This window comes from Lactuca saligna, chromosome 5, assembly GCF_052625555.1.
Source record: "Lactuca saligna cultivar CGN05327 chromosome 5, ASM5262555v1, whole genome shotgun sequence".
Taxonomy (NCBI): domain Eukaryota; kingdom Viridiplantae; phylum Streptophyta; class Magnoliopsida; order Asterales; family Asteraceae; genus Lactuca; species Lactuca saligna.
In genome coordinates, this window is record NC_136421.1 from 192,582,602 (window position 1) to 192,653,978 (window position 71,377).

At 36.6% G+C, this 71,377-nt stretch overlaps 7 protein-coding genes and 1 pseudogene across 11 annotated transcripts; 7 read left to right on the plus strand and 1 right to left on the minus strand.

The window, feature by feature from the left end:
- Nucleotides 1-2,379: 2,379 nt before the first annotated feature.
- On the minus strand, nt 2,380-3,057 carry LOC145046091 (uncharacterized). The gene has a single exon (XM_078994379.1). It carries the CDS (start codon nt 3,055-3,057, stop codon nt 2,380-2,382), a length of 678 nt encoding a protein of 225 aa, XP_078850505.1.
- A 17,942-nt stretch (nt 3,058-20,999) lies between these two features.
- LOC145046092 (uncharacterized) lies at nt 21,000-22,028 on the plus strand. The gene has a single exon (XM_078994380.1). It carries the CDS (start codon nt 21,000-21,002, stop codon nt 22,026-22,028), a length of 1,029 nt encoding a protein of 342 aa, XP_078850506.1.
- Nucleotides 22,029-26,627: 4,599 nt separating this feature from the next.
- Nucleotides 26,628-29,002, plus strand: ARP6 (actin-related protein 6). Its single transcript, XM_078958257.1, has 7 exons — nt 26,628-27,431; nt 27,507-27,720; nt 27,808-27,871; nt 27,952-28,036; nt 28,194-28,244; nt 28,346-28,408; nt 28,705-29,002. Exons 1-7 carry the CDS (start codon nt 26,734-26,736, stop codon nt 28,832-28,834), a joined length of 1,305 nt encoding a protein of 434 aa, XP_078814383.1. The 5' UTR covers nt 26,628-26,733; the 3' UTR covers nt 28,835-29,002.
- Nucleotides 29,003-31,720: 2,718 nt separating this feature from the next.
- Nucleotides 31,721-33,546, plus strand: LOC144998220 (uncharacterized). Its single transcript, XM_078958033.1, has 4 exons — nt 31,721-32,251; nt 32,352-32,466; nt 32,537-32,651; nt 32,743-33,546. Exons 1-4 carry the CDS (start codon nt 32,151-32,153, stop codon nt 33,477-33,479), a joined length of 1,068 nt encoding a protein of 355 aa, XP_078814159.1. The 5' UTR covers nt 31,721-32,150; the 3' UTR covers nt 33,480-33,546.
- Nucleotides 33,547-35,223: 1,677 nt separating this feature from the next.
- Nucleotides 35,224-38,991, plus strand: LOC145046093 (protein FAR1-RELATED SEQUENCE 8-like; annotated as a pseudogene). The gene is made up of 6 exons (XR_013681949.1): nt 35,224-35,238; nt 35,874-35,944; nt 36,035-36,109; nt 36,564-36,653; nt 36,706-38,703; nt 38,781-38,991. The product of XR_013681949.1 is annotated as a protein FAR1-RELATED SEQUENCE 8-like (transcript).
- On the plus strand, nt 37,832-38,897 carry LOC145046094 (protein FAR-RED IMPAIRED RESPONSE 1-like). The gene is made up of 3 exons (XM_078994381.1): nt 37,832-38,196; nt 38,271-38,676; nt 38,781-38,897. The coding sequence occupies exons 1-3, from the start codon at nt 37,832-37,834 to the stop codon at nt 38,895-38,897; spliced, it is 888 nt and encodes a 295-aa protein (XP_078850507.1).
- Nucleotides 38,992-55,122: 16,131 nt separating the features above from the next.
- Nucleotides 55,123-58,957, plus strand: LOC144997602 (uncharacterized). 2 transcript variants are annotated; one of them, XM_078957496.1, is made up of 9 exons: nt 55,123-55,718; nt 55,938-56,183; nt 56,266-56,506; nt 56,664-56,918; nt 56,999-57,272; nt 57,360-57,845; nt 57,962-58,136; nt 58,213-58,294; nt 58,362-58,957. In XM_078957496.1, exons 4-6 carry the CDS (start codon nt 56,857-56,859, stop codon nt 57,417-57,419), a joined length of 396 nt encoding a protein of 131 aa, XP_078813622.1. In that variant the 5' UTR covers nt 55,123-55,718; nt 55,938-56,183; nt 56,266-56,506; nt 56,664-56,856; the 3' UTR covers nt 57,420-57,845; nt 57,962-58,136; nt 58,213-58,294; nt 58,362-58,957. The 2 variants fall into 2 exon arrangements, with proteins under 2 accessions (XP_078813622.1, XP_078813623.1); XM_078957497.1 differs by lacking the exon at nt 56,266-56,506.
- Nucleotides 58,958-59,032: 75 nt separating this feature from the next.
- On the plus strand, nt 59,033-60,449 carry LOC144998389 (chloride channel protein CLC-d-like). 3 transcript variants are annotated; one of them, XR_013660297.1, is made up of 4 exons: nt 59,033-59,248; nt 59,412-59,547; nt 59,655-59,761; nt 60,184-60,449. XR_013660297.1 is itself a non-coding variant. In XM_078958162.1 (3 exons), exons 1-3 carry the CDS (start codon nt 59,046-59,048, stop codon nt 59,670-59,672), a joined length of 357 nt encoding a protein of 118 aa, XP_078814288.1. In that variant the 5' UTR covers nt 59,033-59,045; the 3' UTR covers nt 59,673-60,449. The 3 variants fall into 3 exon arrangements, 2 of the variants coding, with proteins under 2 accessions (XP_078814288.1, XP_078814289.1); XM_078958162.1 differs by having other exon boundaries at nt 59,655-60,449; XM_078958163.1 differs by lacking the exon at nt 59,655-59,761.
- Nucleotides 60,450-71,377: the final 10,928 nt, after the last annotated feature.

Consider the following 71,377-nt stretch of genomic DNA (forward strand, 5'->3'; position numbering starts at 1 on the left):
TCGACAAACTTCACCTGGTCGGTGAGCAATCCCAAGGGGAGGAGACATGTATACTTCTTCATGAAGATCACCATTCAAGAAAGCATTCTTGACATCCATTTGATAAATCTTCCATTGACGAATGGAAGAAACTGCAATCAAGGTGCGAACAGTCGTCATTTTTGCAACATGAGCAAACGTCTCCTCATAATCCATACCATACTTTTGCGCGTACCTTTTCGCAACAAGTCTGGCTTTATAATGCTCAATGGATCCATCAGACTTTGTTTTAATTTTATAAACCCAACGACAACCAATCGTGTGTTTTCTAGGTGGAAGCGGAACCAGATCCCATGTATGAGTCTGATAAAGAGCTGCAAGTTCCTCAGCCATAGCGGTCTGCCAAAGAGGATCAAAAATGGCCTCTTTATAGGATGTTGGCTCAGAGAGATGATGTACATTAGCAATAAAGGAGGCAAAAGTCGGTGAGTAAGAGGAATAGAAAAATTCAGGAAGCTTTGTGGACTTCTTATTACGATAAGGTCTCGATGGAGGGGGGTCTTGATGATTTGTGGGCAGAGGATCAACGATAGGTGCTGGATCAGCCACATGTGGTGGATCAGCAGCAAGTGGTGGATCAGTGACATGTGGTAGATCATCAATGTCAATGCTAAACGGATCAATAGTACAGAGCTCCTCTCGGGTTGCATCATTTGACTGAACATGAATGCTATAAAATGGAATATGCTCCAAAAAGGTGACATTGCGAGATACATACAGTTTTTGATTTGAAGGATCATAGCACCGATAGCCTTTATGACCAATACCATATCCCAGAAAAACACAAAGAGCTGATTTTGAAGACAACTTATCTCTCTCTACATGAGGCTTCAAGACAAAACATGTACACCCAAACACTCGTAATGAAGAATAATCTGGGAGTTGTCCAAACAACATTTCATAAGGAGACTTCCCTAAAGTGTATGCAGTAGGAATGCGATTAATAACATAAGTAGCGGTATGAACAGCTTCTCCCCAAAACATATTGGGAACTTGAGCAGAGAGTAGTAAGTATCTAGCAGTTTCTAGGAGTTGTCGATGTTTTCTTTCTGCAACACCATTCTGCTGAGGAGTGTCTGTACAAGATGATTGATGTATAGTGCCATCAGATGCCAATAATTGTTTAAAATCATTGGAGGTAAATTCTCCTCCTAGATCACACCGAAAACATTTTATGATAGCAGAGTGTTGAGTCTTGACAATAGCTCTTAATTCACTATATATGGTGAAAAAGTCAGACTTGCGCTTCATAAAATAAACCCACGTATAACGAGTGTAATCATCAATGAATGAAACATAATAGTTAGCTCCTGACTTGGAGGTTATCGGAGAGGGACCCCACATATCAGAATGCACAATATCAAAGGGAGCAACAGAACGAGTGACACTTTTATTAAACGGTAAAGCAGAAAATTTTCCCAGTTTACAACCACAACAATCAGAAATATCATCAAATTTCAAAGAGCCTAACACACCAGTGGAAACCAAAAACTGTAAACGAGACGCTGAAACATGTCCCAAATGAGAATGCTAAAGATAAAAAGGAGACGATGAAGGGTTTAAACGAAAAGACGACAAATCGACACTAGATGCAGCAACATCAGCAACATGTAGCTGCTCCAAGACATAAAGCACCCCAAGTCTACGGCCTATCCCAATCACCCTCCGAGACTGAATGTCCTGTACACAGCAGAATGAATCAGAAAAGAAGACCCAACAACCCGATTTACACAACTGACTGACTGATGCAAGATTCAAAACAAGTGTAGGAATGTAATACACATTTGTTAAAGATATATAAGGAGTGACAATAGAACCAACACCCTCTACTGACATGGGTGTAGCGCTAGCAGACATAACAGAGACAGGTGTACGAGAAGATAATGAAGCAAAAAATGAAAAATGTGGTGACATGTGATGAGATGCACCAGAATCCAATATCCACAAGGATGAAGGAATACCTGACGTGTTGGATGAAGACAAACCTGAATGAGACATGGAAGCTGACATGGCAGTTGGATTGGTAGCTAAGAACTATCTGAACTGCTCAAAAATCTGTGGATCCAAGGCTGATGGTAGTGTGAAATCTGTTTCATTCTCAACTGAAGGTGTTGCAGCAGCGTACTGTGCTGGCCTAAAAGATGAAAAAGAGGGACGTAACTGTCCAGAAGACTTGTTCTGCTGTGAAGACTGAGAGTGTGCTAGTGATCTTGTTTGTTGTTGCTGTTGATTTCCCTTGCTTGTCAGTAAAGGACAATTTGCCTTCTAATGGTTTTTCTTCTTACAGAAAACACACTCATCAAATGCAACTCTGGGACGATTTTGGTTTGAAGATTGGGGTCATTGTGAAACAGTAAAGACAGCAGGAGTGGCTGTCTTGGGAGCTTTTTCAGCATGGGACATGATACGAGTTTCTTCAACAATCAACTCGTGAACAACCGAATCAACAGTGGGAAGAGGTGTACGATGCAAGATTGATCCACGCAGACCTTCAAAATCTGAATGTAATGCCATCAAGAACTGAACCAAACGTTGCTCTTCCCTTCTATCAATATAAGGCTTAAAAGCTTTCAACACATCAGGTTCTGTAAGAGCTAATTGATCCCACAAATCCGACATAGCTGCATAAAATTCCTGAACACTAAGATTGTTCTGTTGGAGGGCTCGAATATCAAACTCTAACTGATACTGCTTTGAAAAGTTAGATTGAGTATACAACCTAGCCAAGTGATCCCAAACCTCCTTTGTCGTGTCATACTTCGCCAACTGAGTACCAATAGACTGGATGACAGAATTATTAATCCAAGTAATGATCTTGGAGTTATCAGTCTCCCATGAATCCAGTAAGGTTTCATAATTAACGGCCTTCTCGTCTGTTGGTTTCTTCTTGTCACATGTAACAATCCCCCACATAGTCTTGGCCCGCAAGAAATTTTTCATAACATAACTCCAATAGGCATAGTTTTTGCCATCAAGTTGAATACTAATGGACTGAAGAGAATCATCTCTTGGGGCCATATTTCAATATCAGTCAAATAGTAAATACGAGTAGCAGCAAAAAAATGATCAAGATCTCGAAATCAACAAAGCTAGACAAAAGCGAAACCTTCAAAACCGATAAACGAACAAATCAAACCAAACCAAATACAGAAACGAGCAAAAAAGGCATACCCCAAAAATTGCAGATGGTGACAATGAATAGTGCACGTGAATAGTACCGATGAATAGTACGATGAACAGTAACCGTGAATAGTAGCCGTGATGAACAGTACCGTAAATAGTAGCCGTGATGAACAGTACCGTGAATAGTAGCCGTGATGAACAGTAATTGTGAATAGTAGCCGTGATGAACAGTAAACTCCGATGAACAGTAATCGCCAATGAACAGTGTCGATGAACAGTACTCGCCCCCAAAAAAACGAAAAACTACAAATAATCAATCGAGCTCTGATACCATGTAAACTAACAAATGAAATACATATATCGGTTAGGGTTTCATATTATTATCAAAGAGAAGTACAAATACAATGAAAAGGAAAGACATAATATATAGACAAGCTAATTAGGGTTTCCTAGCGAAAATGCCCAATCATAAAACCCAATACAAAATAAAGCCCAAAATATTATTAGGTTAACACTAACGATGCAACAGTAAACCATAGACATTACTAGGCTCCCTATCATACATGTACATTTCCACACATATACGTACCACTAATCTTTTTAGACTGTCTTTAGGATTACACACTCCACCACCATATTGGATGAAGTTTTTGGTAATATCAAGGTTCTAAATAACGTAAGGCTTGGCTTGGAGGCAAGGTAAAAGTTAAGCCATGACAAGCTTGGCGAGCCATAGAGTTTTTCAAGGCGTGACTATATTATATACATTAAAAGATATAAATCATATAATTATTGAAATTTATCAAATATATGAAGTTTTTAGAAGTGTTATATTAATATCTAATAGAAAAAAGTTAACAAAAACTCATTTATTTTAGGCCCGATAAAAAAACAAAACAAAAAAAACAAAAAAACTTGCGCCTCGAAAAAAACTCGCGCCATAACGCGATAAGGCGCGCCTTGACACGTTATTTGGGCGTCACGCTTCACAAACCCATCTTGGACGTTTTCGTAACGGCTACACCACACCTCACGCCATGGCACACCTTGAGGCACGCCATGGCACGCTTTTTAGAACCATGGGTAATATTGACGAGTCTCCTTATAAATCCAAGTTGTACATAGTCGAGATAATATAGACAGTCAAATATTTAATCCTACCATAAGGAAATATATCAAAAAGAACCATGCAATAAGGCCAAATCAAAATTCTTATGCTATCTAATTCTAATTGTGTACAACCTTAGAGCATTCACTTAACGACCTATTAATATTAATATTAACTCCAAATAATATAAAGCAAATAGCATAAAACGAAACAAGACATATCTAATAACAATGTAATTCTATCATGCAATTCCTAAGTAGATCATTAGTCTTCATTCTAAAATGCATCTCTAACATTGCATAAATAACATATCAAGCAAATATGGATATTTTGAGAATCACTTTCTTTTCTGAGCTCCAAATGTCTGTACGCATCACATATTTTTATCATTTTATAAACTTAAGTCAGGTCGGAGAATAATACTTCAACCTTAAACAAGAATCAAACAAAACAATGTAATGAGACTAAGTTCATGTTCCTAACCAAAAAAATTAAAATTCATTTGTAGAAAAAAGTTTTATTTTCAAAATTGTTTTGTATAAATATTTCATACCTTAGTTTGAATTCAGACGCACACTAGAGTGTGCCTAAATACCTTAAACCAAGTCTCTGACACTTTGTAACATCTCAAAATTTCAACCAAAATTTTCTCTTTAAAATAAATTATTAAACATCCAAAACCATCTTTTCAAATAACATAAACCATTTTTTTTCAATTATCAAAACATCGTATCCAAAACCAAGTATCAAATCGAAGTAAAGTCATAACATTAGCAGAAGTCTCAATACGATATCAATACAGATGCGGGTATGCAATCACGCAGCACCCTTTACACCAAAACAACCTGAAAACGTTTAATCAACAACTATATGAATAAAGCCTAGTGAGTTCCCCAAGGTACCAAATACTCCAATCCACATATCGTTCATACAAACATATGGATTATAACCTTGCATCATTTCACCAGAATCACAACCACACATTGTTCTTTCGTCAACAGTAAACTTACGCCCTAGATTTGATCCTGTCATCAACATTGAATATCTGAGTGCGCGACCTAGTGTCATTCCACCATCAAACCCTCAATAGACATTTGAATGCATCATATAATCAAGCAATCAACATACAAAAGACTATTTTAGTGATTTAGTCTACTAATATAATCATACATTAATAATACCTATATTTTATCATACAAAAGATATATATATATATATATATATATATATATATATATATATATATATATTCACACATAGTTTAATGAGAAAACTCACCTGAATGTCATAACCATAATCACGTGCGTATGCTCCTCAAAATAGCTAATACGAACCACCTAAAACCATACAGAGGTTCATCTTTAATATATTTTTAAATTCATCAAAGTTTGACCAAAACTTAAATTGGTCAAAAAGTCAACGATCAAAATCAAAGCCAACGGTCAATGGTCCGACATGCTGCACCACATCTGGATGTGTCGTGTCCACTTAATTTCAATTTAGTTAAGACAAACCTATACGTAGTTCCCGAAGGATAGGATGCGTCGTGTTCTTCGACCAGGATTCCTTCTTCCATTAAGTGCTTAACCCTTTAAGACAAAGGCTCAAATTTTCCAAGACTCTCCAAATATAATCTTAATGGATAAAGTTTACAACTTTATTAAGGTCCATGCTTCCAACATAACCAACACTAACCATATATCTATAAAGTGGCCAAAAGGATGCATGGGTCAAAAAGGAAGTCATCCATGCAACGTTACACCATAATATGTCTGTGAGTTCAACCAAAACAACATTTGGACCTAGAGTTTTCCAAACTTCATAGAATCATCAAAGAAGGGACCAAATATGCTCAAAATAATAGATCTAATAATCAAAATCCATAAAGGTTGAAGATTTATACTTTCCGATAGTCCAAAATAGGAAGAGAATATAGGAACTGTTGGGATTATTAGCATTAAGTACACCATCAAAACGTAGCGGAAACAGTCTATACATTTACCTAAGTGCACATTGTTAAATAGTTGTCGCGTACGATTCAAGAAAATTAAATTTCATTGCTTGAATGCACTAAAGGAAAACAAAGGGAAGCAGAGTATTTCCTCAGGGACATAGCCTAATGGTCAATGCTCTTTGCATAGGCACAGACTAGTCATAAAAAGAAAATATAAAAGGGAGTTTTTTTATAAATAATTAAAATAAAATAAAAGTGAAAATAAACTAAAGCAAATTCAAAAATAAAAAGTGAATTCAGTTCTGCTACGACTTTCCTAATCATGCAATTAATCCAAACCCGGTTGTTGATAACTTGTTCTCTTTAAGTTGGTGCTAAGAAAAACTAAAAGACTCTAGTAAATTTTGTTCTATTTAAGCTGGTACTGAGAAAACATGGCATCTGATATTGTTGTTGTTGCTGAAAATTGTTCTAAAAATTTTGTTGATATCTTTTGATAACTTTTACTGTAGCTATATCCTCTTGCAATAATGAGCACATGTTAGTAGGATGATCTGTACTCTTCAAGAATATTCCACTATGTTTTTTGCAACTACTTTTTCCTTTGTCAACAGCAACACTGCTTTCATTAGTTCTGAAATTTTGGCTTCAAGGTTGGTATTGCTGATCTTTTTTACTCCTCGTGGATGATTTGAGTGCCACTCTTCATCATTTGAAAAATGTTTTGATTCGATTGCCAACTTTTCTATTAACGCCTAGATTTAAGTTGGCCTCATATCTGAAAGTGAACCACCACTCGAAGCATTGATAAGCCGCCTATCCATAGGTGTTAAGCCTTCATAGAGGCACTAGTAAAGCTAGTAACCACTTATTCCATGTTGCGAGCATCGAACCAGTAACTTCTTAAAGCACTCACAGTAGGTGCAGAGAGTTTCTCTTTTCCCTTTCTTTATTCCAAGTATTTCCCTACAAAGATTTGAAACTTTTTCCTATGGGAAATATTTTTCCAAAAAAAGTTTTGTGCGCTTATTTCAAGTAGTTATGGAGCCGGATGGCAGATCATGAAGCCACTCTTTCGCCGACTCTTAAACTAAAAAGGGAATGCCCTATGTTTTATTTGATCTTCATTAATGACGTGCAACTTCATTCCTGAACAAACCACATGAAATTCCTTGAGGAATTTATGTGGATCTTCATTTTCTAAGCATCTAAACGTGGGAAGAAGGCGTATTAGACCAAATTTAAGCCCGTAATTATGTGCTTCTAGAAATGCGATGTAGAGAGGTTGATGATTAACCTCTTGGGCTGTAACATCCCAAAATTTTTTATACAGTTTTCATTTTTAAATTCATTTCAATCATATGATAATCATACAACAACAGTCAAGAGTATATCACAACAACATTTTTTATCAGAGTACAAAATCCCAAAATCACATGATGTGGAAAAATCATAAGTGGATGCAGTGAGATTAGGTTGGGCCCTTCCTCTTCGAATTGGAAGTATCTGAAACATAAATTGAAAATCATAAGCACAAAGCTTAGTGAGTTCCCCAAGAATACCACATACCATACATACATAACAGTTAATCATATATGGGTGCTTGCAACCCCTTCGGTCTCTTTCAACCGGTAACATCTTTCAACCCCTTCAGTCTATTTCAACCGATATTGGGTATATTTCAACCCCGTGGGTCTCTTTCAACCAGTACTGGGTATATTTCAACCCCTTCGGTCTTTTTCAACTAGTATCGACTCTATTTCACCCTATCACTACCACATAATATCATAACAAAAGAGTCACAAAGACAGAAAGAAGTACAAGCATAACATAAAGTTATCACAAAGATAATCATCATACTACAAGCATAAATAAGTGGGTCAACATTGGTGCCTTCGACCCACAAATATAGTGAAGGAAACTCACCTCAGACTGTAGATATCAAATCACACTCGTGCTTTTGACTCACGAAATCCTCTCACCCTAAATCACACGTAATAAAAACCTAATTAGGAATTGGGTCAATAAATCAACCCAAGAGTCCAAATCCTAAATCGTAGTTTTAAGAGAAAAATTCTACTTAATCCTTTCCTTATCGAGCCTAACCCACCAAGGTCCAATACAATTAGTGTTGGAATAGTGTCTAAGGCTGCAACTATATTAGGCAAGTATTTGATCCGGTTGTGCATGGTCCTTTTGGGTTGCCTTCACCATAGCAACTTGATGGATGATTTGTTAAAAGAGAGTAAATATTATAAGGAATAATATATGGTTATTTGATTAATATAAGTCATAGATTAATTGGAATTAATTTGGTGACTTAAAGAGATTAATTAAATAAGAGGGTATAAACTGTCAATTGTTTGATAGTTAAACTTTAGACTATAAATCCTTATCCTAGATAGGATGGACGATTTCTAGGGCTTGGATAATCCAAAATCGTCCATAGGGTTATCAAGGAAAGGATATGGATCAACTTAAAGTCTAAGTTATCCAATTAGGGTTAAAGCTGTAATCCTTAAGGAGTCTACAAGTATAAATAGACCCTAGGGGTGAGGGAATTCGACACACCATCTAAAGTAGAGATACTCTGGCCGAATTCCTCCCCTCTCCTCTCTCCTAAATCATCTTGCTTGCTATTGGTGTTTGTAAGCCATTAGAGGAGTGACATTTGTGACTCTAGAAGCTCCAAGACAACAAGATCAACAAAGAATCCAAAGGTATGATTCTAGATCTATTTCAATGTTGTTATTTAACCTAATTAGCCATTAGAAGTCTTGGATTCAAAGCATGTTTAATTAGAAAGCCTAGATCCAAGCATTAGGGTTTTGCATGCGCACATAGGAAAGTTCTTATGGCTAAAACCCATCAGTGGTATCAGAGCCTAGCTTGGTTTTCTTTAAATTGGTGCTTGATTAACTGAAACAAACCTGCAAAATTCGATTTTGGGTTTATGAGTCATGGACAACTTAAATTTCAAACCCTAGATTTTAAAAGGTTTTAAAATACAACCCTATACTAATATGATATTACTAGAATAATATATATATGTATAACTAAATGCTAGTCTTACCGTTAGTAGGCCTCATTCACGAAGCCGATCTATAAGGTGGGTATAAGGTTGCGGCCTATAAAATGGCGCTTAATGGGTGTACACTCACACCCACCGCTTGCTTGATTGGTGGAGGGTCGTTAGCCGAACGGGTAGGATAGGGCAACCTCATCTTCTCATTAAAAGTATAATAAGAAATACAAAGTAACTACACGTTTTAAAAATTTCCCAATCTTAGTTACTTTAGGAAAAGTGAATTGATGCAATCCCATGAAATTACACTTTGCACCTTGCTAAGAAGTTAGTGGAGCGTGTGTGGTTTACTGGCACACTAATTGGTTCTAAGCGAAGGTGGCAAAGGGTGATTCATTGTTTATCATAGTTCGATGGAGCGTGTGTGGTTTACCGGCACATCAAATAGGTGATCGTTACAATGAAGGCACCATGTGAATTTGCATGGTAATTCACACCCGCTTTGTGATCCTCGGCATCTCAGTCACAAACGAGAGGGGCATATCGAGATTTAAACATGCCATTGAATAGTTTCAATGAATCTCATCCGAACCTAGGAATTCTCAAAAACACTTAGGACTAATAGTTTAAGTTTTGTAATGGAGAATTAGTGAATCGTCATTCACTTACCTTCAATTTATTTGCATGTTAGATTACGGCATCCCTTTTCTAATATGTAAATGTTATTGTTGGATCCTAACCCTAATTTTTCTTATTGGGTGATAATTAGGGATTCTTATTCTAATCTATCTTTGTCCTTTCTATAGATGTCGAACGCAAACAACGCTGCTGCTAGTTCTTTCACGTTGATGAGCCTTTGCCAAAAGGTCACCTTCGATGGAACGAACTTTAGCGAATGGATAAGATACATTCGCACCATTGCTCGCTATGAGGATAAGGAGTATGTCCTCGATGAGAAGCTCGAGAAAATCAACCCCGAAGTTGCTACTCCCGACGAAATCACCGCCTTTGAAACTCATAAGCGAGATGCAACGAAGGTACATTGCATCATGATCGCCACCATGAACTCCGAATTCCAAAAGTCCTACGAGGACATGTATCCATACGAGATGCATCAAGACTTGTTGGAGAGATACCACCAAAACGCGAGACAAGAGCGTTATGAGATTTTCACTAACATGATCTCCGCTAAGATGGGTCATGGAGAATCTCTTACCGTGCACCTGCAAAAGATGCAAAGGTATGTCGACCTCCTTCGCAAGTTAAATGTTGACTTCGGTGAAGACTTGGCGATCAATATGGTGCTTCACTCTTTGCCTCCGATGTACAACCAATTTAGGATGACCTACCACGTGAACAAAGAAGAGGTCACCCTAAGCAAACTCCAAGGTCTCTTGAGGGTCGCTGAGAGCAACTTCAAGGACAAGTCTGTTGCACCTACTCCCAATCCGTCCGCTACTCCTGTCTTGGCTATTGGTCAAGGGAAGGGAAAGAAGAGGAAAGCTTCATCGAATAACTATCGCAAGGTGAAAGCCCGAGATGGTGCCTCTTCTAGTGGGACCAAAGTTGATCCCGCTAAGCCCTGCTCCAACCCAAAGGAGGCAGAGTGCCACCACTGCCACACGATAGGACATTAGAAGAGAAGCTGCCCGGATTACCTGCAAGCGATCAAAGAAGGAAAGATCAAGCCATCTTTCGCAGGTATATACACAATCAAATCTAACGATTCTAATCATGCTATTTCTTGGGTTCTTGATACCAGTTATGGTTATCACATTTGTTCTAATGTGCAGGGACTAAGAAGAAGTAGGGATGTAGAGCAAGGAAGGATCAATCTAATCATGGGGAATAGAAGATCGTCGCCTGTGACCAAGATTGGAGTGTATTCTTTAGTGCTTAGGAATAGTTTGGTTTTAGATTTGAACAATTGTTGCTATTCGCCAGAAATGGCTAGAAACATCATTTCATTTCATGGTTTATATAGACAAGGATTTAGATTTTCTTTTAATAATGAGAATGGTTCTATTTTGGCTTATCTAAATGGTGTCTTTTACTTTGAAGCTATACCATGTAATGGAATATATGAAACTGTTATGATTGTTGATAACTTAGGAAATGATGTTTTGAATATTGATTCTTCCACTAGTATGGATAAAGCATCCTTGTGGCATTGTCGTCTTGGACATGTCAACAAGAAACGCATAGCACAACTCCAAAAGGATGGAGTGTTGGAGTCATTCGACCTTAGGGAAGATGACACATGCGAATCTTGTTTACTTGGAAAGATAACTAAGTCACCCTTCACGAGTACTTGTGAAAGGGGTGAAGGGCTATTAGACCTAATACATACCGATGTATGTGGACCCTTTAGATCAACCACAAAGGATGGGAACCGCTTCTATGTGACTTTTACCGATGACTATAGTAGATATGGGTATATCTACTTAATCAAGCAAAAGTCAAACACCTTTGAAAAGTTCAAAGAGTTCAAGAATGAAGTGGAGAATCAATTGGGCAGGAAAATCAAAATGCTTCGATCCGATCGAGGAGGAGAGTACCTAAGTCTTGAATTCCACGATTATCTCAAGGAGTGTGGAATAGTTTCACAATTGACGCCTCCTAGGACACCGCAGTTGAATGGTGTGGCAGAAAGTCGTAATCGAACCTTATTGGATATGGTTCGCTCTATGATGAGTCGTGCTTCACTACCTATCTTCTTTTAGGGGTATGCCTTAGAGACTGCCGCCCATATCCTTAACCGAGTCCCTACTAAGAAGGTTGCCAAAACACCTCACGAGATGTGGACAGGGAAAGCTCCCTCGTTGGCACATATCAAGGTTTGGGGTTGCGAGGTTTTCGTAAGACGAGATAATCACGACAAGCTTGAACCTCGAAGTGAGCGATGTATTTTCATCGGCTACCCGCAAACATCCTTTGGATATCTCTTCTATAGACCGAAAGACAATGTTGTCTTTGTTGCGAGGAGAGGAGTTTTCCGAGAGCGAGAACTCATAAGCCAAGGAGACAGTGGGAGGCAAATCGAACTTGAAGAGATTCAAGAGTCGATAGATGAAGGAACCTCTAACGCTGGCATTCAACCCGAGGAGGAAACTCCGGTTGAACCGATTGACGAATCCTTACCTCTTAGACGTTCCGATAGAGTTAGAGTTCATCCCCAGTTTTATGGTTTTCATATTACTACCGAAGGAGACACGTATATTAGTGATGGTACACTAGTAAATCTTGATGAACCTAATAGCTAGAAGGAAGCCATGGCAGGCCCGGAGTCTGCGAAATGGAAAGAGGCAATGGATAGCGAGATCCAATCCATGTACGATAACCAAGTTTGGAATTTGGTTGATTATGTGCCCGAACGTAAGACCGTTGGGTGCAAATGGATCTTCAAAAAGAAGACCGACGTGGATGGGAACGTACACACATATAAGGTGCGATTGGTCGCGAAGGGCTTTACTCAAACTCCCGGAGTTGACTATGATGAGACCTTCTCACCAGTTGCGAAGATTAAATCTATTAGAGTGATGCTAGCAATTGCCGCATTTCATGATTATGAGATTTGGCAAATGGATGTCAAGACCGCTTTCCTTAACGGAAAGTTGGCTGAGGATGTTTACATGGCTCAGCCAGAGGGGTTTGTGGATCCGAAGCATCCGAATAGAGTGTGTAAGCTTGAGAAGTCCATTTATGGACTTAAGCAAGCGTCTCGCAGATGGAATCTTTGCTTCGATGAGAAAGTCAAAGAGTTTGGATTTGTACGAAGCGAAGACGAATCTTGTGTATATGTCAAAGCCAGTGGGAGTATAGTAAGCATTCTCGTTCTATATGTCGATGACATATTACTCATAGGAAACAACATCCCGACTTTGCAGGAAGTCAAGTCCTGGCTCGGGAAGTGTTTCGCTATAAAGGACCTCGGAGAGGCTTCTTACATTTTGGGAATAAGGATAGTAAGAGAAAGAAGTAAGAGACTAATTGGACTTAGTCAGAATACTTACTTAGAGAAGGTACTAAAACGTTTTAGTATGGAAAACTCAAAGAAGGGAGAATTACCGATACAAGGAAATGCCAAGTTGAGTAAGACTCAAAGTCCGAGTACCGAAGCTGAGATAGCAGAAATGAGCCGAGTACCATACGCTTCCGCAGTTGGCTCAATCATGTACGCTATGACTTGTACTCGCCCTGATGTAGCCTTCGCTTTGAGCATGGTTAGCAGATATCAAGGGAACCCTGGCAAAGCATATTGGATTGCGGTGAAAAACATCCTTAAGTACCTTCGGAGGATGAAGGAATGGTTCTTAGTCCTCGGAGGGAGTAATGACTTGAAGGTGCAAGGGTATAGTGACGCCAGCTTTCAGACCGACAGGGACAACTATCGTTCGCAGTCGGGCTGGGTCTTTACCCTAAATGGAGGAGCAGTGACATGGAAAAGTTCCAAGCAGGAAACTGTAGCTGATTCAACGTGCGAATCAGAGTACATCGCAGCGAGCGAAGCGTCGAAGGAGGCAATATGGCTAAAGAACTTCATTGGTGATCTTGGAGTTGTGCTGGCCATAAAGGAGCCCATGGAGATTTTCTGTGATAACGAAGGTGCGGTTTCCTTGACCAAGGAACCGAGGGATCATGGTAGATCTCGACATATCGACAGAAAATATCACTTCATTAGACATCGTGTAGAAGAAGGACAACTCGTAGTGAAGAGGATATCATCAGAAGATAACCCAGCAGATCCGCTTACGAAGGGACTGAGTAGGGTTAAGCACTTGCAGCATGCTAGGAGTATTGGGCTGAAGGATGATATTAGTATAGATTAGGTAGTATTAGAAACGTATAATAGATAAATGTAATTAACATTTGATGATTAAATAAAGGAGTTTTATTTATGAGTAAAGTTACTGTCACATGTTAATTGTTTAACTATTGTTTCACTTTGCATGTTTTGACTTCCAGAATAATTGAGTTTATTAGGAATAATCGAATTATTCAAACGGTCCACAATCGTTCATATGTTGGGAGTAGATATGAATGAAGATTGTCATGAATTGGTGTGTAGAATGTCTAAATGGTGTTAGACATAGCAAGGGTTGCTGCAACGTTCATGAGTGCTTATGAACTGGTTTTGAGCATTGGAATAAACCCGTGCTTGCTGGAATCACTTTATGGAATACAATATAAAAGGTGATCGCAAGACGATAATATCATATAGTCTTAAAACCTAGATATATGATTTATTATTTGTTAATTGATTGTGCATTGATAATGCGAAAACGCATCAGTAACTTGGTGTTATAAAATGCATTGTTGTGTATAGTTGGTTAATGAATAAGTAAATGCATATAAGTCGAAGTTTATCTGTAAATTTTATCCTAAGAGGGTAGAAGAGATATCTTGGCCACTCGATGATTTGATTTCACTTATGTGCCGGGCCCGGTCAGAACTGAATTGATGTGTTTGATTAAGTTCTATGTCAAATAAATCAGAGATCGAGAAATCTAAATGCTTGACTAACCATTCCATAGGATTGTCAGCATGATATCTAACAGAGGACTGTACGATCCCTTATCTAAAGGACAAGATTGATTAGATCAGAGTTGACAGCGTCTTTGAGAGCTACGATTGCAAACCGAATTGTACTTGTATAGTTACTAGACTTATCCAAGTGGGAGACTGTTGGAATAGTGTCTAAGGCTGCAACTATATTAGGCAAGTATTTGATCCGGTTGTGCATGGTCCTTTTGGGTTGCCTTCACCATAGCAACTTGATGGATGATTTGTTAAAAGAGAGTAAATATTATAAGGAATAATATATGGTTATTTGATTAATATAAGTCATAGATTAATTGGAATTAATTTGGTGACTTAAAGAGATTAATTAAATAAGAGGGTATAAACTGTCAATTGTTTGATAGTTAAACTTTAGACTATAAATCCTTATCCTAGATAGGATGGACGATTTCTAGGGCTTGGATAAGCCAAAATCGTCCATAGGGTTATCAAGGAAAGGATATGGATCAACTTAAAGTCTAAGTTATCCAATTAGGGTTAAAGCTGTAATCCTTAAGGAGTCTACAAGTATAAATAGACCCTAGGGGTGAGGGAATTCGACACACCATCTAAAGTAGAGATACTCTGGCCGAATTCCTCCCCTCTCCTCTCTCCTAAATCATCTTGCTTGCTATTGGTGTTTGTAAGCCATTAGAGGAGTGACATTTGTGACTCTAGAAGCTCCAAGACAACAAGATCAACAAAGAATCCAAAGGTATGATTCTAGATCTATTTCAATGTTGTTATTTAACCTAATTAGCCATTAGAAGTCTTGGATTCAAAGCATGTTTAATTAGAAAGCCTAGATCCAAGCATTAGGGTTTTGCATGCGCACATAGGAAAGTTCTTATGGCTAAAGCCCATCAATTAGTCCCCATAGCCCAAAAGATATACCATGTCCAAAATGGGTCCAGGACTAAAGGCCCATCAGAGAAAACTCACTACCTAACAAGAGCCCAAAGTCCCTAAATCCCACACATAGTCTAAAACAAGTCCAATGCCCACTATGATGAGTACACTCAGCGTACCAATTAGTACGCCTGATTTACTCACACCCTCGAATCATCGGGACTTCAAACGCGTATGGTGAAGCTGGCCAAACCTCATTCTAAGGTCTTAATAATTTAAAACCGAACATGCAATTTTAGATCTAGGCTTATTAAAGTGCATTAATCCATAAAGTTGCTAACTTTATGCTTTTTCATGTCTTAATGGGGGCAAATCTTGGATTAAACCACATTAACTTCATGAAACCACCTTCAATCCCTGTATGATTGAACTTAATCCATCAAGACTCCATTTTTATGCTCAAGGGACATTAAAAACACTAGGATCTAATATTATAACATTCTGTAGTATCTCATACTCTTAAGAAATACCTTCAGGGCCATTTTATGATGAAATAAGATCTAAACTACAAACTAACACATAGAGTTATCAAGGTAGAAGCTTTTTACCTCCAATAACCTAGAAATGATGAGAAAGTTCTTGATCTACAAGTTCTTTCTGATCCAATGCTTCTTCACAAATCTTCTTCTTTTTCTTTAAGTACCGCACACACCCAAAACACACACACAAGCTCAAATTTTAGGGAAAATGGATTACGGTTTCGAGATAAGACTCAAGAGGCAAAGGAGGTTGATAAGGTGATGAAGTTGAAGGACTTAATGAGCTTAAATAGGGTGTAAACCCTAAAAATTCGGGTTTGCTTCTAGCTTGAGTACGCCCAGCATACATAGGGGTCATCTCGAAACCTGCATGCAAAGGGAGTACACCACGCTTGAGTACGCCCAACAACACATGTGTTACAATTCTCCCCCACTTGAATTAAACTTCGTCATAGAAGTCTACTGTCACAAATAACTCGGGATAATTATATCATCTCTTCTTCAGGCTCCTATGTCCACTCCGAACCCTTGTAACGTTGCCATTGAACTTTCACCATCACAACAACATTGTTCATCAAGTTCTTCGTCTTCCAATCTCTTCATGTAATTCAAGCGATCATCCACTTGAATATCCTCTAATGGAACCGTTGTGGAGTCATCAACCAAGCATTTCCGCAAATGAGAGATGTGAAACATGCTATGGATCTGACTAAGCTCCTTAGGAAGATCCAAGTGATAAGCCACCCTACCTACCTGAGCCAAAACTCTAAAAGGACCGATGTACCTTGGGTCTAACTTGCCTGTAACAATGTAAATTTTCAAAACAATTTTTTTACTTTTCAAACAATATAGTTTTTGTTTAAACATTCTCAAATCTCATGTTCAACAATTGTTATCAAACAAAACATATCCCAAGATCACAAATAAAAATCCTCTGTTTGTGTGTACGGATTAGGGATGAAATTGAGAACTGGAAAACCGGATTGGAACCGGAACCGAAACCTTTAGAACCGGAATATATAGAACCGGTTCCGGTTCCGGGTTTAAAAAATGGCTTTATCCGGGTTCTGGGTTTAAGTCCATCGGGTAAATCGGGTCTAAAAACCGGAACAGGTGTTAGGAACCGGAACCACTTTTAGGGCTGGAACCAGATTTTGTGAAACTTTTAAAATATGCATCTCTCATTCGTTTCAACTATGATTGACATGCGGTTTTTTCCAACATGTAGGTTAGAGTTTGTACATGATTTTAGACTATAATTTTGCCATTTTTAGCTTTATATTCCTTGACTTACACTCCCCCAAAGTCGAGACATAAAATCTGGAAGTTTTTAGTTTTTTAGCTTTTTTTTTTTTTTTGTATTCGGTGAAAGTTTTAAAACATGCATATCTAATTCGTTTGAAGTCGAATCGACATGTGTTTTTTTCCAACTTATTTTTTATAGTTTGTACATGAGTTTAGATTATAATTTTGTCACTTTTGGTTTAATATTCATTGATTTATAGTCCTATGAAGTCGGGAAATCAAAACTGAAAATTTTCAACTTTTTAGTTGTTTGTTTTTGTAATTTGTATTCTGTAAAAATGTTAACACATGCATATCTCATCCGTTTAAAGTCGGATTGACATGAAATTTTTTCCAGAGTGTATGTTAGAGTTTGTAAATGATTATAGACTATAATTTTGTTAATTTTGGTCTCATATTCAATGAGTTATAGTCCCCCAAAGTCAGGATATCAATATGAAAATTTTCAAAGTTCAACCCACTAAGTAGTAAGTAATTACCAAAGAATTCCGATTTTTTTTGGGTTTTTCGGTTATAAACTCACTTTATCTTGTTCCATCCTAGCCACTTAGATGTTTCCGGGTTTTCTGGTTCTAGACCCACATTCCCCGGTACCATACCCGGAACCGGTTCCTATATACCGGTCCGGTTTCTAGTTCTAAAAAATCTCATTAACCGGTTCTGGGTTTTCCAGGTCCGGGTCCATCCATTCTGGGTTTGGACCCACTTTCATCCCTAGTACGGATCATGTTGGCGCCTTCCCACGATCGTCACTGGTACCTGAATCACATAACACATAACACGGTAAGCATAAATGTTTCGTGAGTTCTCCAAAATACCACATAGAACACATATTAGCCACTCGAGGCTATAACTCTGTATGACCCTCTAGTCAATGTGTATCAGTGGGACCCTCCAGTCCCATAACTCTGTGGACCCTCTGGTCCTAACTCTGTGGACCTTCCGGCCCTAACTCTATAAACTCTAAATCATACATAGCACAAATCACATAGAAACCACATCACACAAAAGCATAGAAGATACTCTGTTACATAACTCTAATTACCACTCTAGGTAAAGTATAGTGAGAAGACTCACCTTGGGTAACTCGGTAAACCTCGAACTCGGTAATATTGGTCTAACCTCCGCCTAATCACATGAAATAATTATTTTAATCAATACAACTCTCAAAGGCTAGACTAATCCCTCTCTAAGTTATCTCAGAAGGGTAAAAGACCACTTTACCCCTCTTATGGCTCAAAGATCCAATCATTGACTAAACCCTATAAGTCAACAAAAGTCAACCCTCCAGGTTACGCTGCACGTACCAAATCTGTACGTTGGGCGTACCCACCGACTTAATAGAATAGAGGAATGCGACCCCCTATGCAGCGCGTACTGGGATTATGCCCCGCATAAATCCCAGTTTCATACTCCTTTAGATTTTGGGTCTTAAACGGTTAAGACACATGTACAACTTTTAGATATGATTGTCCCTAAGCCTCTTATTCCATAAAGTCGGCGACTTTAAGCCTTTGCATGGTTGTAAAAGTCACCAACACCCAAATCACTCCATTTCCAACACTTTAAAGCTCATAACTCAAGCATGGTCGGTTTTTAATGACCAAGACTGGATTTTTGTTACATAGCAACCCTATTGAGCTAACATGGGATAGATCTAGGGTTCTAGTAGCTCATCAACAGATAAAGTTATCAACTTGGGGGACAAAAACCCTAAAACATCCACATACAAAACACAAACAAAAAAGAGAGAAAGCTTGGAGCTTTTTACCTCCAAAATATGTCTTCCCCACTGCTAAACTCAGATCCAAAAGCTTGAGCTCTAACTCCTCCTTTTCCCAAAGCTTTCTCTTCACTCAAAAGTCCAAGAATGCACCAACAAGCCCTCCAAGTCACTCTCTTGCTATATGAACGAGATTTAGGGTTTTGGGGGTTAAGTCTCTGGAAATGGTGGCCAGAAAAGAGGCCATAATGGTCTTTAAATACGTGAAATATTCTAAATAGAATATTACACTGACATATTTTAAAATGCAAAATAAATGGAAAAATCTAAAAAAAAAAATAATATTATTTTCAGAACTTGAATTAACTAAAAACAATATAAAAAAATATAAAAAAAATAAAAAAATGCGTCTCACGGTCTTACGAAATTAGGCCGTCTCACATGAAACTAACCCTATATATATATATATATATATATATATATATATATATATATATATATATATATATATATATATATATATATATATATATATATATATATTGTTGTAAATAATTGAATGACAACATTTCCTAGTGTCAAATGTGTAAGAGTTATTTTCAACTCTTATGATAAATATGTCAAATATGTGTAAGAACTCATTAATTATGTCTAGTGATTAACTAGTATAAATAGCACTATCACATATGTAAAAGATACACCAATTTGAATATTTTATATAAGTTATCAAATTCTCTCCAAATCTCCTTTCTTCTTTCTTCTTTCTTAAAGGTTCTTAGTTTAGTTTTACTAATCTTGTTTTAATTACATCAAATTTATAACACGTTATCAGCACGAAAGCTCAAACAAAGGTTATTTAGAAGTGGAAATCACATCTATCTTAATCAAGGTATGTATTACTTAGTAAAAACATTATTAATTATAAAAACCCTCATCATATTAAAATAAATAATAATACTAATGAATTAATAAAACTTATACATTATGGACATTATGGACTACTAATGATTTTTATTTCTTATACTAACATTTCTTTATGTATTCTAATTTTTTTTTATGCATACTAACATTTACATTATGCAACTAACTTTTATTTATGCATACTAACATTTACATTATGCAACTAACTTTTAATTATACATACTAACATTTATATTATGCAACTGACTTTTCTTTATGCATACTAACATTTAAATTATATTTATTTATACATATCAATGTTTATTTTTTACTCTTCATAATTTTATTTTAACATTTACTAATATTTATTAATGTATCTAATTAGTAAAATTATACAAAGTAAAGTTATGTATTAGTTATAAATCTTATTAAATGATTTATAAATATACAAAACGGATATATATATATATATATATATATATATATATATATATATATATATATATATATATATATATATATATATATATATATATATGCAACGGTTATAAACAGTAAAAACAACGGCTATATTTTTTTTACTATAAATAAACATATTTACCCTGCTTATTTTACCCACAATAAATATTTCTCTCTTCTATCAAACAAATCAATTTCAAGAAATCAAGCTTCATGATGATTCATCCGTTTGTGATAATTATGACTATAATAGTCATATTACTTTTTATCCCAATCTTTAACATCGAAGATAATATGGAATTTCATCTACTTTTAGGCTTGTATGCAATGTTAGCTTTACCGCTTCTTTTTTGTGTAATATTTATTGAAATAAATGGATTTTAATTTTTATTTTGTTTAAAATTTATAGTTACATTATGTCCAACATTGCAAAGCTCGAGTTTGCAGCACTTGAAGTTAGCGGGAAAAACTATGTGCCATGGATGATAGATGTAAAAATGCATCTTGAGTCCATGGGAATCTCAAATGCTATAAATGAATTTAATAATTGTTTGGCACAAGACAAAGCAAAAGCACAAGTTTTTCTTCGTAAGCATATTGATGAAATGTTAAGATTTGAATATCTTGATGTTACTGATCCAAGTATTCTCTGGAATCTTTTGAAAGAAAGATTTGATCATCAAAAGGAAGTTATACTTCCAAATGCTAGAGATGAATGGAGAACACTGAGGTTTCAAGACTTCAAGAAAGTAAATGAATACAACTCAGCTTTGTTCAGAATATGTTCACAACTCAAATATTGTGGACAAGAAGTTACTGATGAAGATATGTTGGAGAAAACTTACTCCACATTTCATGCAACAAACATTACCTTGATGCAACAATATCGGATGCAAAAGTTCACAAGATATTCTGAACTGAATGCATGTCTGCTCGTTGCAGAGCAAAACAATGAACTCTTGATGAAAAACCATGAATCTCGTCCAACAGGATCAGTAGCACTTCCTGAAGCAAATGCTACAAATATTGATAGTCATCGAAACAATACACGTGGACGAGGGCGTGGTCGTGGTCGAGGACGAGGCCGTGGCTATTTTAATCGAAACCAAAGCCATAATCAGAACCATAATCCTGGTCATGGACAAGGTAATAATCGTGGTCGTGGCCAGAAAAGGAATAATTACCAACATTCACAAAGAAACAATGTCCACACACAAGATAAGGCCAAAGTGGCAAGGCATGACATTGGGACATCACAAAAATCTGATGGTTCATGTTATAGATGTGGTAGCCGGTCAAGGACCTGTCGCACACCTGCACATCTTTGTCAACTTTATCAAGAGTCCATTAAAGGAAAAGGAAAGGAAGCAAACCTCATTGATAATCTTGAATTCACTCCGCTAAATGTTGCCGATTTCTGCAATGACATGGAAGACATTAACTAAAAAAAATCTATTATTGTGCTAGTAAAATTGTTTTTCCTTCGTTTATTTTGCATGTAATGCCTTTCCTTCAATAAATGAACTTTCTTTTAATAATAATTATGATTATGTTTATTCACTTATTATTCCTTTCATATGTGAAGTTTAATATGACTCCAACTGGAGCACAACACCAAGAAAAGATTGGAGATCTTTGTATAGCAGATAGTGGTAGTACACATACTATTCTGAAATCAAAGAAATATTTTTCAAAATTAGTACCAACAAAAACAATTATACATACAATATCAGGTCCTGCAGACTTGATAGAGGGAACCGGGAAAGCCCATTTTATATTACCAAATGGTACAAACTTTTGTATAGAAAATGCCTTATTTTCTCCAAAGTCTAATAGAAACTTATTAAGTTTCAATGACATATATTTCAAAGGATATGACACAAAGACTGTGACCATTGAAAATAAGAAATATATGTATATTATAGACAAAAGTCATGTGCTTGAAAAACTACCAACACTTGATTCCGGTCTGCATTATACATATATACATATGATTGAATCAAATATGGTAATCGAAGGAAAACATTGTGATCCTGGGACATTCAGTTTATGGCATGATAGGTTGGGCCACCCAGGATTAACAATGATGCGAAGGATAATTGAGAATACACATGGGTATCCATTGAAGGACCAAAAGTTCCCTCAATCCAATAGCATAAAACCATGTATATCTTGTTCCCATGGAAAGTTAATTATAAAACACTCTCCAATGAAAGTTGAAAGGGAATCACCTAGATTTCTAGAAAGAATTCAAGGTGATATATGTGGACCGATTCACCCTCCATCTGGACCATTTAGATACTTTATGGTCTCAATAGATGCATCCAGCAAATGGTCTCATGTTTGCCTATTATCAACTCGTAATATGGCATTTGCAAAGCTTCTTGCCCAAATTATTAAATTAAGGGAACATTTCCCTGATTATACTATCAAAAGAGTGAGACTTGATAATGCTGGTGAATTTACTTCACAAGCATTTAATGACTATTGTATGTCTGTCGGAATTATTGTTGAGCATCCAGTTGCTCATGTACACACACAAAATGGTTTAGCTGGATCACTGATTAAACGTCTCCAACTAATAGCTAGACCATTGATAATGAGGACCAAGCTTCCTGTGTCTGTTTGGGGCCATGCAATCTTACATGCTGGATCATTGATATGCATAAGACCAAGTTCATATCATGTATATTCTCCACTATACTTGCTTTCGGTCAAGAACCAAATATATCCCATTTGAGAATTTTTGGGTGTGCAGTATATGTCCCTATTGCACCACCTCAACGGACAAAAATGGGTCCTCAAAGAAGGTTGGGAATATATGTTGGTTATGAGTCAGTCTCTATTATAAGATATCTTGAACCATTAACAGGTGATGTTTTCACAGCACGCCTAGCAGATTGTCAATTTGATGAGGCAAATTTCCCATCATTAGGTGGAGAAAAGAAGATCATGGAAAAGGATGTGTCATGGCATGAGCCTTCTTTATCATATCTTGACCCTCGCACAAGGCAATGTGATATAGAAGTTCAAAAGATAATGCATTTCCAAGAAATGGCAAATCAATTACCTGATGCATTTACTGACACAAAAAGGGTGACTAAATCATATATACCCGCTGTCAATGTTCCAGCTCGAATTGACATTCCACATGGACAATCTGATGATAAAGTCACTCAAGAGTCTAAAACACGCCTGAAGCGTGGAAGGCCATTTGGTTCTAAAGATAAGAACCCACGAAAAAGAAGAGGAGCAGAAAATGCACTAGATCATGAGGAAAGTGTTCCTAGAGAAACACGAATTATTCAAATTCCCCCAGGAAAAGAGGATGATGCACAAAATTATGGTCAGCCAAATAGAATATGTGACCAAAATGAAACTGACAGTATAAATGCAATATTATCTTATTCAGCTGCATGTGATATTATGAATGATGATCCTGAACCATAATCTGTCATTGAATGTCAAAGAAGAAATGATTGGGCTAAATGGAAGGAAGCTATGCAAGTTGAATTAAATTCTCTTAACAAGAGAAAGGTTTTTGGGAACATTATCCTCACACCTGAAGTTGTGAAACCATTAGGATATAGATGGATCTTCGTACGAAAAAGAAATAAGAAAGACGAAATTGTAAGATACAAGGCCATGCTTGTTGCTCAAGGTTTCTCTCAAAGACCTGGAATTGATTATGAAGAAACTTATTCACTAGTAATGGATGCAACCACTTTCAGATATTTAATCAGCTTGGCAGTATCTAAAAATTTAGAGATGCGTCTTATGGATGTTGTTACAGCTTACCTGTATGGATCACTTGATAGTGATATCTATATGAAAATCCCTGAAGGATTTAAAATGCCTGAAGCGTTAAGTACAAAACCCAAAGAAATGTATTCTATAAAATTACAAAGATCTTTGTATGGTTTAAAGCAATCTGGGCGCATGTGGTACAATCGTTTAAACGATTATTTGACAAGTAAAGGTTATAAAAATAACACTATTTGTCCATGTGTATTTATTAAGAAAACAACATCTGGATATGTGATCATAGCAGTCTATGTTGATGATCTGAACATCATTGGAACGAATAAAGAAATCCTTGAAGTGATTGAACTTTTAAAGAAAGAATTTGAAATGAAAGATCTTGGAAAAACCAAATATTGTCTTGGTTTACAGATTGAGCATATGCCTAACAGAATACTTGTGCATCAATCAAATTACACAAAAAGAGTCTTGAAACGTTTCAATATGGACAATGCAAATCCTTTAAGCACTCCAATGGTTGTTAGATCATTAAATATTGACAAGGATCTATTTCGTCCATGCGAAGAAAATGAAGAAGTCCTTGGTTCAGAAGTGCCATATCTAAATGCAATTGGAGCTCTTATGTATCTTACCAATTGTACTAGACCTGACATTTGTTTCGCAGTAAACTTGCTAGCAAGATTTAGTTCAGCCCCAACAAAAAGAAATTGGAATGGAATCAAACATATTTTTCGATACCTTCGAGGAACTAGTGATTTAGGGTTATTTTACCCTAATGATTCAAAACAAGGTTTGATTGGTTATGCAGATGCAGGTTATTTGTCCGATCCTCATAAAGCTAGATCTCAAACTGGATACGTATTCATGAATGGAGGTACTGCAATTTCCTGGCGTTCTCAAAAGCAAACACTTGTTGCCACATCCTCAAATCATGCTGAAGTAATTGCACTAAATGAAGCTAGTAGAGAATGTACATGGTTAAGATCAATGACACAACTAGTTTTAACTTCATGTGGACTTGAAAAGGATATATGTCCTACTTTATTATATGAAGATAACTCAGCATGTGTCGCTCAAATGAAAGAAGGATATATCAAGAGCGACAGGACAAAACATATACCTCCAAAGTTTTTTGAGTACACTCAAGAGCTTATAAAGAACCATCAAGTTGAAATCAAATATGTTCAATCCAGTAACAATGCAGCAGACCTTTTTACGAAGGCACTTCCTACTGCAATATTCAGGAAACATGTCCATGGCATCGGAATGCGACATGTGCATAGAATATAATGTGACAGATGTCTAAATAAGGGGGAGTAAATTATACACCGCACTCTTTTTCCCTTCGCTAAAGTTTTTTCCCACTGTGTTTTCTTTAGCAAGGTTTTTAATGAGGCAATACTTCAAGGTTGAACTCTAATTTGAAATGATGTCATCCAAGGGGGAGTGTTGTAAATAATTGAATGACAACATTTCCTAATGTCAAATGTGTAAGAGTTATTTTCAACTCTTATGATAAATATGTCAAATATGTGTAAGAACTCATTAATTATGTCTAGTGATTAACTAGTATAAATAGCACTATCACATATGTAAAAGATACACCAATTTGAATACTTTATATAAGTTATCAAATTCTCTCCAAATCTCCTTTCTTCTTTCTTCTTTCTTAAAGGTTCTTAGTTTAGTTTTACTAATCTTGTTTTAATTACATCAAATTTATAACATATATATATATATATATATATATATATATATATATATATATATATATATATATATATATATACTAGCCGTTTACCCGCGCAAAGCGGCGGACGACAAATAGTTTGTTTCGACAATTAATTTCTTTTCCATGGAGAATGATTATTTTCAATTCAATTATTAGTTTGTTTTAGGAAACATGTCATATTAACAATAAAGAAAATTCATGAAATAACCAAATTATAGGTTGTTGAGTATTTATTTGGATGAAAAAAGATCTGATCAAAATCTTGCAAGAGAAGATTTATAGGAGTTTGTTTAAATTTTAATATTATTTTATTAGTGATTAGTTGTACAATTAGCTTAATGATTTGGACGTCTTAAAAAAATATTATTATTTTATTCAATCTATTTTGAGAAATATTAGGATTTGTTTTATAAGATAGTAATATATATATATATATATATATATATATATATATATATATATATATATATATATATATATATATATATATATATATATATATTATTAAAGTGGGCAACCTATGTAAATATTCAACCAAGGTCAAGTTTTTTAAGCTGAAATTATTCGACCAGTTTTCACGTGAAACGCACGTGCGCTGCTTCAAAAACGGTGCTGCCATTTTACAGCTTCACTCGATACCGGCGGAGCAAAAGAAAATGTCCTCGAACGTCGTGGTGGTTCTCGACAACGGCGGTGGTTTAATTAAGGCCGGTATCGGCGGCGAGCGTGATCCAACAACCGTAGTCCCAAACTGCACTGCTCGTCCGCTTTCCTCCAAGAAATTCCTGCTAGCGGACCAACTTCTGTCTCCAACGGAAGACCTAACCTCCGCCGTTCTCCGTCGTCCCTTCGACCGCGGTTACCTCATCAACCAAGACCTCCAATCGACCATCTGGTCACACATCTTCTCTTCTCTCCTCCACGTCACGCCTTCCTCCTCGTCACTCCTCCTCACCGAACCCTTATTCAACCTCCCTTCAATCCAACGCGCCACCGACGAAATCATCTTCGAGGAGTTCAATTTCCAATCACTGTTCGTCTCCGATTCACCGTCTCTAGTTCACTTATACGAGGCCAGTAGACGCCCTTACGACGTCGTGTCGAAGGCGCAATGTAGCCTTGTGGTGGACGTAGGGTTCAGTTTCACTCACGTAGCCCCGGTTTTCCAGAACTTCACTGTGAATTACGGCGTGAAGAGGATGGATTTGGGCGGGAAGGCATTGACGAATTACTTAAAAGAATTAGTGAGCTATAGGTCTATTAATGTCATGGATGAAACCTTCTTAATGGATGATGTCAAAGAGAAATTATGCTTTGTTTCAACAGATGTCGCTCGTGATTTGCAGATCGCTAGGTAAGTTCTGCAAAATTGAATTAGGGTTTATCCATCTTGATTCGATTTTGGTTGATTTGGGTTTTTTCTTTACAGGAGACGTGGAAATGACAATTACTTTAGGTGTACATATGTCCTTCCTGATGGAATCACACACATAAAGGGATTCGTAAAAGACCCTGTTGAAGCACAAAGACATCTTAAATTATCTGAAAATGGCGAACTCCCACATGAAGGAACCGAAGAAGACGATCAAACAGAAGTTAAAAGCAAACCAACAGAAAGAAACAAAGTCGATCTTACCAAAAATGTATAAAAATCTCTACATTTTGTTTAAAGATTAGTCCTTTATTCAACCAAACCACTTGATAAACCCTTTATGTAATTGAAAACACAGGAATTCAGCTTGAGCAATGAGCGATTTCTTGTCCCTGAAATGATCTTCCGTCCAGCTGATTTGGGTATGTTTTCATTTGGATACAGAAGATTAATTGGAGTTTTATTATTAATTTTTTTTTGTTTAATTGTGAATATGATACAGGAATGAATCAAGCTGGATTGGCAGAATGTATTGTAAGGGCTGTCAATTCATGTCATCCTCATCTTCATCCTGTGCTGTATGAAAGGTAGTATTACAAATTACAATGCTTTAATAAAAAAAAAAAATTGAAACTACAATTCTATAATACAAAATTACAAATAAATGAAAATAGAATGCAATAATAAACAAATAAATCTCTTTTTCATTTCATCACTCTAAGAAACCAAAAACTTGTTTTACAGTATAATTTTAACGGGTGGAAGCACGTTATTTCCAAATTTTGCCAAAAGACTGTAAGTTTCACCTCCTTTTTCCTTTTATTTATAAATCTATATCTCAAGTTTATCAAAGCCTTATTATAATTTATATATATAATATGGTTTATATTTTACAGAGAAAGTGAGCTGCGTCCTCTTGTTCCAGATGTGTACCAAGTGAAAATAACAACTCAAGAAGAGTAAAAATATCATTTTTCTTCAAGATTTTTCAGTATTTTTAATTGCAAAATATATAAAAGCCACGATATATATTTTATTTTTGTCAATGAAAGCCACCCAAGTTTGACAATTTTTTTAATGTCACTTGTCAACCAGTTTGACTCTGTATAGCAGGTTAAAGCGGTTGCACTAGAATTTTGTGAAAGTTTAGTGGTTAAACGACAAAAATTGCCAAAATATAGTGGATTTTATATACTTGGCTCGATTTTTAATGATTTTTTTTTCGTTTAATGAATTTATTTATTTGTTTTTGTAGTCCTATATTGGGGGTGTGGAGAGGGGGATCACTATTGGCTTCTAGTCCTGATTTTGATGCAATGTGTGTTACAAAGGCTGAATATGAGGAGCTTGGGTCTTCACGTTGTCGTAGGCGATTCTTTCATTAGTTTATAATTAGAAGGTAAATTGGACTTTATAATATTTATTTGATCGTTTGTTTTTAATGTTATTTAATATTTTTAGTTGGATGTTAATTTGGTATGAGAGAAAATGAAGACGTGATAGGTGATGTGATATGATGTTGGCGAATGAAAATTATATGAGCTTAAATCCTATAGGTAACTATTACTTTTGTGTTTTAATTTGACTATATACTAAAATTTAACCAAAAAAATTACTAAAAGATAATACAAGACGACATAAACCTTAATGGTTGGTTAATTGTTATAGTTTTTTAACATATATAATCTATTAAAAGTTTGTTTATCATATACGAAAAGTAAAGCGGGATTAAAATTTTGTTTATCAAAATAAAATTCCAAAACCACAATGTTATTTGGTTTTTCGATTTTTTTCCACACTGAATTGGGGGTTGTTGTGGCTCCACATTTACAAACAGCTAGCTAGCTGATTGATGTGAAAAAAGTAGGTGGGTCCCACAATGGAAAATGTTAGAAACGTTGTAAATGAATAAAAACCCAAAAAGCCTTGTGCGTGATTTTTTTGGTTGACCTTATAAGATGAAAAAAGCAATTTAAACCTTTTAAGATGATACATTTGTGAAGCCTTTTAAGATGAATCCATAAGCCCATATTCAGATTTTAAAATCGTTTCAACCTGTAAGATGAACATAATCAAACCTTTGAAGATGAATCTATTAAACCCATAATTCAGATTTTTAAATCGATTTAAACAAAACTTTTTTAGATGAACAGAACCAAAAATCGATTCAAATCTTGTAAGATGAACATACATAAACCCAGATTCAAACGATTTAAGATGAACAATTAAAAAACCTTTTAAAGTCCAAGAAATTGTTTTATGATGGACACAATCATAGAAGTTACTCTTCATGTGTGGTGGAAGATGAAATTTAGGGTTTGTTTATGATACGTGGGACTGAAGTAGTTCAAGAAACTGGGAAGCCGCATGAAGAAATTAATTGTTAAAAAATAAATGTATATTAATAATAAACAAACATTTTTTTATTTGCCATGTCATCAAAACAACGTCGTTTTGATGGCACGGGAACATGCTATTATTGAAGGTAACCATAGTTGAATATTATGTGAACAAATTTCAAGGTTTAAAACCTGATTTTTCTTATGTTTCTTATTATGCTAAACAGTGTTGTAAAACTCGTCGAGTTGGCCGATTACTCCTCCGAGTACTCACTACTCGGCCCCTTACCGAGGCGAGTTACAAAATATCGAGTACTCCCTAATCGGCCTATTTACTTAACTAAGTAGTTTTGTAAAACATGGTCAACTCGGTGATTAATATGTATAATATACTTAATAATTTATTATTTAACACATACATGTGATTATTACTACATATATATCTTAAATTTTCAGTAATTATTCACGAAGTAAGACCATTATGTGATTTTTCAGCTTTTGTGTATTCACATGTATCTAATTTTGTTATATATTTCAATCAACTTATGATTTTAACTTATGATTTTGACATATATATAATTTCTCTAAAAATATTTCTACATGAATTACCAAATCCGAGTACTCCCCGAGTACTCCCGAGTACTCCCGGGTACTCGCTACTCGGTAGTCGGCCGAACAGGTACCGAGTAACGAGTTCTGCAACCTTGATGCTAAAACAGGAAAAGATTGAAAACCCCATGGAAAATGTGGAAATGGGTCGAGGTTTGTTCAAGCAGTAACGTCATTCTCTAGACTTTCGTTCAAAAACGCATTATGTGACAGTGTTTATGGCTTAGGGAGGTGTCCTTTGTGTTCGAAGAAATTTGAATAGTTTTTAATAGGAAAATAGGCAAAAATAAATAAATAAATAAATAAATAAATAAAAATCAAGTAATTTAGGAGGATATAACTTTACTTAAATGTTATTCATGCCAGACATTTATTAAAATTGGCAAGATCAAGTGTCTTTGGTTGTAGTTGAACCAGAATTTTGTAAAAAGTAAAAGAAGTTATTAAATGTCATTCATGCTAGACATTTATTGATCGTGTGATATGTCGTTACAAATCTTTCTTTTGAGAAAAAATTTCCCAATTGAATATTACAAAAATACTATGATATTTTTAGATCACTATGTGTCCAAAATCGGTAATAAATCATACTTTCCAATTAAGAAAAATCATGTTACCCCGACAAAACACCCTCATGTCAAATCCTTAATACCACCTTCATCGGACATTGTAATCTACATATATCAATCGACAATTTGGAGGGAGACGTTCATGGATGACGTGAACCTTTATTGGGATAAACAATAAATGTATTTCCACAATTAAGATAAATAGTCAAATAGACAAGAAAATAGGCTCCTTTAATACCAAAAGTATTTTATCTAACCCCCAAAAAATCAATTTAATATAAATATTTACTAAATTCAACAAAAATTAACTTATGAATTTGAACCTTTTTTGTTTTAAAAGTCATCTCAGCGAAGATATATAATAACAAACAGATAACAAGTTGTGTTTATAATATTTTTTTCTAATTTTTTAAAAAACAAGTATCTATAATTTTTTTTTTTTTTTTAATTTTATAGATAACAGATAGTAAATAAAATATATTAATATTTTATTGAAGTGGTTGTAACCTTAAAACATCTAAAAATTATTGCACAATAAAAAGGTAGGACCAATGATTGTATCATATTCAGCTGAAGAACCACTTTCATTGGTTTTACATCTTAAGATAATATTTCAAGACACATCACTATAGTGTTTGTGTTTGATTGCAACTAAAATCAAAAGAAAAAAAAAATTATTAAAAAAAATAAAGAGAGAGAGATTCCTTCTTCCATTAACATGATGAATTGACAAACCATATAAAAAAAGCTGACTTCGATCTTGCCTTCCATATGCCTGACCATTCTTCCCCACTTCATAAACCCATCATCATATACTATTGAATCTTGGTTGCTTCTGCATCAGCATTCAGCATTCATCAACCCCCACCATTTTCAAAATCTTTCTCTGGGTTTCTGAGGGTGGGGTTTTCATCACATTTCTGATGTCTTTAGTTTCTCGATTCAATTATTGACCACCCATTAATTGTCCAAAAGGGGAAGCATCTTTCACTCTCTCTTTCTTTCTCTCTCTATCTTTATCTCATAGATGGCAATTAATGGCCTTTTTGTCTTCTATATAGTTAATTCGAGGTCGTATCCAGTTTAATTTCTAACACCCATGTACAGATTTTACTCATCTTTCGCTTCAACTCCTCTATTTTCCCCCAAATTCTGTTTTATTGTTCCACCGATTGTTGAAGAAGATGCCAAGGCCTGGACCTAGACCATTTGAATGTGTGAGAAGATCTTGGCACAGTGAGCGACACCAACCCATTAGAGGCTCCATCATTCAACAGATTTTTAGGTAAACTTTTTTCGACTCACTCAATCTCTTCAAAACCTTCGATTCTTGTACATAACTGTTTATTGGGTTTTGAAATAATGCACACCATGTGTTTGATCAGAGTTGTACATGAAAACCATAGTCCTGGTACCAAAAAGAACAGAGAATGGCAAGAGAAGCTCCCTTTGGTTGTCTTGAAATCTGAAGAAATCATGTACTCCAAAGCCAATTCCGAGGTACCCTTCTTCTTTCTCTTCCTGTAAACATATATATTTTTCAATCTTAAAACTCCAATTTCGTAATTAGGCCGAATACGTAAACCCGGAAACGCTGTGGGATCGATTGAATGATGCCATTGACACGATAATCAGGAAAGACGACACCATGGAAAACGGCGACTTTTTACCCGCTTGCGTTGAAGGTACCCCCATTTCACATTCTTTGTATAAAATCTCATTTTGGAAGTCGAATTTGAGTTTATTTGATTCGAATTTTGGTATTTCTGTGTTCAGCTGCCCTTAATTTGGGTTGTGTTCAAGTAAGATCATCAAGAAGCCAAAGAAACAGCAACACCAGAAGCTATCTAAGCTCAAGAAACCAAGATTATGGTAGAAATCTTAACGTACCAAATGTTCAAAGACCAGATTCAGAAGCAAATAAGGATATAAGACCGAATTCCAATTTTACCCCTCCTGGTTCCTCCTTTTATCCTCCCTCATTTGAAAATTTTCCAAGAAACATGGTATCCATTGAGAATAAAACCTCTTCAATTTACCCTTTATACCATGGTTTTCATCTTCAACCTCGACCACCCCACATGGGATTTCACACCACCCCCCAAAACTCGGGCAGCATAATCCATGGTACACCGGTTTTCCGGGCAGCCCGGGCAGCCTGTGAGCCTTCTCATTCTGAAAGATTGTTTTCATTCGATAGAGACAATGATGATGGTAATGGGTCAGGGTCAAAAAAAGAATCTGGACCCGAATTGGTGGAATGTGACTTGTCTCTACGATTGGGTCCTGTTTCAAGTAGTGAAAAAGAAAAAGGGTTGACTTGTGTAGATGATGATGTTGACTTGGGTAGACTCAAAGGAAAGGAGTTTTCTTTCTTTCCTTTGAATTCGGAAGGTGAAGGAGTTGAGAATTTGGGGACAGATGTTAGGAAGCGGAAGATGGTAGGGGAATCGGGGAGTTTTTTGCAATTACATCCGGATTTTAATGAGCAAATGAAAAGAAGAGGTTTGTAGATATGAAATTTGTTATGTTTTCTTATGCAATTCTTTGAAATGAAAAGAGAAAGGAGTCTTGAGATTATGCGTTATTAGTTTCAAGATTCGTATTCTGCCTTCTTATGACGTTGGTTTTGCACTTATTTATACAAATCCCAGCTTGGGTTCTTGCTTTATCTTCTAAACGGAAGGGTAAAATGGTCATTTACTCACTTTAAAAGTTAAAACGTTTCATTCCTATGAAAACAGCAACAAATTCCGTCTTAATAAGTTTCAAAATCCACATTCACGTATTGTGCTTTTTTATTTATGTCGTAGACTTGCGCTTTTTTTATGCAAACCCCAGGTGGGTTTCTTGCTTTTTCTTTCGAACAGAAAGGGTAAAATGGTCATTTACTCACATTCAGACGTCAAAAACAGCATCAAATTCTGTGTATTCAAAATCCATATTCACATATTGTTCCTTTTTATATGTCATAAATTTGCACTTATGTACGCAAATCCCAGCTGGATTTTTCGCTTAATCTTCCTAACAAAAGGGTAAAATGGTCATTTTATTCATATTCAGATTTTTCCTTCGGTCCAAAAGCAAAACAGACTTTGTGAATGGATCTCTTTACAAGTTTCAATATTTATTATCTTTCCTTTTAATGTCCTAAACTAGCTCTTATTTATGCAAATTCCATTTGGTTTTTTTGCATAATCTTCTAAACAGAAGGATAAAATGGTCATTTACTCACATTCAGATGATTCAGTTAAAACAAAAAACAGACTTTGTTACACTAATCGTCTTCATAAGTTTCAATATCCCTACTCCGCCTTCTTATCTATTACATCTTAACTTTTATTTTTGCTTGATCTTCTTTAACATAAGGCTAAAATGATCATTTACTCACATTTAGACACTTCATTAAATCCAAATGAATACAATTTAAAGAAACAAACAGTTGGATTAGGTTAACAGATTCATAAGCAATTGGGTCCAAGTAGAATTGCATATGGTCAATGTCCTTTTCTTTTGGTTGGGTTGGTGGGTGGTGTCGTTGGTTTTATGGGTGGTGAGGGTTGTCATTCATTTGATGGTTGTCAATCTCATGGGGCATATCCCTTTCGGGTCCACCCGTGCATTGTCTTGTTGTACCTACCACATTAAAGTTCAAACACGTTGATATGCAGTGACATTTGCATAAGGCTCCAAAACCTTTGGCTTGTAATGATATGTCATATCGTTGATTTCACTCCCACATGTATATGAATTAACCATTCGGGACAAAATTCAACTGCATTTGTTACATGTGACATGCCCAGATGAAACCAACCAGGTAATAAGAGCATTTATGTATTTTACACAGACCGGAGATCAAGAGCGAGTAATTGTCCCATCTTTTTCTAGCTTGTTATTGTCTATTGATATCAGTCGTAGTTACAGTCAAAGTTTCAAAAAGTTTGTGACATTAAGACATTGGTTGTAATAAAAACTAAAAAGTAAATTTTGTAGGGCTAGCATTCTGTTTTAACCTATTGAACTACATCTGTCAGGGTTCGGCCATTGTTTTTTTGTGGGCCGGGTTGGTTCAGGTAGGAATTGATTGAACCGAACCGGTGTAGACATGACATTATTTTTTTTGTTCAATTTCCTATAAAAAAACTCAACTGAATCATATTAATAATTTAAGAAAAGAGAAGTTGAGTATGGATTTAAGGTATAGCTACTAATGAATAAAAAGAAAATTTGGATACACAACTTATAAAATTAAATTAAATGGAGAAGAATAATGTATATTTTTGGACCGAGTATAAAATATTTGCCGTGTCAAGAAAATTCAAAGTCTCGATTAGTTTGGCAGATTCCTTCGGCTAAAACGACGTAATGATGTGATACGACAATAGACGTTATTTTGTAATATTTTAACTAATCTATTTCATTATCATGTCACATCGTTAGTGACCAACATCAATTAGTTCTTACTTTTTATACATACATACTAATATCATAACACTTGTCAAACGTCTACAATTCCATTTAATTATATTTTATCTCCCCAAAATACCCTTAATGAACAATTAAAAAAAGAAAAAAAATCACATAAGATGATGATCAAATAGCAGACCTGCAATCCTGATTCCTTCTCAAACTCTTCTTGTCTATTCTTGCCCACGACAATTGCTACTCCAGCGCCACCAACAACAATCACAGCAACAATAATCAGGTAATTTTTGTTTTAATTATGTGAAAGCACTACCCACGTAATTGTGCTTTTTGAGATGGATCTTGTGACCTACTTCTTTAAGAAGTTAAATGATTTTCTTTGTGGGTTCTAATTATTTTTATCTTTTGTTAAAGACTTTTGTTAACTGGAACTTGGTTTACTGTTTAATGTGCTATTTTTCTTGATTTTGTCATGTATTTAGATTTTACATATAAATCAACGCTTGTTAATTCATCTTACTGTTAATGTGGTTGTAATTTTATCTAATATTATGTAAAACCTTTTGTCTAAAGTAGGTGTTAAACAAAACAGTTTTTTTTTTTTTTTTTTTTTTTTTTTTTTTTTTTTTTTAATAATGAAAAGGAGGCTTTGTGTCTTTCATGAATTTGAAACATATGTTAAAATCTTGGCCAACATTATGTTTTCTATGGTAATATGGTATTCTATCTTTAAATTTCATTGATTAGTTTTATAATATGTTTAAGTTTGTGTCAAATGGCCAAGAGCATTTGTTATGTTCTATCTACTTCTACATACTAAACATAATCTTTAAGTTGTCATGTAGTGTTGATAACAAAATATCTTTCAACACTGTTTATTTCATTTTCTTCACATTTTTACTTCATATAATTGTTTTAACAGAATCAATCGTTTGATTTGACATTTCATTAATATTACAATTTATAAGTGATGGATAAAAGAGGATAATAGTGAATAGTGATTATAGAAATTGGTTAATCATATTTGCCTTTATATTATAACTGCATAGTTATATTTCTAATAATATAACTCTTATTTGTTGATTAATATTACAATTTATAATAGGTTATGTTGCTTTATTATTGATAAAATCTTTTGCTTATTGTAAATTAGATATTTTATATTTGATCAGTATGGAGGCTGCAAATTCAGTTGAGGTGACTGCAAATTCAGTAGAAAAGGATGCAATTTCAGTTGAAGAGGCTGAAAATTCAGCTGAAGGGTATAAAATTCTCAATCCTCAAGATCAAAAAATTCCTAAAGATGGAATGAAGTTTGATTCGGAAGAAGACCTTTTACAAGTACTTTAAAGCATGTACATTCCAGATTGGATTTGGTATACAAAAATCTAGTACAAGAACAAAAGATTCTTGTGCTAAAAGATACTATTCGCTTGGATGTGCTAGAGGAGAAGTATATGTGCCTAAAACAAGCAAACCATATAAAAAGTCTTCTAAAACAAACTGTAAAGCAAAAATTAGTGTAATTGCATATGGTGATGGAATATGCATTATCTCTAGTGTTTTTCTTGAACATAATCATGCTTTAAGTCCTAAAAAATCTCGTTTCCAACGATAACATAAGAAAATGGATACATATGCTAAGAGAAGACTTGAGTTGAATGATTATGCTGGAATTCCGTTAAATAAAAGTTTTCACTCGTTAGTTGTTGAAGTGAAAGGGTGTGACAATTTGCCTTTTGGCGAGACAGATTGTAGATCTTACATCGCAAAAGTAAGACTACTAAGACTTGGGCTTGGTGATGCCGAGGCACGTCGTAATTATTTTGTCCGTATGCAAAAAAGGCGTTCAAAGTTTTTCTACGTGATTGATATGGATGATGAAGGTCGTACGCGAAATGTATTTTGGGTAGATGCAAGATCAAGGGCAACATATGAGTTATTCGAGGATGTTATTTCAATTGATAGTACATATTTAACTAACAAATATAATATGTCGTTTGCGACTTTTGTTGGAGTAAATCACCATGGACAATCTATCTTATTTGGATATGGTTTGCTTTCACGAGAGGATACAGAAACATATGTATGGTTATTCAACTCATGGTTAGAATGCATGAATGGACGGGCACCAAAAGCAATAATAACAGATCAATGTCGATCAACGCAAGGAGCTGTGGCACAGGTATTCCCTGAATCTCATCATCGTCTTTATCTTTGGCATATTATGAAAAAGATTCCTGAAAATTAAGTAGGTTGCCTCAATATAAAGTAATAAAGAAAACTCTAAAAACCCTTGTATAACACTCAAGAGTTTGAAGATGGGTGGTGCAAGCTAGTTGAAAAGTACAAACTTGAAAAAAATGAGTGGTTAAGTTCTTTATTTAACGATCGAAGGCGTTGGGTGACGATATATGTAAAAGAATACTTTTGGGCAGGGATGTCTACTATGCAAAGAAGTGAAAGCATGAATTCTTTTTTTGATGCGTATGTTAATTCTAAAACCTCATTACGACAATTTGTTGAACAATATGACAACGCGTTGAAAAGCAAGATTGAGAAAGAAACTAAGGCTAATTTTGAATCGCTTAATTTTTCATATAAATTAGTAACTGGTTTTATTTTGAGAGACAGTTTCACGAGGCGTACACGAATGCCATTTTTAAGTTGTTTCAAGATGAGTTACGAGGTACGTTGTTTTGCAATTCTTCATTGGACAAAGTGGATGGTGCACGATATGTATTTCATGTCACAAATGTTGTGGAAGGGAAACATGAAGATTAAAAAAAAAGAGTTGTTTATACAGTTTGTTATGATGAGAGTGCATGTGATATACAATGTTCTTGTCGTTTGTTTGTGTTTCGTGGAATTATTTGTAGGCATATGGTGAAGATATTGATTGAGAAGGATATTAAAGAAATTCATCCACGGTATATTTTGTCTCGGTGGAGGAAAGATGTGAAGCATGGACACTACTTAGTGATAAATTGTTATGAAGATTTGATGAGTGGTGAAAACACTAAACAATTTGACCACTTGTGTTCCAATTTTTATGAGGCTGCGTATATTGCTAATTCTCGCGAAAAGTATGAATACTTGGTAAGTTGTATAAATATGGCTAAAGAAAAGTTAAATGATGATTCAATTTGGGGTTGTAGTAGTAACGTAAATTTGGTAGTTGAAGATGTTCGTGTTTCAGACTCAACTACAAAGTTGTTACCACCATTGCAAGTTCGTAGTAAAGGTCGTCCACCATCTAAGAGAAAGGAATCTAGAGTAGAAAAGGTTATGAAAAAGAAAAGAAAGAAAAATGTAATATTTTATCCATTTAGATTTATTTATTTATTTTTATTTGTTTAATATAGTTTATAATAATTGAGTTTTTTTAGGTACCTAAAAGAACAGAGAACATACAACAAGATCAAATAGATGCAAGTCATGAGCAAGGAGCAATTTCATATAATGATGAGTCGAACTACCAGTTTGATCTTAATGTACCAGTTTGAAGAGGAAAGAATGAAAGGAAGGTGGAATTAGTATAAAACAAGTTTTATGAGAAAAGAATGATTTTTAGTTTTAGTTATTTTGCGATTAACAATTTGAAAGAACCGATTGGCATTATGATAGTATTAGGAATTGGATTTTTTGGTTTCAAAATAAGGGACACGTTGTTCATTTATGGAATAGCAATACACTTTCAAAAGAAAACGAAACATAGCAATGCATTCTCAAAATAGAACCAAGAATGACAATGTACTTTGAAAATAGAACCAATAGTGACAATGCACTTTCAAAACAGAATGGAATCTATAGCCATTTTATCCAGATTTACAAAATAAAATTTGAGGGGCACTTGTGTCCAAATGAGAAATGAAACTAATGGACATTTGATTCCAGGTGCAAAAATACAATTCATGTAAAGTATTTACAAAAATAAACTACATTGCTTTATTAAATAATTTTCATATAAGTACATTGCTTTAAAAGATCAAACAATCTCAATATTGACTATTACAAGGTCTAGAAGATAAGAAGAGTACATTTTTCATATAACCAAATTGCAGTGTAAGTACTTTTTCGTATTCCAACTCACGACAAAAAGATAAAAAGCTACTTTGATATTCCAACTCACGACAAAAAGATAAAAAGCTACTTTGATCACAAATGACATTGCACTTTGAAATCAAACAAGGACAACAACACAAGATGCAATGTAGTAAATGAAAACTCTGGTTATAAATGATCCTGTGTGTTTTTGCATGATTGTAGTCTTCTGATGGGAGTTGTTCATGAAATCATGTAAGCTTTGTGAGTCTTATTTGTTGGTAGTTTCTGTTGCTTCTTTGCTTGACAACATGTTGGCTATGGCTTCATACTTTTCCTTTGAGTATTTCATGAAATCATATAACCCTCCGAGCATTTTTATCTATTCCAGCTTTGGGCTTTCCCTCCATACTTTTCCAAATCTTTTTCAATAATTGCATGGCCTTAACTTCCATTGCAAGTTATTCCATCTTCAGATGCAAGACTACATAAATGGAAACAACAATCAAATAATGTTGAAACTTGCACAAATTCATTGAAAATATGGAATTATACTTTTAGAACAAGGAAAAACAAATAAAAGTCGATGGCTTTATTAACATGTAATTTAGTCTGTCATGTTCTGGTTGATGTCAGGTTTTATAGGAATCAAACTACAAGTTTAATCAAATGCTTCTTGATGTATATAAGCTATAAAAACCTAAAACCAACAGCATCAATATATTAGCAATGACAAGTTGATAACTTCAAATATTCTAACTTACTAAAAAGATTCCAAGTCTCCAACATTTGTGATCTATGAAAGTGTAATGGCCAAATAGAAGGTGTAAGGCTGGATAAAAAAAAAAACTTAACTAAATAAATTTGCAAAAAGATCATAGATTCATATTAACATTGCATATTTATGTTTGATCCAGTAGAGTAATAGATCAGAAAACGAAACTTCTCCTAGGCATTTCATCAAACACGTTATGACCATAATCAAACTCTTCATTAGTAAGACATATTCGTCATCAGCCTAATGTATATGCATACCCCCATTGAAGAACTAATAGGTTTATCAATGAGTTACCTTTCAATGGGATGAACGGATACCTGATGTCACACCCCGCTAAAGCGGAAACGCAAGGTATGACAGCGATAACGGTTTCAATGCAAAAGATAAAGATACATCACCATAGCAGTATTTAAAAGTTTACAACCCATAGCTTCAAAAGAAACAAAATACAAGTTTTTCAAAATAACATTGTTCAAAATATAGCTTCATAATAGCTTCAACAAGATGCAGCATGCTCTATGATGATGAATCTTTACATCCACTTACTAATCACTTCCTGAAAAAGCATGTAAAACGAGCGTCAACTATGAAAATAGTTGGTGAGTATCACAAATTTATAAATCGAGGGTACAATAATGCTTTTCGTAAGTACAAGTACATTGCTTTAATGATAAAACAAAGTTGATTGCTATTAAGGTATACAAGTTTATTGCTAGAACGAGAAACGCGTTTGTATGTGTATGAGAAAACAATGAGTCTCAACCAAACCTATGACTGAAGCCCTATCGAGATCTATGCTTATCGTTCCATAGATGAATATGGTATCATGCACTCCAACGATTCGGGCGAGTGAGGAGTTGTCAATTCCTAATAGCGCTATCCATAACGACCATTGGCTCAAAGAGTTAATGGTTAGAGATAAGGGAAGGGCCTTAGTACGATAAGTTCTCATGTTCTGTGTTGCATAGACATACATAAAGAAACATAGCAATACAATAGCAATCATGTTTGATACAATTCAATTTAAATACAACATGCAAACAGTAGTTTTTCGGGACATGCTTTTCCACCCCAAAACATAAAAACCGAAAATAGGGGAGTGCGTGAATACTCACGATGTTTTGTGTAGACACAAGCGGTACTTCGGGATGCACCAACGTCTTACTACCGGGATCCTATGACATCAAACACACGCACTAGTGAGTTTCCATGTCGATATCTAATGCTAATATACTAAACTCTACATATAGGGAAATGCCAATTTATGTTTTAGTATTGGATTTTATATCAATTAGTTACACTTTTTCTGAAGTAATGAAATTCTATATATCGGGCGATTAATTACAACCTTGGAATATAAACTTTCCAAATTTTTAAGTCCTTATTACAACATAAATTCACGAAAATAGCATTCGAGGGATAAAAATTCTCAAACTTTTTATTTAACTGTTATTACACAATACTAAGCTGGGAAAATTATAAAAATGGATTTCCAAGCTGTTTAATTATATTTTATGATTTTTGAGCATTTATTTCAATAAAAATTGAAATAAATAGAAAACAGTTTCCAAAATTACCCAAACTTTTTATTTAATTGTTATTATACATAAATAGGTTGGGAAAAATATAAAAGATATTTTTCAGTGGGTATTTCTATTTTTCCTTGCTTTATTCCTTTAAATAGTCATTAATTAAAGAAATAATATTAAACAATTAAAATAAATCATCATAAATTTTTGTAACATCATCTACAGTATAAATAACCTGGGAAAAATATCAAAAGTGGTTTTCATAATGTATAAATTGGTTTTGGGTATTTATGTGTATTTAAGTGTATTTTAGTGCAATTAACTTTAGAAAATAAGAGAAAAATAGTTTACAGTAGAGAAAAATCCTCAAAATATTTATGTAACCTCCTACTGTATAATATGATATCCTGGTAAATTTTCATGAATTTTGGATAATCAGAACTATTTCTCCCATTTTTAGACCATTATGATTACCAAAAATTAGGAAAAATAGTAAAACATGATGAAAAATCTTGAAATTATTTTCTGGAGTCACCCATCACAGGTAAGGTATGTGAAAATTGTTAGATACAATTTTCACATCCTATAAAGTGGTTTTGTAATTTATCATGTCCTAAATAAAAGAAAATTAGAAATCATATGAAACAGTAACAAAAATTGCTGAAATTTGGTGAGGGGTCATTATTCTCCATAAGGATCATCTATGAATTTATTTAGGATTTATTGACCTCAGGAAGTATTTTATATGATTTATGCCCTTGGTTTTAGCAATAATTCTAATAAATCAAAGAAATAACAAAAGCTCTTGAAATTTTCCAGATTATCTCATGCATGCAAGGGCTTTCAAAAGGAAAAATGTAAAAAAATATATTCAGAAGAGAAATGAGGTAATGATTTCAAACAATTTAAGAAAAGTTGCATGCAATAATGCATGAAGTGTAAATGTGGCTGAAGTTCATGAATTTGTGTAGCTCATTCAGTGAGGTTTTAAGCCACGAAATTTCAACCATAATTCACTAGATATGTTAAGTTTCTAAGGTATTTTTCCTCAGATTTATGGTTGGGTTTAAGGCCATTGTTTAAGCAAGATAAAAATAGTGATCACAGAAAAAGAGCTGTATGCGCAACCTTTTTGTAAAATCTGCTAAAAATCGGATATTTAATATTTTACAGTGAGACCAGTTGGGTTTGAAATTTAACTCGTGGAAATAACCAATACAAAAAGAATATCATGATTTGGTTAAGAAATGACTGAGTTATGACTGTTCAAAGTCGAACAAAGTAATCTGGCAGATTGCATGTTTGCTTGTGTGCATTATTAGGGTATTTCAACAAGAACATCATGCATGTCTTTGGTAAGGCCCGATTTCTAACACATGCATGGAATGAATGAGCATCCAAGATGTACTAGAAATGGTTTAAATGCTTTTGTTCATGCATGAACACAAAAGAAATGGAGAAGAACATGAAATATTAGGTTTTGATGTCACATGATCATATGTGCATCTTTTCCACTCCTTGCATGGGTTTGATCCCGGATTTTCACCATCTCTAACACATGCATTGTGTTATGGTGAGAATCTACAAACCACAGGGGGAGAATAAAGATTTCTAGCCATGGAAGGGCATAGAATCCGAAAAGTAGAGAAGACTAAGAAGAAAAAGAGGTTTAACCATGAAACTATGGAAGAAGATGTTGTTGTTTACCTTGGTTTTGACCTTGAGAGAAGTAAGAACACTTCAAGGGCTTCACAATCTCGAAATTTTGCAGAGAAATGAGAGGATTTTCGTGAGTTTAGAGAGAGGGAAGAAGAGAGTGAAGTGTGTGAAGAGAGTGAAGTGAGAGAGTGAAGAGGGAAGAGGTGGAGTAAGGGTTTAAGCTTAATGATTGTGTTTTGGGGAAGAGAGAGGGCATGGGGAGAGGTGATGGCCGGTTTTTGCATGCATTTTGGCCTCCTCTCTCCTAAATTTTAAACTTTATAAACTTCCCTCCTATATTTTATATAAAAACATTCATTTTTATAAAATGTTTATTAAGCAATTTGATTTATTTAAAAATCTTGTTTTCAACAAATAATTTATGATTAATACTTGTAATTTATATTTCTAGTTCATTGGTATAATCCATAATATGATTAATAAAATTTGATATTAGGAAGTTTATAGCCAAATTTTATAAAGTTTTTAAGCTTTATAATTTATAACTTTAGATTTTTGGCTCTTTAGGGTTTTTGGAATATTGTTTGATATTCAACAACATGTTGAAGTATAATTAGAATGTTTTAATTTATTTTTAGAGTTTTATACCCTATTTCAATTATAACAAAGCTTAAAGCTTTATTCTAATTATAGTATTGGCATTTCCTATTGTAGCTAAGCAACTTACTAGAATTGTAAGTATCAAGTATATTAGTCCTAGACCTTAGTTGGATCCTAGTTTATGCAAGATTTTTGACCTAATTTATACTACTAGGTCATGGAATGTTGTGCATGAATGGTTATTATAAAGATGCATGAGTCCGAGAATGACCTGAATTGGCAGTTGTCACACCTGAGAATCCGAAAAAGTACTCGATTTAATTTTTGGTGCACCAACAAAAATGAAAATCTCCACGAATCATGTTTGCTGGAAGAAGGTAATGGCAGTAATAGAAACATCTTCGGTCGATTGTTGGAGGATGAATCTGGAGTTGCGCTTATAAGGGAAGGGGAGTAGCTGAATCATTGGGGCATTTGTTAGGTACTCAACTTGGATCAGGTGGCGATGGAAGATCATAAGGGAAGAGTCGATGAAAAAGGAAGAGACACATCTGATTATGTGAGTTTTTTTTCAATTATCTTAATTTATTAAGGGTATATTAGGGATATCAAAATATATTAAAATGAATGATAGAAGTATGACAAGTGTCATCATACTAGTGGGTAGGCATATATGTAGGCATAAAAAGTAGGAACCAATTTAATTTCTCATAGATTATAGATTTAAAAAAACAAATTAATAGAGTCCAAGTTAAGTTTGATTGATATTATTTTGATATGAGTTCAAGATAGGTATATTAGATTTGCTTAGAATTGTTATTTTGAATCCAATTTAAATATCAATAGACTTTGAATATGGGGAATTTGACTTATTAATGTACTTAAGTATTTCGTATGTTCACATATGGGTAATATTGTTTTTTTATATACTCAGTTATCCAGTTAAATTGTTTCAGCCGTTCACAAATAACCTACATTACCGGCTAACGTAGGTTTTGGCTGATGTGGCATCTACGTGGCTTCTACATTATAATATTCATCACCTACGTGGCATTGTGTGTATTTGTCATGGTTTATTTTATAAGAAGGGTGAGATACGACTACTTATTAAATAAAACCCTAGATCAATTGATGTCATCTTCTTTCTCATTTTTTTCTTTCAAGCGACAAGATGAATTGCAGCCGATTATCCATGTGATTGTTATTGCCATCTCGTGTGAAAACATCAAGAACCCCTGACAATCCTAGAAGGAAATTCAAAGTTTGTCAAAACTCATTGGTAAATCAATTTTTTTTATTTTTTTTACTTCTTCTTCTTCATCCTTCAATTTAACATGTCTTTATAAATTTCTTGAAGAATGAAAAAAGTCCAAGCTGTAAATTTGGCAATGGTTGAATAAGGATGAATGGAGTAAAGATGGAAGAAGGCATCACAGGATGAAACCAGAAGAAAGCTGCAATCTTACCTTGAAAATTTGTACCTTAGAGAATGAAATCAGCATATGCAGGATGAAGATTGAACAAGAGAAGAACAACAATAAACAAGAATTGGACAAAGTCAATTGGAAACTATTTACTCATAGACTTGCATTGATTGTGTTGTTTCTCTTGTATGTCAAAATGTTGTTTTAAATTATGTAGTTTATGATGTAGTATGACTAAATTATGTATCATTTCTGATGTTCTGAATGAAAAAGGTTACATTAGATGATTGGAATGGAATTTTACAAACATTGTAACGGAATTGTACAAACATTGTAATGGAATTGTGATTACACTTGGAATTATAAAATATGGTAATAAATTATAAATATTATAAATGGATAAATTATGTACCCTTTCTGATGTGTTGGATGAAAAAATATGGTAATAAATTATAAATATTATAAATGGATAAATTATGTACCCTTTCTGATGTGTTGGATGAAAAAGGTTACATTGGATGATTTGAATGTATTGGATCATTGGATGGAATTGTACAAACACTGTACTAGAATTGTGATTACACATGGTATTATAAAAGATCGTAATAAATTATAAACATTACAAATGTTATTAGAAAGATGTGCAAAGGATGGTAATAAATTATAAACATTCCTGGGAACATTGATTTCATGTGTCAAAATTTATACATAACTGAGAGGACAAATTGATCTGATGCGCAGGGACAAGGTTTGAAAACTCAAACCTTGAGTTAATACTTAAGATCAATGTCTACTTACTAATGAATGTACCAGTCAAGTTTGGATACAGTCAAGTCTGAGTTAATGTATTCAACAAATATTCAAGCCATAAATGAAGAATGAGAATAAAGATCAAGGTAAAGTTAATAAATGAAGAATAAAGAGAATGTTTTTAAAGAGAGTGAAGTAAATGAAATATTGATAAAAAGTTTGAACAATCCGTCACTTGGATTTGCATTAAAAGTTCCTATAAATAGGGGAGCATGATACAAGGTATAAAACAGAATACATACATAGGACTGGACATAAAAGATATTTCTAACATTCTGATTGTCCAAGTTGACTAACAGACTAAGTCCTATGAAATGTCTAATCATGCTAAGTGACAAAACTAATTAATACATAGTGAAAAAGGTACTGATTCGGAAATACAAACATTTCGGTCCAAACATACATTCCAAAATTCCTTCTACTCATCTGCTCCGGACTAGGCTTGACTTCGGACTCCAACTGATCATTTTGGAATCATGACTGACTTAGGATCTTCAAAAGGATTGAGATTACTAGAGGTTCACTTTCAGGTTCCAACAATCTCCTCCTAAGTGAACTTAGCAATTTGGCCAACTTCAACTTGATTCTTCCTTGATGAAAGTGTAAGCACGATATAACCAATATCTAATTTCGATATACCATTTCAATTCCCTTATAAACTTCTCTTTGATAGGCTCAGGGGCTTCAGACTTGGATGCTCGACTGATGAATTTGTTGAGGGCTCTTGTTGAAACTAGATGTTTATCAAGGACTCGGAAGTAGTCCTTCTTGTTTGTCTTTTTAGTCTTGTAAACAAAACCTAGAATCGGATCCCTTCAAATAGTAGTTTAGTTTCTAGAAGCACATATTTAATCTTGCCAATGAAATCTTGTGTTCCGTACAAGCTTGCCAATTCGTAGTCACGTCGACAAAATTCTGCGACATAGTCCTTGAGAAATTTTATGGTAGCATGATAAGCACCCATACTGATATCATCATTTTGAAGGGTCTGAAATGAGCAGCAATAGTCAGGATATCGTTAGGATTCATTGCGGGAAAATCGGCAACTGTCACACCCCCGAACCAGACGGCGGAAACGTCCGGGGGCTATCGTGACTCATTGAATACCATAACAATGCATATACATGAAACATAACATTATACATCACCAACATTTGGAAATGATACAACTGGTAACGTTTACATTCATTACATTGTTCAAAAATTACATTCAAAGAAAATAACTGTTTGGTGCTACTTAAACCACAGCAAAACGTCAGAGAGTACAATTCATCTTCACTTTATCTGTTACCTGAGAATACAAGTATTTTGAAAAACGTCAACATATGAAATGTTGGTGAGTTCATAAGTAGAGTTTGAAATCCAATGTGTTGTTTGAAAACCTTTAGAAAATCCGATATTTTCTAAAAATAGAATAGTGTAACAAAATAGGTGATGATCCATGAGTATGCTTGTTTGAATTCTATAGATGTAAGCGTAAGAGTTGTGAAATTCGACCGGAAATTCGTAATCATTATTGAAATCCTAGGAAAACCCGACGTTTTCCTATCGTTGTATCGATGTATTCCGGAGGCATCGAGAATACAGTGGGTGGTGAAGAGTTGTGACGTGCGTTAATGAAAACGTCTGATCAACAACCTTACAAGTGATCCATTTAGGCGTCACTCGTAATCTTCACGCGACTCGATCCTCCCGGACTTGTAAAGTCCCACGACCGGAGGGAAGGAGAGGAGGTACGAAACCTTTTGTATTTCCCCGCGTCGTTCGAGACCAAATGCAATTGCGAAGGGCCCGAAGCCCAACTCGCAATCGTGAGTTACAGACTTTACTAGCAGTACTGAAGGACCCTTGAAGACCAGCAGCATGTTTGCCATTGAAAGTCCTTTTACGTTATGTCGGGTCGGTAAAACCCAACACTTCGTAAGAGAGAGAGAGATCTTCGGGCCTTAAGATCAGGTCGTTGGGCTAGCTAGGCTCAACAGACAAGATTTTACACTTTTGGGGCCCAAAGATGGTGCGTAGACGTCTGTGCACACTCGCATTGTAATAGTAATCGTTATGGTTATGAATCGAAATGTCGTAGCTTCGTCGTGTTAGTGATTTTGGATTTTTATTGGTTCGAGACCGAACCAATTCGTTTAACAACGACTTTTGGTATTGTAGTATATTGTATTTCGTCGACAAGCATGGTACCATCAATTGGTCAAATTGCATATATTAACTAGCCTTGAAGATTTTCTGTTTCAGCCCCTCCTTAATTGAAGAATTTACTCTTTTTACCCCTTTATTTAAAAACTTTCCGGTTTGGTCCTTAAATCAATTTTCTTGACATTTTTATACCAAAAATTATTGAAATAAGTATTTTCCAGCATATTTATCATAGAAAACAGTTTAAACCCTTGTAATATCAGTTTTCTCGGTTATGGCCCTTGTTTTTCGCAACTTTTACATTTTTGGCCCAATTTGGAAAATTTTTACAATTTTGGTCCCTTTTAAATTTGAGAAGCATTTTAAACCCTTGAAAAGCACATGGAACACTTATAGTCCACTTTTTTACAGAAAAATGCAGTTTTGGTCCTCCAATTTAGAAAATTTCGCATATTGGGCCTTATTGGGCCGAAAATGTCATATTTAGCCCAATAAGCTTGGAATTTATGTTTTTAACCCTCTAAATAGCATATTTTCAGAAAAATACATTATGTAAACTATTTTGGTTCATCTCACCCATCAGATTTCGAAATGTTTCATATTAGGCCCTTCAACTTTGTATTTTCAACATTTTATGTCAAAAAAATGAGTTTTTAGCCCAAATTAAGTGTTGTAAAGCCATTTGGCTATTTTTCTTAGTACACTTTGCATGTAGTAGTATATCTTATGCTATAATAAAATATGTGTCTCGGTTTTTAGCATATCACACTAGATCTATCATAAAAATCATACAAAACATACATGTAAGCATAGAAATCAACCACAACATACACTTAATGATGGATCTACACTTTTGCTTGTATTCTCCCCCACAAAACTTATAAAAACCGAAAATAAGGGGGTATGAAACTCACCTTGGGTGTTGATTCGGTTTTTGGAAGAAAGAATGGAAGAAATGAAGTGACTTTGGCCTTTGCACCCTTGATGAAGTTTTCGAGTTTATGAAGCTTTCCAAGGTGCAAAATCACGATTTTTGCATGGATTAGGAAGAGGTTTTTGATAAACAAAGAATATAAGTCATAGATCCAAGCATAACCTTACCTTAGATGATGATTTTTGTGGAAGAACTCCTTTGAAGGCTCCTAAATCTCGAGATTTTTAAGTGAAGAGGGAGGATATGTTCTTGAGTGTTCTTGAGGGAGTTTGAGAGAATTTTGGTGTGTGTGTGTGTGTTCGGCCGAGAGTGAGAAGAGAGAAGAAAGAAGTGATCTTGATATGATGTTTGCTTAAAAACATGAGTTATGTGCATGGAAATTCAACATATAAAAGTGAGGTGGCAACCCAAGGTCAACTCTCCCTTTTTCCTTGGGCTTGGGCCGAGAATGGGGAGAGAAGAAAGGATTTTTGGGCTTTTTGCCCCTAAGCCCAACATTAGAGGTAGTTTGGGGTGCTTATTGGCCTTATAAAATAAAATTGCGATTTTTATGCTTTATTAAGCTAGGTTAGGTTAAATTATGGATCAAAGCTTGTGATTTATTTTTTTCTAGGTCCAATATGACCTAAATGTTGGAATAAATTAGTGTGGGTCCAATTAGAGCCCAATTAAGGTTCTAAGCTCATGATAATCTAATTGGAAGCTTATTGGTCCATTTGGATCCAATAAGAGAGTCCTAGTCCAAAGTGGACTTAAACAAGGACTTCTAGGGTTTCCAATTGTTTGGTGACTATTTGTAGTACTTGCAGGAAGTATTTGATTGAAGTTTTTGATTCACATAAGCTTGAATGTACAGATTTCATGACACAAAATTTCCAGTTGTGACAGCAACAGTTATGGTTTTGTAATCTGGTTTGTTTCTGATAACATGGTACCAGAATAATGGACAGCTGAGTTCAAATTTGGTGAGGATCTTCCTTCCATACCCAAAAATCTTTGTAATATTCTTCCTTGTCCATACTTCCTTTAGGGAAGTGCATTCTTGGCATAGAAAGTTTTTAACCTTTCATGCTCCGTCCGAATGGTGACCTCCGAATTGTCAATGGGATAGAGAGGAGCAAATTTGATGTAAAATTTGCTGAAGTGAGAGAGGGGCAGATCAAGCTGCTCCGAATCATCTGAAGGAATGTCATAGTACATGGTGGGTCCTATATCGACATCCTTGAGAATACCTTCATGAAAGAGAGGAGAAATGCCACACATTGGATCAAGATTGTCTTTGAGCTCTTGGATCTGGATGTTGTCCTCTAGAGCTTGGTTGATTTCCTCTTGACACCATCCGAATTTTTGCTTTGAAGGATGTTCGGAGGAATGACCTTGATGACTTTCAAAGATAGGCTTTTTTCACTTATCTTTATTTAGTGTTGCAAGCACTCGCTTCATGTTTTCATTAACAATAAGTTCTGGAGCGGGCATCGAAAGAGGTTCTTCCAGAATGTCATCAGGAGTCCGGAGTGGGGAACCTTCATTTATTGGAGCAATTTTGGGAGCCAAAATTGGTGGTAGCATTAAAGGAGTGGCTCAGAAGGCTTGAGCGGTGAGAAAGGTTTTTTCCTTAGCCATTTTAATTCCCCTTCGTAGAACATCAGGTAAAGAGGATGGCCAAGAAACTGCAGACCAGATCCTTTTTTCTTCTTCGATCATCACCTTTGGGAAAAGCTTCCTTGGAGCTTCAAGACCAATAACTCCATTTGTGACATATTCCTCTTCTTCATTGTCTTCATCATCATCATTGTTCCCTAGAAGTCTAGAAAGAACTTGAACTTCATCATTGGAATTGACATCTTCATCTCGGAGTGTAAACTTCGAGGCAGGTTTCCATACTTTGCTTGGACCTTTTCCCCCTCTTGCATCAGTGGCCTTGGAAACCAGTGCAAGCATTAACGAATCCTTCAAGTGGATTGGTAATTGTTGGGACTTGTATTGTAATGAATTGTTAGAGATAGGGGATGATTGGTAAATATGGGACTTAAGTTGAAAATGTTTTGAGGAGCAAGGACCATATTTGGAGAATTTGCACAAAGTTTGAAATAAGATACAGGACTAACCCGTATCCCTTCCCCACATCATGTTCTATTGAAACAACCCTAAACCTGGAGCGATACACTACAACCGCCACCCCTCCTTCTTGTTCGTTTCCGATCGGATGAAGCTGCGATCAGCTACCTCGCTAAAGTAGCACCGCCACAACGACGCTACCGGCCGGAGATGTCATGGGCGACTGGAAGGACCACTATGATCAAAGCGAAGATGGCTCATCATTCGTGGATTGAGAGCGACTGGGGAGCCATCGGTAAGTCAGCGCAACCCACCTTCTTTTTTCTCCCTTGCTGTTTCTGTAGGTGCGACGCTGGAAGCGTCATGGCCGACGTCGGCGGCCTTTGGGCTGCTGTTGCACTTTTTCTGGCTACGTGTGTTGCCAATTGGTGGCTGATTGTGCTGATATTCGATTGTAATGGTTGTTTTCGGTAGTTGTGATGTGGATTGTGTGCATTTATACCACATGAGGTGGTGACTGCCACTCGTTGACATTTTTCTGCCACCCTTGGCCGCCACTAGCCTCTGCGGGAGGTGGCTGTGGGTGTGTGATTATTGTGTGTGAAGTAGTATGTGTGATTTTAGGTAGGAACCACCACCACCATTGGAAATGGTGGCTACCTCCGCCCGCCGCCATGAGCCACCGTCGATCACCACCGCCCGAGGTAGCGGTGGGTGGTACCCGACCTAGTGGAACCCTAATGGGCCTAAAAACTTAATCTTGGACTGGGCTACTTTGTGATTGGGCTAGAAACCCTAATTAGGGGTTAGAAAACCCTAATTTTTGGGTTTGTTAGTTTGGATTTTACCAGGACCCGCGGTTGGACTGTTAAATTGATATTGTGAATTATGTACGACTTTATTGTGTGAATGGCCTAGTGGAGTGATGGACTTAATGTGTTAAGTACTTAATGGGTTAAGCCCTAAATGGGTTAAGTGAGAAACGCTTAAACCTAATCATCATTTTATGTGAAAGCCCTAGTTATGCTTGGGCCTTGAGTTGGGCCTTTCTATTGGACTTCGGTGATTGGGCTATTGATGAGCCATCCAAGAACAACCATGTGGACTAGAATATTTAGATGGGCTTTGGGGTAATGCCTATATAAGGGTTTGGGCTCAATTTGGAAAATTAGGCCATTAGTAGGCTTTTGTGAACCCATTTGGTATTGGGCATTGGTGGGCCCATTGGGCTTGGGCTATTTATGGACCAGATTAGTGGACCATATTTAGATCTAATATGTGAAGGATGGTCTTAAATCCTAATGGGTTAATTGTGGGTTTGGCTCAATGTTAGAAGTTGGAGTACAACAACAACACTTATAGGATCTGTTCGCCATCCGAGGTGAGTCGTCTCACTATACTTACCCATGTGGTAATTTATATGTGACCGGAGGGTCTTATTCATGTTATTGACCGGAGGGTCTTATTCGTGTTATTGACCGGAGGGTCTTAGTACATTGTAGACCGGAGGGTCTTAGTACATTATCGATCGGAGGGTCTTATTTGTTTATAACGTGTTATGTGTTATCGTGCATACTGTCTTTGTGACTTATGTTGTTATAGTAATCTGTGTATATGTTGATGTTATGTGCTTACTTGAGTTGTGCATTTGTCTTTGTGATATATGTATGCTATATTATGTGATACTGATACCGGACCGGAGGGTCCAACGAACTGTAAGACTAGAGGGTCCTTACTGAGGCCGGACCGAAGGGTCCAACGAGCTGTGAGACCGAAGGGTCCTCACTAAGACCGGACCAGAGGGTCCAACGAGCCATGAGACTGGATGGTCCTACTGAGACACATAGACCGGAGGGTCGTACTAAGTTATAGCATCGAGTGGCTAATGTGTTGTATGTGGTATGCTGGGGAACTCACTAAGCTTCATGCTTACCGTGTTATGTGTTATGTATTATGTGTTTCAGGTACTTCTCAGGATCATGGGAAGGCGTCGACTTAATTGTACACACGAGATGGAGTTGTGTTTGAGGATCCTAGATTTTATTCAAATAAATATGAACACGTGTTTTTGATAATTGATATATTTAGATTTGTGATATGTGTTGATGATATTTATGTGATTTTAAAAATGAAAATTTTGTGTAAAAATTCACGGTGTTACAAGTTGGTATCAGAGCCTTGGTTTTAGGGATTCAGATGTGTGCTCTTAGGTGTGTCTGAACTTAAACTGAGGATTTGAGAAAAAATTTCTAAAAAAAATAGATTTGTTCTAAAATGAGTAAGAGTTTTAAAGAGAAAACGAGATGGAGCAGTGTGTACAATCAGCTAGTGCTCGAACAGTGATTTCCCAAAATATCATTATTTTTTGTATTATGTGTAATGCCCTGATTCTCAGGTATGGATGTAAATGAAATCATATTTGGTTGAAAGATCTACTCGACGAGTTGGTTGCCCTACTCATCGAGTAGCAGCAGGGTGCGATCGCACATTTAGTGGTCTACTCACCGAGTCCATAAAGGGACTCGACGAGTAGGAGCTGGCAGATGAAACCTTAAATTTCGGGGTATTTCACCCTATTTAAAGGATCACTGGCCTTTCCTAGCCTCCCCTTCATTGCTTCTTGTCCCTCTAAAGCCCTAATCGTGTGTGTGCTCATTTTGTGCATTCTTAAGCTTGGAGGAGCATTTTCTTGGAGAAAAGAGTTGGAGATCAAGCATTCAGAAGCAAGGAGCTTGAAGGACCTAAAATCTATTGTATTTAGCATCTTCTGGAAGGTATAAATCGTTACCTAACCTCATTCATTCTAGATCCCCTCTTTGGTCAAATTCTAGGGTTTTCATAGGATGATTGGAAGGATAGATTGGTCATTTAGGGCCTTTAGAACCTTGCATGTGCGTAAAGTTTGCAACTTTACATGATAAACATGCCTTAGAAGCTTGGATCTGTAATCTGGTGCCTTGCCATGGCTTAAAAAGCGTCTACATGGATGAAGGTTTGCGAGGACTCGATGAGTTGAATGAACAACTTGGCGAGCCCGATAAAGATGGCCATGAATTTAACGAGTTGGATGAACAACGCGGCGAGTCCGTTGAAGTTTTCGTTAAACTCGGAGAGTCGTTAGAAGACTCGGTGATTCGGTTGGGGTTTATATGAAATCGGCGAGTTAAAGGAGAACTCGAAGAGCCAATCAAGGATTTCACGACTTCTCGAGTTCAGTAAGGACTCGACGAGTAGGTGAATTGCACTCGATGTGTCGAGTCAACATGGACTGTTGACTTTGACTGTGGACTTTTATTTTGACCATGAGTTGACCAGTTGACTTCTTAGGGTATTATGGTAATTTGGAGATTATGAAAGAGGATTTTATGGTATCTACACTACAAGAAAACAACCCTTTAATGACGCATAACCAATGATACTCACTGATAGACGACGTGCATTTGTAAGTGCCCTAAAAGATAATGTCATTTTTGCAAAATTTGAAGGATAGAGGGCATGCATTTGTGCGCGCCCTAAAATTAGTGTTAGAAAAGAAAAAAAAAAAAGAAATGCGGAGGGCGCCTTTCATAAAATGTGCGTCATGTAAATGTGTCGCTTTATAATTTTTAAGTGAAACACGCGTTTTAGGCAGGAAATAAAATCGATGAAAATTACCCCCGCCTATTGAATCCCAAAAATTAATCCCCCGCCTCTTCTACTTAGCAAGAAAAAGCCCTCCTTCATCTTCATCTTCAGTATCATCAAACATCTACTCGATCTCCTTCTTATCAGTATCATCAAACATCTCGTTCACCGCCTTCGCCCTATCTATAACAAATCTCTCTCTCTCTCTCTCTCTATCTCTATCTCTCTCTTCCATTAACCACTACAAATGGTTTTTCGAACACAAGTCAGGGAAAACCTAGGTCGATTCAAAGTCATCTTATAAAATCAACATTCCCTTAATTTCAATTTGATGCAGGTAATACACGACCAAGTACAAGTCTCTCTCTTTCTCTCTCTCTCTCTCTACCCCCTATTGTTCGACAACAACCTAGGCACCCACCACCCCTCGTCTTCTCTCTGGTTCACCACCACCACCAATAAAGCCCCATTATACCACAAGATTAAAGAACGAAACATTGGGTTTGTATTTTTGAATCCCAGATCCACGAAACATAGTCCTACATGTTGCTCTGTTTTGCTGCATCTGGTGTAATCCGATAAACCGTGTAATCCGTTTTGCTGCATCAGGTCTTAAGCTAAAAACGTGTACTTGGAGTACTTGGAGTCCTGCTCAGTATGAAGATCTCCTTAAAGGAGGTGAAAAAGTTACATCTGTTCTTGAAGAGATGGCTAACCTTGTAAGACATGCTTTAACTCCAACTTCAAATTCCTTACTTTATTGAATTTCTCTCGTTGTGGCATTTCATTAGTCATTTGGTGGGCACATGAAAAAATGTACTTATACTTCGATTTTACACAAATCGTCAAGCATTTGACTTCGTAGAATTGATTTGGAGACCATTTCATTTCATAACCATCGCAATTGTAATTCAACCCAATGTTTATTTATACAACAGTTGGAAGATGACCAAATGGATGAAAAATCTGAGGAGTTAGGGTGCTGTTGGCTGCACAAGGCGTGATTGGAAAACGAGTTGATCAGATGGAATCAGGCTTCATGATGGCATTAGATTATATGATCAAGTTAGAGGTTGAAGATCAGAAATAGAACGTTGAAGGTTAGATTTGGGATTAGAAGTCAGAGGTTCATGGTCAGATTGGAAGCATCGGAAATTAGGAAGCGAAAATGGAAGAGGCCCCAGGTTTGAATATCATTCTCTTCTTCTCCATGTATGTACTCTAGGTTTCTTTCTCTTACTTTACCATTTTCTTATGTAATATCAGAACTATTGGTGATATATCACACATTTAATTTATGTACTCATGAAGCTGATTTGGAGGGTATCGCCATGAACATGAATCAGTCTCTGTTAGGTCAGTTACTGATGCACGCCCACAAGGTGTTTGACATAATGTCTATGTTAGCTTTTCACCCAGATGAGACTACTTTTGGCTACCTTTCCTGTCGATATGCACCAAAAGGACTCGAGAACAAGATAATTGAACTACAGGACTTGGAATTTAGGTTCAGTTTTACTACTAAATCAATGTTTATTTGTGATGGCTGGTTAGCAGCTATTCAACTTGTTAACAATCTCATCAAAGATGGTGAAATGTATTTTGTTTTAATTAAGGATACCCTTAGTTATTAAGTTTGACATCTTTCTTTATTGTTGCTGTAGGTTTGACAACCAAAGTAGAAACTCTATTTGGCATGTTATTGAAGCTGGGGTATGGTCACTCTAGGCATTGAAGGAGATGGACAAGGAAACGTCTCTAATTCCACCATGGAATCGATTTTCTAAAAAATCACTGGATTAACTAAAAAAACTATGATTATCAATATGAAGAATATTTAAGAGGACAGGTTTGCTAATGAGGTGGCCAATGCTAATGCTCGAGTCTCTAGTCCAAAGGCTAAATGAGAATCTAATCAGGTTATAAATTGTTGTGTGTATTATATTTCTATATTATATATTTAGAAATTCTGATTTTTTCTTAATATGTGTTATTTTAGAACACAAGTTCTTTTAGTATCACATCTGCAGCTTCAACTGAATCTTGAAAGTTCCATGGTCTGTAATCTAAGTGGTCTAGATACTGAAGAACCACTTCAAGTAGCAGTTTTCGACTTGACAACCTGTGAATTGGGTTCTCTTATAACCCACGTACTGAAGAACCACTCCCGATCAGCAGCCTCCCCACCTCCTGCTATTGGTTTACAAAATCTGTACAATCCACGTGCTTCTCGTTTGATTGGCATGATCACCAGAAAGGACTTGATATTTGAGGTATCTCAATCTAACTTTTGTATATGTAATATATTTATTATGCCATTGAGTTTTTTTTTATGAGAAATTACAACTTTTTATATGCAGCAAGCCAATAATGATTCAGGTTCTGTGGAGCTCCATTCAACTAGTGTAAGGTCCCTATGATGCCTGCCTGGACTGAATTTCATTGCCTTATTGAATATACAACTGCGAGATTCTGTTCTAACTAAAATCTCTATCACTTTGGTATGTGTGAAGACTGAAGACGCATCATGTATTAGGGAAAAAAATTGTAACTTTTTGTGTTACCCAAGAAGGCAAAATAAATGAAAGTCCCTGTGTATGGTTGAGGACTTCAATATATGATGCCCTAATAAAAAAAACAATGCTATGATTACATGTATTTCTCAATCACATTTCCTTGATAAGAAAATAATTGAAAGTATGATGTTTTGTTATAATACACAACTAAATGAATTAAAAATGCAGCGTTGCTGTTTCATGCATTTAACTTGTGGATAAGTTTTTGCATAAGATGCTATAGTTGATGATATCCATTACGACCAACTTTATCGAGGTGTTTCTCTATAAGTAAGAAAATAAAATATTTACTATTTATATATATATATATATATATATATATATATATATATATATATATTTTACAGATACATATTTAATTTTGTTCAAATTTTTGGTGAGATTAGGTTAGCAGAACCACTTGATATGTAACCACCTATGATGCCAGAGGATGGTCACACGAGGCTCACAACAGGTGATGATGTCTCATCTCCTTGTACTGGAAAAGAGGCTTCTGTTGCTCAAGCTTTGTGGGATGATGAAGATATAAAAAAGTTTTTATGAATGTTTACCTGATCTCAGGTATGCAAGTGTTTATTATAATACATTTCAAAACCACAAATTGTAATGAGAAAAAAACACATTTTTTTGTTTCTAGGGCATTTGTTTCTACTGTGTTATTGGGAGAAGCAGAGCAAAAAGAGAATGATCAGTCATCAAAAGCATCAGATCAACCAAGTGTAAGTTCTTTTAACAAAAAAATAGTAACAAAGTTTTTAATTGACATGAAATAAATATATTATGCAGGACTCAACAACACCTGAGTCTGATCAAGGTTAGATTGCTGCCCAAGACACTGCAGAGACATCTGTAAGTGAGAAAAAGAAAGATGATGAAGAAAAAGATAAAGAAAAAGAAAAAGAAAAAGAAAAAGATGGTGAAATAAAAGCTGAAATTGAAAAAGAGAAGCTTCGAGGTCCTGAAGGAACCAACTTAGACGGCTTAATACAGAGGCTTCCTGGCTGTGTGAGCCGTGACTTAATTGACCAATCGACTGCAAGTCCTCTTCCCTCCATAACATAAATTTTCCTTACAGACTCTCTCTACTTCCATTCTTTTAAATGTTTTTTAATTATAATTACTTTTTTTTAAAAAAAATCAAGTGGAATTTTGTTATTTAAACTCAAAAGCTTCCCGCAAATAACTCGTACGCATGTTGTTCAACGTGCCCAGAACATCTCTGGAACTGCTACCCTACTATTCGCGAATGGTTGCCACACTGTCAACTTGTATGAAGGATGTCCCTTCTATACTCTTGCTGTATTTGGTATTGTGAAAGACAGTTTCTATTTGTTTTGTAGTTTTAACATTTAAAAAAGAAGTTTGAATGAAAAGTATTGAATTTTAAGTAAAAGAGAAAAAGTAACCAAACAAACAAATTACAAATCTAAGATTGATGATATACAAATACAATGCTAACTAAATTAAAAGATGAGAGTGTTAAATCTGTTATTGTTTTGCATGTGTGTTACTCCTCCTCAGGTTATGTTCTATGGTTTAGCTGTGGTGACATTTGGTACCGCTGTTCCAGCTGGCCAATTTGTTCCAGGTATAATGATTGGATCTACATATGGACACCTTGTTGGCATGTTTGTTGTTAGACTCTATGAAAAGCTCAACATTGAAGAAGGAACGTGAGTTCACTTCACACTCATCTATTATCTTTTCTTTATAGTTATATATATATATATATATATATATATATATATATATATATATGTATATATATATATATATATATATATATATATATACACATTTATTTCCAGTTGATAATTTATAATTGACACCTGACAGATATGCTTTGCTTGGAGCTGCCTCGTTTCTAGGAGGTTCAATGAGAATGGCAGTCTCACTTTGTGTTATTATGGTTGAAATTAGAAATAATTTAAAGCTGTTACCTCTTATCATTCTTGTTCTCCTCATATCAAAAGTAAGTTTTTTCTTTTATTCTGCTTACAAGTTACAATTAGAATTAAATTGATGAGTACAACACGTTTTAGTTTTGAGTTTTGAGTTTTGACCATTTACCTTCCTTAGGCTGTTGGTGAAAGTTGATAGGTTTGTAACTTTGTTACTTCACTCGTGTGGTGAAAGTTGCTGATGTAGCTGCTATTCTGAGGACTAACAGTCACAATGGCTTCCCTGTATGTCTGTCATTTTCCATTTCCTCTTCCCTTAAAGAAAAAAAGGTTAAAAGTTACATCTCTACAATAACAACACATGACATTTAGGTTGTAGATCAATCACGAAGTGGAGAAACAATGGTAATAGGTCTTATCTTGCGCATGTATAATTATAAACAATAAAATCTTAAACCCTAAACACTTATTTTGTTAGCACTAGCAGGCAGGCTTAAGAAGTTTATATGTTTGTGATACAATCACTTGTTGGTACTTCTGCAGTCGAAAGCAAATTTTCAGTATAGCCCATCAAGTAGGTAGATAATTACTTCATTGGACATTCTAATCTTTTAGGCTGAGAGGGCATTATTTCATTTATAAGACTTTTGCATAGATAGACAGTTAATACGAACCTGATGGATGTCTGATTAATTTGAAATTTGCAGGCACGGTCTTAGCGACTTTGTGAAGCCCGTTTCTAGTAAAGGACTATCAATATCTGATATCCATCTAACTCTAGATGATTTGGAAGCTTTGGAGGAAACGAGAGTGAAGCAAAAGTAAACACACAGAGACTTGTTGGCACATAGTAAGCTAGATGATGCAATTGTATATAAATGAGTTCATTTTTTTTTTATAACATTTACTCACTTTTGGAATAATTATTTGTATGACATATTAGTGAAATGAATTATCTTTGTTATTTATGGTATTTTATTTTGTATTGTGAGAATTTTAATGTATTATTTAATTTAAAAATTAGTAAATCTATAAATAATATTTTTTTTAAACATTTAAAATTATGATACGCAAAAATGTGTGTCATCTTCATTTATGACATGGCCTTTCTTGCCAGGGGCTTTCTTGATACGCATTGCGTGTCGTCTTCCTTTATGACAGGGCCTTCCTTGATATACATTGGGTGTCGTAAACGCGCGTCGTAAATGTGCGTCATCTCTCTTTATGATAGGGCCTTCCTTGACGCGCATTTGCGCGTCGTCTGAGCCTTTTACGACGCGCAATGAGCGTCGTAAAAGGCTGTTTTTCTAGTAGTGCTATAGGTAGTGAAGTTCGTGTTGGTAATCCAGGAGTTGAAGCTTTCTAGTTTCAGACGTCAGCTGTGAGGTGAGTTCTCCTCACTATATCAACAGTGTCTAAGGCACCAATGTCGACCCTTATTGGATTGGTATCCAGTTTTATTTCATGCTATGCTTATTGATTTACATCCTGGTTGTTAGGATGGTGATATGCTTAGTGACCTGGTTAGGTCGATATCCTGGAATATAGGATGATGCTATGTTAGTGACTGGTTAGGTCGGTATCTTGGTTATAGGATGTTGCTATACTATTTGATATGTTAGATCGATTGACTGTTATATATGCTAGCGTATGATATGTATGTGTACATGTTTGTTGATTGAGGGTTGGGTTGAGGCGACCCTGCTTTGTGCTGAAGGACAACATACCTAAGGCGGTGCGGATAAACTACAGACCCTGAAGGGGAGTCAGACCAAAGGCCCGGCGAGCAGTCCGGATAGGCTGAAGGCCTGACAAGGCGGTCCAGACGTGCCGAAGGCTCGGAGAGCGGTCCAGATAGACTGGAGGCCTGTGAGGCAGTCCATTCAGGCTGAAGGCTCATCATGCATGCTGTTTTGTATTTGCTGTTATGTTATGAGTATGGTTTTATGAGGTTGGTATTTTGGGGGAATTCACTAAGCTCTCGGGCTTACAGTTTCAGTTTATTGTTTCAGGTACATCATGTGATCGCGGCAAGGCGAAGGCGTGATCGTAAAGCTCCACATGTTTTATCTATGTCTTTGGGAAAAACTCTGATATTATACATTTGAAAACAAAGTTGTAATGGTTTTTAATGGTTTGAAATGTTTTAAAAATATTAAATTGGTTTGAAATTTTTGGGTGTCACAATTTGGTATCAGAGCCTTGGTTTGAGTGAATTGGAGGAACACTCGTGTGAATCCATTCTCAAATCAGGGAAAGATTTTAAAATGACTTCTAAAATGGTTTTCAAATAATAAAGGAGGATGCAGTGTACGATCAGCCAGAGCTCATGGATAGACCCCAAAATACCATCCATTATTTGATATTGTGATATGTTAGAACAACATGCTAGTACTAAGCTAGGAATCTTCAGGAATTGCATGATAGAATTCCCTGACTTCGTGATGCCTGCTAGCCTAGGGTTTTCCTTACATGAAATTGACATCATTACTGTAGTTACTTGTGTGTATCACGGTCATACGTAATTAAGATCTTATAGCCTGAGAATGTTTGATTTGGCCTTATGATTAGGGTTTTGTTCAGCTGCCACGGCTCGGCAATACATTCAGCACGGGTGTGTGGGATATTTAGTGTATGTGGTGGATACGCGGGTCAGGGATCATACTCCGGTTTCAGAGCTTCTGGTGGTCAGGGAGTTACCGATGTGTTCCCAGAGGAGTTACCCGGAGTGCCTCCGGAGAGGCAAGTCAAGTTTAGGATCGACTTAGTGCCAGGTGCGGCCCCTATCGCCAAGGTGCCGTACCGATTGGCACCACCAGAGATGCAGGAGTTGTCATCATAGCTGCAGGAGCTGCTTGGAAAGCATTTCATTTGTCCGAGAAGTTCTCCATGGGGAGCATCGATACTCTTCGTCAAGAAGAAGGACGGTTCGCACATGATGTGCATTGATTACCGGGAATTGAACAAGTTAACGGTAAAGAACCGTTATCTACTCTGAAGGATAGATGAGCTTTTTGATCAATTGCAGGGTGCATCCTGGTTTTGCAAGATAAACTTGAGGTCTGGGTATCATCAGGTATGGGTTAGAGAGGAGGACATGGAGAAGACCACGTTTCGGACTTGTTATGGTCATTACGAGTTCGTGGTGATGCTGTTTGGGCTCACCAATGCTCCAGCAGTATTCATTGACTTGATGAATCAAGTTTGCAGACCGATGCTAGATCGCTTAGTCATCATGTTCATAGATGATATCTTGGTGTATTCTAAGACTCGAGAGCAGCACGAGGAGCATTTGCGGGAGTTATTGGGAGTTTTGAGGTGAGAACGGCTTTATGCCAAGTTCTTGAAATGCAAGTTTTGGTTATGAGAGGTCCAGTTCCTGGGACACCTCGTTAACCATGATGGGATTTTGGTGGACCTGGCCAAAATTATGGCAATCATGCAGTGGGAGGTTCTGAAATCTCCCGCAGACATCATGAGCTTTTTAGGATTGGCAGCGTACTACTGTAGATTCATTCATGATTTCTCTAAGATTGCGGTAGCCCTCACTCGTCTGACGAGGAAGGGGGTGGATTTCCGGTGTGGCCCTGAGCAGCAGAGGGCGTTCGAGACCCTCCGGAAGCGATTGTGCGAGGCACCAGTCTTGACGCTCCCGTAGAGAGTTGAGGATTTTGTAGTGTTCTGTGATGCATCCATCACAGGTTTGGGGGCGGTCCTCATGTAGAGAGGGCGAGTGATAGCTTATGCGTCGCGACATTTGATGCCGCATGAGATGAGATACCCTACGCATGACTTGGAGTTAGGGGCAGTGGTGTTCGCCCTCAAGATATGGAGGCATTACCTTTATGGGGTCCGGTGTACCATATATACGGATCACAAGAGCTTGAGGCATATCATGGATCAGCCGAACCTGAACATGAGGCAGCGCAGGTGGCTGGATGTAGTCAAGGACTACGATATTGAGATCCTTTACCACCCTAGTAAAGTGAATGTGGTTGCGGATGCTTTGAGCCACAAATCAGCTGGGTCTTCCACCCCAGTAGTATGTATGAGGATAGAGATGGATTCTCCACTGGTGAGTTTGATCAGAGATGCTCAGGTGGAGGGCATATGACTAGAGAACTAGAAACTGGAGAGGATCATGGGCGAGAACGCACGGTTTGTGCAGGATAGGCGGGGCTTGTTGACTCGATGCGGTCGGGTATGGGTTCTGATGTTTGGTGGAGTCAGATAGACAGTCATGGAGGAGCCTCATAAGTCTCACTTCTCTATTCACCCGGGGGCCACCAAAATGTACCAGGATTTGAGTTTGAACTACTGGTGGCCGTGCATGAAGCGAGAAATCGCTTGGTATGTAGAGAGGTCGCATGGCAAGTTGCAACCCCTGGAGATTCATGTGTGGAAATGGGAACAAATCACGATTGAATTTATTACCAAGCTGCCGAGGATGGTGAAGAGGTTTGATGTCATTTGGGTCATCATGGATTGATTGACCAAGAGTGCGCATTTCTCGCCATGGGGTTCTGATCTCCATTGTCTCCGACTGAGATGTTAGATTTAGCTACCGTTTCTGGCAGAAGTTCCACGAGGAACTGGGCACACAATTGCACTTCAGCACAACATTTCATCCCCAGACAGACAGTTAGATCGATCGGACCATTCAGACCCTCGAGGACATGTTAAAGGCGTGTGTCATTGACTTCAGTGGGAGCTGGGATTCCCACCTACCACTTGCAGAGTTCGCCTACAACAACAACTATCATGCTAGCATTGGCGCTCCGCCTTTCGAGATGTTGTATGGACGGAAATGTCGCACACCAGTTTGTTGGGGTGAGGTCGGACACAGGGTGATGGGACCAAAGGAAGTAGTCTTGCAGATTGCCGAGAAAATTCAGCAGTTACGCCGACAGACGTCGATCTGAGTTAGAGTTTCAGGTGGAGGATATGGTTCTCCTGTAGGTCTCACCCTGGAAGGGAGTGATTCGCTTCAGGAAGAGGGGGAAATTGGTTCCCCGTTACATTGGGACGCTCAGGATCATTGCCAGGGTTGGCAAGGTGGCTTACAAGTTAGATCTGCCGGAAGAGCTTAGTCGGATCCATAACACTTTCCATGTTTCGCAGCTACGAAAGTGCGTCATGGATCAGGAGGCGATAGTATCACTGGATGATGTTCAGGTCGATGAGCACCTGAATTACGTGGAGAGGCCTGTGGTCATTTTGGAGAAGAAGAAGAAGATTTTGCGGAATAGAGAAATACCTTTGGTGAAGTTTCAGTGGGAGCATCGGAGGGGGTCCGAATGGACATGGGAGCCGGAGGTGGAGATGTGAGAGCATTACCCAGGGTATTTCGCTGCAGCAGACTTTAAGGACGAAGTCTAGTTTAAGTGGGGGAGAATTGTAACGCCCCGATTCTCAAGTATGGAATTAAATGAAATCGTATTTGGTTGAAAGATTTACTCGACTACTTGGTTGCCCTACTCGTGGAGTAGCAGCGAGGTGGGATCGTGCATTTAGTGGTCTACTCGCCGTGTCCATAAAGGGACTCGACGAGTAGGAGCTGACAGATGAAACCTTAAATTTCAGGGTATTTCACCCTATTTAAAGGATCACTGGCCTTCCCCAGCCTTCCCTTCATTGCTTCTTGTCCCTCTAAAGCCCTAATCGTGTGTGTATGCTCATTTTGTGCATTGTTAAGCTTGGAGGAGGATTTTCTTGGAGAAAGAGCTTGGAGATCAAGCATTCAGAAGCAAGGAGCTTGAAGGACCTGAAATCTATTGTATTTAGCATCTTCTTGAAGGTATAAATCGTTACCCTAACCTCATTCATTCTAGATCCCCTCTTTGGTCAAATTATAGGGTTTTCATAGGATGATTGGAAGCATAGATTGGTCATTTAGGGCCTTTAGAACCTTGCATGTGCGTAAAGTTTGCAACTTTATGTGATAAACATGCCTTAGAATCTTGGATCTGTAATTTGGAGCCTTGCCATGGCTTAAAAAGTGTTTGTATGGATGAAGGTCTGCGAGGACTCGACGACTTGAATGAACAACTCGATGAGCCCGATGAAGATGGCCATGAACTCAACGAGTTGGATGAACAACTCGTCGAGTCGTTAGAAGACTCGGTGAGTCGACTAGGGTTTCTCCTAATTCTTGGACACGTATGAACTCGGCAAGTTAAAGGAGAACTCGACCAGCAAATCAAGGATTTCACGACTTCTCGAGTTCAGGAAGGACTCGACGAGTAGGTGAACTGCACTCGAAGAGTCGAGTAAACATGGACTGTTGACTTTGACTGTGGACTTTGATTTTGACCATGAGTTGACTAGTTGAATTTTGAGGGTATTCTGGTGTTGGGTCAAAAATATGGTTTATACTTTGCTTTTCTAAGAAAATGTACTTTTCCGTAATTTTGTGGCTGTGTACGGCCATACACGTGTGTGCGGCCGCACACCCTGTGTACGACTGTACATAGGGTGTGCGGCTGTACACATGTGTATGGCTGGAGGTCCATATAAATAGATGTAATGAGTAGAGGAGTGTACGGCTAGAAGAGTAAGAGAGGAGAGCATCTTGTAGAGAGAGAAACAAGAGAGAAGAGAGTGTGTGTTAGTGTGTGTGAATCTTTTATTTGGATCTCCATTCTAATCATCAAATAATACAAGACTCATCATATTGTTCTTCTCCTTCTCTTCTATATTGATCTAACATCATCCAATTGATTGAGATTCCGCACCATCAAACGGATCTGGTTGATACTCAAGCATTTTGGGGACTTACAATTGGTATCAGAGCTTGGATTGTATCAATCAATTTTGTCAGATCTGGAGCTTATTTGATGTTATTTTGAAAAGATTTTTGTGTTTTTGGATAGATCTCTGAAAAATAGGGGGGGAGGGGGTGTTCTTTGCATTTTTCATAAAAACGAGTTTTTAATCGAGTTTTAGAGCAAAAAAGGATGAAAAACGTTGTTTTTTTCGCGAATCTGTTGAAGGTGTGCGGCCAGTTGAAGGTCTGTGGCTCAGTGTGTGCGATCAACTCAGTGTGCGGCTAGGAGTGTGTGGCTCAGTGTGTGTAGCTCGGCTTTTCTTCCTTATCGTCCTCGCAGCTCAACAGCGCTCATATAAAAAAAGGAATTGTTTTAGGGGTTGCTAGGTTTCGAACCTAGATCTCAAGGTTGGGAAATCAACGACATAACCAACTCATCTACCTTGCTAGATGGAATACTCCTTCCCAAATTTATTCATAAAGAGTCCCTCTCGGTTCCAAATTTCGTATTTTTGACACTTTTAACCCCCAAATCATTTTCTTTTATTTTTAAGCTACATTTTCTTCCAAAATTTTAGTTTTTAAATTTTAACTTTTATTTTTGACTTTTTACTTAAAAATTTGACTTTGACTTTTAAAACTTGACCTTTGACTTTAAATTTTGACTTTCTCCTTTGACTTTAAAATTTTCAAATTTAGCTTTTTGGTTTGACTTTTCAAGTTTGACTTTTAAGTTTGATTTTTTAAATTTAACTTTTAGGGTTGACTTTTGAGTTTTTAGTCAAAGGGCATATTTTTTATAAAAATGAGTTCCTCATCCATTCCGGTAAATGAAGTTTCATCTACTCCATCTTGTGAAGCTACAATTAAATTTCTTCACGAACAAATTGATTTGCTAAAAAGAGAAAATGAGGACCTTAAACATGAAGGCTATACCCTTAGGAAAGGTTAGAAACCTCTTAAAGCACAATTAGAAGCCAAAATCAAGGATTTCCAAAAGATCCAAGAAGATTACAGCAACAAGTGTGAAAATTACGATTACATTAAGAAACAACTTGCTGTTGTAACTGAAGAACTTAAAACCTTGAAAATTATGTGTGGAAAAACAGATGTTAGTTTCAAAAATTATACTGCGTCAAGTAAGACAGATGAGTCCTTAGATGAAAAACAATTGAGTTTTAAAGATAATCAAACCAAGGGTCTAGGGTATCACAGTATGCCACCTCCTTTTAATCACAACTATAACCCACCCCTTGAGACCAATGAGGAAGAAATGTCTGCTCAGTATGGCCAAAAACCTACTCCAGCTTCAGTTAAGACTGAACAATCAGGGCCAATTGAGGGTGTTGAGGTGAAGAATACTGATGCATCTACTTCCTGTGCAGGTAAAGTAGCAGAAGATGAGAACAAGGAGAATACTACTGAACAAACAAATGTCTCCTTGAACTCTGAATCTGTTGCTTCTAACTCAGTTACTTCTAAACCTGCTATTGAGAAATACAAGCCACCAAAACAAGCGAAACCGACGGCTTGCTGTAAGTGTGCTTGTGGGAACAATAAGAGACAAGGAAAGGATACGCCACCAAGGGCAGGAAGAAACAACTTCACAGTGAAGAAAAATACATGTTTTCACCGTGGAACTCCTAAACACATTGCCATAAATTGTCCAAATCGACCATACGTTCCCTATTATGCATAAGGATGGGAAAATGCGCCAAGAGGGAGATTCTCCAAAGGAAATCATTCGAGATCACAATCACAAAATGGTGACTGGAACGTGAAGAAGGCCAGGAATCAAACTTCCAAGGCCAAGAATCCAAATCCAAAAGGCAATAAGGGAATGCCAGCCATGAAGTCCAATCCAAGAGATGCTCCAGCAAAAACCAAGACCAGCTAGGTCAAAGTCATCTCGGCAACCGACTTCAAGTTCAAAATCAAGTGCCAAGGCACCCATCAGATCGAAAAAGAAATGGGTTGAACCCAACTATAAATGGGTACCAAAGGTTCAATCTCCCAAATCACCTAATGACTCTAATATTTCTACATTTTCTGTTTCTGATAAGCAGAATATGTCATGGGAGAGAGTATCATGCAAGGATGACAAAGGTCGACCCAGTTTCAAAATGAACTGGGTTCCAAAGACCAACTGATCCCGCTCTATTTCGGAGAAGCTATGGAGGCATATCATCAGACTTTTGTTTGTTGATAGTGGCTGTTCCTGGCACAGGACAGGAGGCATCTCTCAACTGTATAACACTCAAAACTTTTTTTTTGAGAGTATGTGTCCTTTGCAGGAAAGGAAGGAAGGAGAGGATCACACATGGGGTTAGTGCTTAACGAAGTGAAGATTTTTCGGATCTGTTATGAGATTATGCGTGCTCTTTTCAGACCTTCTGGATGCAAATTCAATCGGTGAATTACGGTTTGTTTTTTCCTCTCTATACTCTTGAGTTTATCTAACACTGTTTCATTTTAAAGACAATTTTTCAATCTTTTATATTTTTTGTTAGTAAGTATTGTTTGGGAAGTGATATCAATAGGTGATAACGGGAAATCTGAGTCAGTGTAAAGTACCAAAGCTGAATTGTCTAGGCTTTGTGTTCGATGTGCTGGTAGGCACGAAAGATTTAAATGGACTTGACTAGGCAAAGATGAACTTAAGAAATCAAATGACTTGAACAATCTTGACCTAGATAGATCCGTTTAGCCTAAAAATATGACGCTTGGATAGGTTGAGCAGGGAGATATACATGAGAATCCTCCATTCACATTAAATGAACCTGTATCTAGAACTGTGGTTTAACATTTCCTTGATGTACGAACTCTGTCCTTAATTCCGATATTGACGGGTGGACTGGGGAATTCCGATAAATTAGGTCCGTAGAAAGTTATTTTCTTTCTTTCTTTCTGTTAGTCATATGTTGCATCCTCTACGTGATTGAAATACATCCGACCTGTACTGTAACATATGCAACTCTGTCTCTCTGCATCTTCTATCTATGCAATTCTTTCTATCTGTTAGCCATATGTTGTCTCCTTTGCGTGATTAACAATCCGACCTGGTACACAACATATGCACCATTCTACTTCTTAATCCCTCTAAACTCTAGTTTGTCATTTGTTTCACCCTCATCGTGATTGGAAGAGATCCGACCTGGGTGTATAACATATGCATTCTAAATATGTCTTCTCCCATAATAATTGTCTGCTCATCTAAAGTAAGGAGTATTCTGGAAGTCACTGATTATTGGGGTATATCAGGATGCGGGAAACACGTTCAAGTACAGTTAAAATTGAACAATTATAGATTCTCTGTAGATCTCACTGCTCAACTTAAGTGGACAACAATATCCTTGGTCGTCATCAGATGAATGGTCCTTAGGAAGTTTTATCTAGGAACATAGGATCAACTTGTCTTGTCACTTATAGCATGTCCAAAATTTGTCACAGTTTTTCGTGCTTAATTGGACCATAATATCGGCAATCGACCAGATCTATTCATGAAGGGTAAGATACTGACAAACGGATTAAGACTGTCTAACTACTTTGATCCCAAATATTTTTTTTGTTAAATTTGTTCATAGTTTTCCTCTATGCACAAATTTACAGGGAGAATTAAAAAAAAATTCAAAAATGAAACAAAAATCTGAAAATTGAAAATCCAAAAAATATTTTTATTTCTGTTTTATTTCTTGTTCAGAAAAATCAAAAATCCAAAAATATTTTTGTTTATGTTTTAATTTGCGTGCTAAATTTTCTTTTAGTTTTGTTTTGTCTTGAAAAGTGAATTCAGGTGTAGATGAGACTCATGGAGACTGTATGTTCCGGGGTGTCTTGAAAAGTGAATTTGGTGCAGGATCCAGTTCGGGATCAGGAGCGAGAGAGGGTGGTCAAGATGGGTCAGCACCACCTAAGATCATTGGCCAGATGAGTACAGACGAGTTGGATGCCAGGATTCGTGAGATCCTGCATGATGAGGTTGCTGCTATGTTCCGGGCTGAGTTACCGGAACTTTTTGGGTCGATCAAGACTGCCATGGTTTAGTACTTTGATGAGCACTATGCAGCTCTTACGGAGACGGCTGCCTCGACAGCTACATCGGCTGTAGCAGTGGCAGGAGGAGGAGCCGGTAGAGGTTTTTAGTATTGGGACTTCGATAGTACGAAGACCCCTACTTTTGATGGGGTTTAGGATCTGATTGTTGCTATGCGATGGTTGTCAGATGTTGACGGATGTTTCTTCACATGTTCATGCCCTGTTGATCAGAGGGTGAAGTGTGCTCTGAACCTGTTGAGGCTCAGGACGAAGGATTGGTGGAGGTTGACTATGGGGTCTTATTCTGATGCGCAACAGGCTGCGGTTACTTGGGATCAGTTCTGGGAGATGTTCAACACTCGTTATGTTCCACGAGTTGACAGAGAGAGAGAGAGAGAGAGAGAGAGAGAGAGAGAGAGAGGTTGGCTCAGGAGTTCCTGGAGTTGAAGCAGGATACAGAGTCAGTGATGGAGATCACCAGGATGTTCATCGAGAGGATGATGTTTTGCCTGGAGTTTGCTTCAGAGCAGGCTCAGATGTCCCGATATCTGAGTATGCTCAAGAGCGACATTAGGCAGTTTGTGTCCACGCAGAGATATGATACCTTGTTAGAGTTGTAGGAGGCCACCATGCAGCATGAGTTGGAGATTGAGTTGCAGTTGAGAGAGAAGAGGCAGGCCCCGGCGCAGTCGCAGCCAGCGCCAAAACGGTCCAAGACCATTGATTCTAGGTTGGGAGATCAGAGCAGCCGCACTTGTGGAAAGTGCGGGAAGGGTCACACCGGAGTTTTTAGGTCCGATGGTGCATGTCGCAAGTGCGGGAGAAAGGGGAATTATGCGAGGGATTGCCGTCAATCATCCCCAGTTCAAGATATGAGGATTTGTTCTCAGTGTCATTAGGTTGGTCACATGAGGGCCAACTATCCACAGCTTACTGCAGGATCGGTGCAGGCTCCAGCACCAACCACTTTGAGGATTACGGGTGGAGGTTAGGGTGGAGCAGAGCCCCCGAGGGCTCAGGGATGTGCTTTTCAGCTTATAGCAGAGGAAGTCAGGGCAGAGCCGGATACGGCTGCGGGTATGTTTCCTTCTTGATATCTT

Excerpts from the sequence above, each read along its gene's own strand:
- LOC145046091 (XM_078994379.1), bottom strand. The coding sequence starts at position 3,057 with ATGGCCCCAAGAGATGATTCTCTTCAGTCCATTAGTATTCAACTTGAT.
- LOC145046092 (XM_078994380.1), top strand. The coding sequence starts at position 21,000 with ATGTCCAACATTGCAAAGCTCGAGTTTGCAGCACTTGAAGTTAGCGGG.
- ARP6 (XM_078958257.1), top strand. The coding sequence starts at position 26,734 with ATGTCCTCGAACGTCGTGGTGGTTCTCGACAACGGCGGTGGTTTAATT. Across the intron at positions 27,721-27,807 it reads AAGTCGATCTTACCAAAAAT|GAATTCAGCTTGAGCAATGA; the intron begins GTATAAAAATCT and ends TTGAAAACACAG. Across the intron at positions 27,872-27,951 it reads CTTCCGTCCAGCTGATTTGG|GAATGAATCAAGCTGGATTG; the intron begins GTATGTTTTCAT and ends AATATGATACAG.
- LOC144998220 (XM_078958033.1), top strand. The coding sequence starts at position 32,151 with ATGCCAAGGCCTGGACCTAGACCATTTGAATGTGTGAGAAGATCTTGG. Across the intron at positions 32,252-32,351 it reads ATCATTCAACAGATTTTTAG|AGTTGTACATGAAAACCATA; the intron begins GTAAACTTTTTT and ends GTGTTTGATCAG. Across the intron at positions 32,652-32,742 it reads TTTACCCGCTTGCGTTGAAG|CTGCCCTTAATTTGGGTTGT; the intron begins GTACCCCCATTT and ends TTCTGTGTTCAG.
- LOC145046094 (XM_078994381.1), top strand. The coding sequence starts at position 37,832 with ATGTCTACTATGCAAAGAAGTGAAAGCATGAATTCTTTTTTTGATGCG. Across the intron at positions 38,197-38,270 it reads AAAAAAGAGTTGTTTATACA|GCATATGGTGAAGATATTGA; the intron begins GTTTGTTATGAT and ends AATTATTTGTAG. Across the intron at positions 38,677-38,780 it reads AGGAATCTAGAGTAGAAAAG|GTACCTAAAAGAACAGAGAA; the intron begins GTTATGAAAAAG and ends GAGTTTTTTTAG.
- LOC144997602 (XM_078957496.1), top strand. The coding sequence starts at position 56,857 with ATGAGGTGGCCAATGCTAATGCTCGAGTCTCTAGTCCAAAGGCTAAAT. Across the intron at positions 56,919-56,998 it reads CTAAATGAGAATCTAATCAG|AACACAAGTTCTTTTAGTAT; the intron begins GTTATAAATTGT and ends GTGTTATTTTAG. Across the intron at positions 57,273-57,359 it reads GAAAGGACTTGATATTTGAG|CAAGCCAATAATGATTCAGG; the intron begins GTATCTCAATCT and ends TTTTATATGCAG.
- LOC144998389 (XM_078958162.1), top strand. The coding sequence starts at position 59,046 with ATGAGAGTGTTAAATCTGTTATTGTTTTGCATGTGTGTTACTCCTCCT. Across the intron at positions 59,249-59,411 it reads CTCAACATTGAAGAAGGAAC|ATATGCTTTGCTTGGAGCTG; the intron begins GTGAGTTCACTT and ends GACACCTGACAG.